The 70,754-nt window shown below is 45.9% G+C and overlaps 3 protein-coding genes and 1 long non-coding RNA gene across 5 annotated transcripts; all 4 read right to left on the bottom strand.

The window, feature by feature from the left end:
• Window positions 1–8,523: 8,523 nt before the first annotated feature.
• Window positions 8,524–9,426, bottom strand: LOC148378444 (janus kinase and microtubule-interacting protein 3-like). Its single transcript, XM_088367919.1, has 3 exons — window positions 9,278–9,426; window positions 9,092–9,157; window positions 8,524–9,030 (listed from the first exon to the last, which is right to left on the bottom strand). Exons 1-3 carry the CDS (start codon window positions 9,308–9,310, stop codon window positions 8,902–8,904), a joined length of 228 nt encoding a protein of 75 aa, XP_088224045.1. The 5' UTR covers window positions 9,311–9,426; the 3' UTR covers window positions 8,524–8,901.
• Window positions 9,427–30,196: 20,770 nt separating this feature from the next.
• LOC148378443 (janus kinase and microtubule-interacting protein 3-like) lies at window positions 30,197–31,099 on the bottom strand. Its single transcript, XM_088367912.1, has 3 exons — window positions 30,951–31,099; window positions 30,765–30,830; window positions 30,197–30,703 (listed from the first exon to the last, which is right to left on the bottom strand). The coding sequence occupies exons 1-3, from the start codon at window positions 30,981–30,983 to the stop codon at window positions 30,575–30,577; spliced, it is 228 nt and encodes a 75-aa protein (XP_088224038.1). The 5' UTR covers window positions 30,984–31,099; the 3' UTR covers window positions 30,197–30,574.
• Window positions 31,100–38,648: 7,549 nt separating this feature from the next.
• On the bottom strand, window positions 38,649–45,604 carry LOC148378442 (uncharacterized). Of its 2 annotated transcripts, XR_015855876.1 has the most exons (6): window positions 45,526–45,604; window positions 43,601–43,689; window positions 40,609–40,776; window positions 40,420–40,496; window positions 39,776–39,952; window positions 38,649–39,693 (listed from the first exon to the last, which is right to left on the bottom strand). It is a non-coding gene; the product is annotated as an uncharacterized LOC148378442 (long non-coding RNA). The 2 variants fall into 2 exon arrangements; XR_015855875.1 differs by having other exon boundaries at window positions 38,649–39,952.
• A 6,286-nt stretch (window positions 45,605–51,890) lies between these two features.
• Window positions 51,891–52,793, bottom strand: LOC148378441 (janus kinase and microtubule-interacting protein 3-like). Its single transcript, XM_088367915.1, has 3 exons — window positions 52,645–52,793; window positions 52,459–52,524; window positions 51,891–52,397 (listed from the first exon to the last, which is right to left on the bottom strand). Exons 1-3 carry the CDS (start codon window positions 52,675–52,677, stop codon window positions 52,269–52,271), a joined length of 228 nt encoding a protein of 75 aa, XP_088224041.1. The 5' UTR covers window positions 52,678–52,793; the 3' UTR covers window positions 51,891–52,268.
• Window positions 52,794–70,754: the final 17,961 nt, after the last annotated feature.

Genomic DNA, 70,754 nt, shown 5'->3' with positions numbered 1-70,754 from the left:
TTCAGTGCGGGATGGTGTTGTTCAGTGTGGCATGGTGTTCAGTGCGGCATGGTGTTGTTCAGTGCGGTATCGTGTTGTTCAGTGCGGTATCGTGTTTCTCAGTGCGGTATCGTGTTGTTCAGTGCAGTATCGTTGTGTTGTTCGTATTGTGTTTAACACTTAGCCTCTAACACTTAGCCTCTAACACTTAGCCTCTAGCATCTAGAAGGTAAATAAATAGGAAGGAAGGACTCACCGGTGACGCCTTCGCCCACGTCCAAGCGTTGTACTTTGTATTTTCATCCTTCTGACAGTGGAAAACATAGCCAACAAACACCGTGGAACCTAAACGAATGAAAGAAAACTATCATTTGGCCACAACCAACATTCACAGATACAACACAATGTGACGTGCGGGGTTGAGGTTAAAGGTTGAGTGAAGGGCCCTCGTTTTAAACTACTTTTTTGAAAAGGATTGGGAACAAGTAAGACGTATTTAATTTATTTAATGGGAAGTAGTAAGAGCTATATAATTTAATCTATGTATTATATTCTATTGTATTGTATTCTGTTGTATTCTTTTGGATTGTATTCACACTAACCCCACTAAAACTTCAGCCCACAAAAACTCGCCTCTGGCGCCTAGCCTCTGGCACTTAGCCTCTAACACTTAGCCTTTAACACTTAGCCTTTAACACTTAGCCTTTAACACTTAGCCTAGAAGGTGAATAAATAGGGTTAAAGGTTGAGTGAAGGGACCTCGTTTTAAACTACTTTTTTGAAAAGGAGTGGGAACAAGTAAGACGTATTTAATTTATTTAATGGGAAGTAGTAAGACTTATTAAATTTATTTAATCTACTTTTCTTCCCAGGCAAAATTTGATGTGCTGCAATTCCAAATTTCCAAAGTGAATGAAGGAATGAAGTCCTTTAAATTATGATTTTGTATAAATACTAGGCATTAACACAAAATCGACGGCACAAAATGGGCAGACTTTACTTGTTTGAAAAGGACTGGTTACAAGACAGACTTTTTTAATTTATTTAATGGGAAGAAGACTTATTTAGTTTAATTGATCTATTTTTGTTCCCTGGCAAAATTCGATTTGCTGCAATTCCAAATTTCCAAAGTGAATGAAGGAAAGAAGTCGTTTAAATTATGATTTTGTTTAAATACTAGGCATAGACACAAAATCTACGGCACAAAATGGGCAGACTTTACTTGTTTGAAGAGGACTGGTTACAAGACAGACTTTTCTGATTTATTTAATGGGAAGAAGACTTATTTAGTTTATTTAATCTATTTTTGTTCCCTGGCAAAATTGGATTTGCTGAAATTGTATTTTGCCAAATCTTGCCTTGAGACCTGATAGGAAGTATTAAACGCTTAGTTAAATCAATACAAGTTGGTAATAAGAGCGAGTAATGTTGGTTGAACCGATGAATGAAGGTTGAAAGCAATTTAAATTATGACTTTGTATAAATACTAGATATTAACAGAACATCTACTGCGCGAAATGGGCAGAGTTTACTTGTTTGAGAAGGAGTGGCTTATTCAAAACTAAGATTTATTTAATCTGTTTGTTCCCAGGCAAAATTGGATGTGATGCAATTCCAAATTTCACCACATGATGGTGCCCAATTTTGACTTCATAGGACATATTAAACACTTAGCTTGTTATTATGTTCAAGGTAATCAGATTTGTTTATTATTCTAATGGCCTCTTCAAAACTATTCTGGATTACTACTTTGGATCTATTCTACATTACTTGGCAACAACATACTCTGTAACAGATTAGGCAGTATAATCATATCTGTTAACTTGAGAGTGCCCACACTCAATCTACTTATCGTGATGTGTTAAATCAATTACTGTTAGACATTATTTGTCTGATAATCTACCAAATCTTTGAATTGAAGAATTTGTGATTTAATTAATAGCTTGTTCAGGGTAATCAGACTTGTATATAATTCTAATGGCCTTCTTTTGAAAACTATTCTGAATTACAACTTTGGATCTTATATTACTTTGCAACAATCTACTCCGTGACAGATTAGGCAGTATAATCACATATGTTAACTTCAGTGCCCACACTGTATTTATTTATGGTTATTTGTTAAATCAAGTACTGTTAGACATGAAATAGGAAGTGTTTAACATAAATGTTATGGCTACTCACCATTGTAGCTCGCTCCTGGTCAATGATACGAGCCTCTTCTTGCAGTGGAAAACTTGCAGCCAACAAACACCGTGGAACCTAAAGGAATGAAATTAAACATTAACATTTCGCCTCGACCAATTTTCACACGTGCAACGCAACGCGGCTACACTTCTGCTATTACAAACGTAAATCTCCTTAAACACAATGAGTGTTACTTACCGTGTACGCTCTAGACGGTCCAGTTGCAAGCAGAAAATAAAGATATTTCTGTTGATAATCGTCGCTGCTCAGTGGCTCACGGCCATCGCGCCAACAGATTTGAATCGGAGGTTCGGGCAATTACGTCATATCCGCGGCACATGACTGCGACGTAATACCCGCTTATCTGAAACGGCAGTTAAAAGTAGAGTTACATCAAGTTTTCTTGGAACCTAAACGAATGAAAGAAAACTATCATTTGGCCACAACCAACATTCACAGATACAACACAACGTGCGGGGTTGAGGTTAAAGATTGAGTGAAGGGCCCTCGTTTTAAACTACTGTTTTGAAAAGGAGTGGGAACAAGTAAGACATATTTAATTTATTTAATGGGAAGTAGTAAGACTTATTAAATTTATTTAATCTACTTTTCTTCCCAGGCAAAATTTGATGTGCTGCAATTCCAAATTTCCAAAGTGAATGAAGGAATGAAGTCCTTTAAATTATGATTTTGTATAAATACTAGGCATTAACACAAAATCGACGGCACAAAATGGGCAGACTTTACTTGTTTGAAAAGGACTGGTTACAAGACAGACTTTTTTAATTTATTTAATGGGAAGAAGACTTATTTAGTTTAATTGATCTATTTTTGTTCCCTGGCAAAATTCGATTTGCTGCAATTCCAAATTTCCAAAGTGAATGAAGGAAAGAAGTCGTTTAAATTATGATTTTGTTTAAATACTAGGCATAGACACAAAATCTACGGCACAAAATGGGCAGACTTTACTTGTTTGAAGAGGACTGGTTACAAGACAGACTTTTCTGATTTATTTAATGGGAAGAGGACTTATTTAGTTTATTTAATCTATTTTTGTTCCCTGGCAAAATTGGATTTGCTGAAATTGTATTTTGCCAAATCTTGCCTTGAGACCTGATAGGAAGTATTAAACGCTTAGTTAAATCAATACAAGTTGGTAATAAGAGCGAGTAATGTTGGTTGAACCGATGAATGAAGGTTGAAAGCAATTTAAATTATGACTTTGTATAAATACTAGATATTAACAGAACATCTACTGCGCGAAATGGGCAGAGTTTACTTGTTTGAGAAGGAGTGGCTTATTCAAAACTAAGATTTATTTAATCTGTTTGTTCCCAGGCAAAATTGGATGTGATGCAATTCCAAATTTCACCACATGATGGTGCCCAATTTTGACTTCATAGGACATATTAAACACTTAGCTTGTTATTATGTTCAAGGTAATCAGATTTGTTTATTATTCTAATGGCCTCTTCAAAACTATTCTGGATTACTACTTTGGATCTATTCTACATTACTTGGCAACAACATACTCTGTAACAGATTAGGCAGTATAATCATATCTGTTAACTTGAGAGTGCCCACACTCAATCTACTTATCGTGATGTGTTAAATCAATTACTGTTAGACATTATTTGTCTGATAATCTACCAAATCTTTGAATTGAAGAATTTGTGATTTAATTAATAGCTTGTTCAGGGTAATCAGACTTGTATATAATTCTAATGGCCTTCTTTTGAAAACTATTCTGAATTACAACTTTGGATCTTATATTACTTTGCAACAATCTACTCCGTGACAGATTAGGCAGTATAATCACATATGTTAACTTCAGTGCCCACACTGTATTTATTTATGGTTATTTGTTAAATCAAGTACTGTTAGACATGAAATAGGAAGTGTTTAACATAAATGTTATGGCTACTCACCATTGTAGCTCGCTCCTGGTCAATGATACGAGCCTCTTCTTGCAGTGGAAAACTTGCAGCCAACAAACACCGTGGAACCTAAAGGAATGAAATTAAACATTAACATTTCGCCTCGACCAATTTTCACACGTACAACGCAACGCGGCTACACTTCTGCTATTACAAACGTAAATCTCCTTAAACACAATGAGTGTTACTTACCGTGTACGCTCTAGACGGTCCAGTTGCAAGCAGAAAATAAAGATATTTCTGTTGATAATCGTCGCTGCTCAGTGGCTCACGGCCATCGCGCCAACAGATTTGAATCGGAGGTTCGGGCAATTACGTCATATCCGCGGCACATGACTGCGACGTAATACCCGCTTATCTGAAACGGCAGTTAAAAGTAGAGTTACATCAAGTTTTCTTGGAACCTAAACGAATGAAAGAAAACTATCATTTGGCCACAACCAACATTCACAGATACAACACAACGTGCGGGGTTGAGGTTAAAGATTGAGTGAAGGGCCCTCGTTTTAAACTACTGTTTTGAAAAGGAGTGGGAACAAGTAAGACATATTTAATTTATTTAATGGGAAGTAGTAAGACTTATTAAATTTATTTAATCTACTTTTCTTCCCAGGCAAAATTTGATGTGCTGCAATTCCAAATTTCCAAAGTGAATGAAGGAATGAAGTCCTTTAAATTATGATTTTGTATAAATACTAGGCATTAACACAAAATCGACGGCACAAAATGGGCAGACTTTACTTGTTTGAAAAGGACTGGTTACAAGACAGACTTTTTTAATTTATTTAATGGGAAGAAGACTTATTTAGTTTAATTGATCTATTTTTGTTCCCTGGCAAAATTCGATTTGCTGCAATTCCAAATTTCCAAAGTGAATGAAGGAAAGAAGTCGTTTAAATTATGATTTTGTTTAAATACTAGGCATAGACACAAAATCTACGGCACAAAATGGGCAGACTTTACTTGTTTGAAGAGGACTGGTTACAAGACAGACTTTTCTGATTTATTTAATGGGAAGAGGACTTATTTAGTTTATTTAATCTATTTTTGTTCCCTGGCAAAATTGGATTTGCTGAAATTGTATTTTGCCAAATCTCGATTTGAGACCTGATAGGAAGTATTAAACGCTTAGTTAAATCAATACAAGTTGGTAATAAGAGCGAGTAATGTTGGTTGAACCGATGAATGAAGGTTGAAAGCAATTTAAATTATGACTTTGTATAAATACTAGATATTAACAGAACATCTACTGCGCAAAATGGGCAGAGTTTACTTGTTTGAGAAGGAGTGGCTTATTCAAAACTAAGATTTATGTAATCTGTTTGTTCCCAGGCAAAATTGGATGTGATGCAATTCCAAATTTCACCACATGATGGTGCCCAATTTTGACTTCATAGGACATATTAAACACTTAGCTTGTTATTATGTTCAAGGTAATCAGATTTGTTTATCATTCTAATGGCCTCTTCAAAACTATTCTGGATTACTACTTTGGATCTATTCTACATTACTTGGCAACAACATACTCTGTAACAGATTAGGCAGTATAATCACATATGTTAACTTGAGAGTGCCCACACTCAATCTACTTATCGTGATGTGTTAAATCAATTACTGTTAGACATTATTTGTCTGATAATCTACCAAATCTTTGAATTGAAGAATTTGTGATTTAATTAATAGCTTGTTCAGGGTAATCAGACTTGTATATAATTCTAATGGCCTTCTTTTGAAAACTATTCTGAATTACAACTTTGGATCTTATATTACTTTGCAACAATCTACTCGGTGACAGATTAGGCAGTATAATCACATATGTTAACTTCAGTGCCCACACTGTATTTATTTATGGTTATTTGTTAAATCAAGTACTGTTAGACATGAAATAGGAAGTGTTTAACATAAATGTTATGGCTACTCACCATTGTAGCTCGCTCCTGGTCAATGATATGAGCCTCTTCTTGCAGTGGAAAACTTGCAGCCAACAAACACCGTGGAACCTAAAGGAATGAAATTAAACATTAACATTTCGCCCGGACCAACATTCACACGTACAACGCAACGCGGCTACACTTCTGCTATTACAAACGTAAATCTCCTTAAACACAACGAGTGTTACTTACCGTGTACGCTCTAGGCAAAATTGGATGTGATGCAATTCCAAATCTATCTGAAACGGCAGTTAAAAGTAGAGTTACATCAAGTTTTCTTTTTTAATCAACACAATCATTTACAACCGTTGACCAGAAAGAATCGTCGAAATTCGACGTCCCCCACAAACGCCACGCTCACTCGCTTTTCAGGGCAACAAAAGTACTTCTTTTTAAAAACGATGAGTTGTACTTACCGTGTACGCTCTGGACGGTCCAGTTGCAAGCAGAAAATAAAAATATTTCTCTTGTTAGTCGTATGTTACCATCCGCTGTGTCTTTGTCAACATCGCCGCCATTTTCCTACTTCCTGCTGCGAGCCACGCCCACGGATTTAAATTTGGGCGGAAGCTCTTTCCATTGGCGTCGTTTTCGCGTATAGCAAATCCGATTGGTTGGGAAGGGGGCACGGTTATGCAGCCGAGGGGTCCTGTGATCGGTGGGATGTAAAGTAGGCGTCGACGTCACGTCCGCGTCACGTGACCACGACGTGGCAGACGTCATATAGCAACTGCTGTTTTGTTTAGTAGACTTACAGTTGTTATGCATTGACATAATGGCGCACACACCAAATAGATTTAAATAAATTAAATAATTCTTCTGCCCACTCTCTTTTAAACAAGTTAACTCTCCCCGCGGATTTGAATTCCGGCGAAAGTTACGCCCATCGACGTCACGTATGTCACGTGACCACGACGTGGCAGATGTCATATAGCAACCGCTGTTTTGTTTAGTAGATTTACAGTTGTTATGCATTGGCATAATGGTGTGCACTCAAAATAGATTTAAATAAATTAAATATTTCTTCTGCCTACTCCCTTTTAAACAAGTTAACTCTGCCCACGTCCATTGACGTCTTGTCTGCGTCACGTGACCACGACGTAGCGACGTCATATAGTAACCGCTGTTTTGACCAGTAGACTTAGTTATTATGCGTTGACATAATGGCGCACTGGTTAGCATGGCCACCTCTTAAGCATGATGATGCGGGTTCGACGCCTGATCAATGTTAGCATGGAGTGAGCTGAAGTGCATGGCGCTGAAGATTTGAATCTTTGAAATGCGCTGAGGTCTGACATATCAGGCAGAATGGTTTGCCATCACGTTCAACAAAAAATAGAAACTTTCCCACTCTGATTAAAACGTCCTGTGTTCATCTACGTATTTTCGTTTTGCTGTGCATCTTTTCCCTGCCATTTCGAGAGCCCAATTGACACTCATAGTTTAAAGAAATGTGTTTGCCCATCCTACTTTGTGGAATTTCACCACATGCGCTTTTGACCAAAATACCAAATTGAACTCAAGTGAAGCCAACACGCACAACCCCCCCCCCCCACACACACACACACACACACAAATGTTGATATGAACATAAAAGAGCCGCATGCGGTTCGGGAGTTGCGGCTTGGCCAAACCTGTACTATACAACTTTATTTGTATAAAATTTTCACAACAGCTGTCACACAAACAAAGCGGGAAAAACCGAAGACGTGCGTGTTCCGCCCACGCTGGATTTATTTGCACCTTTGAAAAGACACCGTATTGCCGCAGATGTGGCAAAGAGTACTTTTGGGCATCTGAGACGGAAGGATGTCCAAAGCATCACGTCACCTGCTCTGGTAGGCATGGTGGTGGGACGTTGAGGTCAACCGCTTTGGGGTTGGCTGAATCTTTGATCGCAGGATGCCACACACTTGAAGACAGAAGCAGAAAAGCAGAGCTAAATGCAAAATGTACTCACCGGTGACTCCAATTTTTTTCCCCCCTGAAGAAACAGCTGGACGGGTGGCCCCGGCTGGCCAGTGGGACTCTTGTTATTCTGACCCTTTTTAGTGCGCGTTTGGGGCAACAACCGTTTTTTGTGGCGCTCTCTTCTGGTTCAAAAGTGCCCTGCATGTGAATTTGCTTTTCCTGCCTTCTGATTGGATGAGCGCCGGTGTGACGCGGTGCCTCTGTCACCGTGGCGGGGGGTATACGTTGGCATCGGAGCGTCTGCCAACGTCTGAGACCGGCTGGCAGTGTATCGGAGGTGTCGAGTGCCGTGCCGCTGGAGCTCACTCACCAGCTGGTGTTAGGGCCACAGAATGAAGGCCAAGGAGAAGAATAGAAAGAGAAACAGAAACTTCTCCTCCAATTGTTTGATTTGTCTCTTCTGAGCTTCGATGAATTCTTTCAGCTCTTTGTTCCTCTAGGACGGACAAATGGAAAGTGGCATTCAAAAGCCAGTAAGCGTGCAAGTAAGTGCCGGGCTGGCTTTGGGCCCTTACCTGTTGCGCGCTGTGCAGCAGATCCATTCTCTCTTGGAGGATGCAAGCGTCGCGCTCCCTCAACTCGCACATCAGGGCTCGCTTCCATTGGTCCACGGCGCTCCTAAGCTCTTCTCTCTGATCCGCCGTCAGCACGTCATTCACGCCAGCGTGGCTGGCTTTTTCGCCGTCCGTGGCGGGGCAGTCCCGCTGCGGTAGCGCCTCGTACAACATGGCCTCCAGCTCCAGGATCCTCTGGGCCGCAATCCTCGTCCATCAGTGGTCCGGCGGGAGATTTGAGGGCGGCTTACCTTATGAGCCTGGTCCATGGAACACTTCCTGAAGTCCAACTCTTCATCCAGGTAGCCCTTCTGCTTGCAGAACATATCCTAGCACAGCTCAAGGTCAGAATTGTTGGGGCACATTGCCGGAGTTCCCCTTGGCTGATGTCGCGTGTCTGTCTACCTTCTCACTTTCAATGTCCAACATCTTCTGTTGAAGTGCTGACTTGGTCACTTTGATGTATTCTAACCACTGAGGAAAGGCTGCTGTCACATAAGCAGAATGCGAGAGCGTGCGTGGACGTGCGCGTTACCTTCTCGGCTAGGGTGAGAAGGGTCCTGGCGTGAATCACTACCACCTGCTCCTCGTTGGTGAGATTCTGCAAGAGCCCAAAGGCACAGCGTCAACAAGCTTCTTTCAGCGCAAAGCCTTCCAAAAGTCACATTTGAGCCGCCGAGTCTCGTGGAGTGCGAACATAAGGAGTTCGACATACACTTACGGCGTTATAGCCCAGGATGTCCAGCTTCTTCATCAGATCACTGATGACGATGTCCGGGGGAAAGGCGCAAGGAGCAATGTAAGGTGTTCTGGGACCTCGGGTTCAAAGTCAAAGTCAAAGTCAAAGTCAGCTTTATTGTCAATTTCTCCACATGCCAAAGACACACAAAGAAACCGAAATTTCGTACCCCCCTATCCCACGGTGACAAGACATGGCTCACAACAGACAAACATTAAACAAGTATAACAAAAGCGTGCCGAATAAATAATGAATAAATAACACAACAATAAATAAATAAATAAATAATTAAGAGGAGCACAAAAAGAAAAAAACAAAAAAGAGCAAGTGCGCGTACAGCAGACATTCCCGAAAATAGCGCAACAGTGCCGCACGCTACGCAGAAGGGGGTAGCGAGTTCAGGGCCCTAACAGCCTGGAGGAAGAAGCTGTCGGCGAGTCTGGTGGTGCGGGAGCGCAGGCTCCTGTACCTCTTCCCAGAGGGCAGAAGGTCAAACAAAGAGTGAGCCGGGTGACTCACATCTCTGGCAATCGAGGTTGCCTTGCGGGTGAGATGGGAGGTGTAAATGTCCTTCAGGGAGGGAAGCGAAGCACCAATAATCTTACCAGCCGTATTCACTATGCGCTGCAGGGCCTTCAAGTTCTGTTCAGTGCAGTTACCACCCCAGACAGCGATGCAACTGGTGAGGACGCTCTCAATGGTGCCACGGTAGAATGTAGACAGGACTGCCTGAGGAGCACATGCACGCCTGAGCTTCCGCAGGAAGTACAGGCGGCGCTGAGCTTTCTTTGCCAGTGACGAGGTGTTCGCGGACCAGGAGAGGTCCTCACTGATGTGCACCCCCAGGAACTTGGTGCAGCTCACCCTCTCCACCACAGCACCGTCGATGATCAGCGGCAGGTGTGTTTTGTGACCCTTCCGGAAGTCAACAATGATTTCCTTGGTCTTACCGACGTTCAGCAGGAGGTTGTTGTCCCTGCACCACGTGGTCAGAAGGTCAACTTCTGACCTGTACCGAGTCTCGTCGCCCTTCGTGATGAGACCCACCAGAGTCGTGTCGTCAGCAAACTTCACTATGCGGTTGTCGCTGTAGGTCGCAGTGCAGTCATGCGTCAGCAGGGTGAAGAGCAATGGACTGAGCACGCAGCCCTGGGGGGCCCCTGTGCTCAGCGTGATGCTGGCGGAGATTTTGTCGCCAACACGCACCACCTGAGGCCTCTGACAGAGGAAGTCCAGTATCCAGTTGCAGAGGGAGGTACTGAGGCCCAGCTCGTCGAGTTTGGAGATGAGTCGCTGCGGCACAATGGTGTTGAAGGCAGAGCTGAAGTCCACAAACAGCAACCTCACATATGAGTCCTTTCTCTCCAGGTGGGTGAGGGCCGAGTGGAGGGCAGAGCAGATGGCATCCTCAGAGGACCGCTTGGCACGGTACGCAAACTGGAAAGGGTCAATGGTGGGGGGGAGAACGGACTTGATGTGCTCCAAGACCAGCCGCTCAAAGCACTTCATGATGATGGGCGTCAGTGCCACAGGGCAGTAGTCATTGAAGCAGGACGGTGCAGGTTTCTTCGGCACAGGAACGATGGTGGCAGCCTTGAAACACGAGGGGACGATGGCCTGCTGCAGGGAAACGTTAAAGATGTCCGTGAAGACACCCGACAGCTCCCCAGCGCAGTCCTTCAGCGCTCGACCCGGGATGTTGTCAGGGCCCGCCGCCTTACGGGTGTCAATAGCGGCAAGCGCCCTCCTCACACCGTCGGCAGAGAGGCGCAGGGGCTGCTCGTGTGGGGGGGGAGTGGTCTTCAGCGGGCAAGTGCCGTTCTGGGCGTCGAAGCGAGCAAAGAAGCGGTTCAGATCGTTCAGCAGACGGACGTCGCCCTCACAGCTCCTCGGCGCGGGCTTGTAGTCCGTGATGGTCTGAATGCCCCGCCAAAGGCTACGTGCGTCCTTGCTGTCCTTGAAGTGGGTGGAGACCTTGCACGAGAACGCCTTCTTCGCTTCTTTGATGCCTCGGGACAGGTCGGCCCTCGCTGTCCTCAAGCCAGCCTCATCCCCTGCTCTGAAAGCCTTGTCCCTGGCCCTCAACAGTCTGAGGACAGCCCCCGTCAGCCACGGCTTCCAGTTCGCGCGAGTGACGACGGATTTCGAGCAAGTCACATCATCGATGCACTTCGTGATGTAAGAGGTAACAGAGTCAGTATATTCCTCTATGTCCGTCCAATCGTTGTAGGTGGCTGCCTGCTTAAACAAGTCCCAGTCAGTGGTGTCGAAGCAGTCAGGGTTAAGGTTAGGGTTGCGAGGGACGCCTTACGTACGCTCACGCCCTCGGCCTCGCAGTAGATCTGCAAAGGGCTGAGGCCGTCTGGGAAACGGACTTGCAGAAACTTCAAGACGGGGGAGCGCCACTCCCTCTCCTGAAAGGCAGAGGCATGCATCCGTCCGTCCGTCCGTCCGTCCGTCACATCTCTGGCCTCAACACGCTTGTGCGAGTCTTCCCACCTCCAGCTCCAGGATGCGGAACTCAAGCAGTTCGTTTTGGTCTCGGATATCCTGGATGTGCTCTTTCAGACGCGCTTCTTCCGCCTCCATCCGCCTGACCTGAAAAGACAGTCAGACCTCATCTGCGGGGCTTCCCGACAGGTGTGACGCCAAGCGACTCCGCCCAGCGCCTTTCTTTCCGTCACCTTTTCGGCCAACTGCTGATTGCTCTGATGCAGCAGCTGCTTCTCCTCCACCCACTTGACATTCTAGAAGAGACAAACGCGTGGACAGCTTTGGAATGTTGTGTCATTTTCATCCACAAATTCTTTGGTTGACTGGAAAATGACATTTGCTTTTCTCCGCATTTTCCCAGCCACGTTCGGGGGGGGGTTGGTCGGTCCAGTAATGCCAGACGGATGAGTGACTGAAGAATGTAGCTATTTTGTCTGAGAAAAAGGTGTGCTCATTGATGAGCTTACCTGTCCTTGTTGCTTCAGCGCTGACTCCAGATCTGCTACTCTGCTTTGATAGTGACCCATTTCTACCATCAGCTTTTCTCTGGTCTGAAAGGAGGAGGAGGGAGGCTCCTCCTCCTCCTTTCAGACCAGAGAACACCCGAGGCTGGGTGAGAACGGGGAGGCTGCGACCCGGCCGGGGGTTGCGGGAAGGGGCGCCACCTTGATCTCCTTCTCGGCGTCGTAGTCCCCTTCGCTGGTCTGGGCTAGCAGAGCGTAGGCTCGTTGCAGCGCTTGATATTCTTGCGTCAGCTGGCGGTAGCGAAGCTCCGCCTCTTCATGCACACACCAATGCAACACAGCACTAGTACCAGAATCAGTCAGACCGGCGACAAAGCACCCGCGACGCAAAGACGAGTCCGATTCCAGGCTGAAGAGGAATGTTTGGTGCCAATACGCTGGCAGAAATGGCGGGCTACCTCTTCGGGTTCCGTGTCGGGGGTTCTGTCGGTGTGAAAAGACAAGGACGATCCGTCCGAGTCCACCAACACGTCTTCGTCGTAGCCGTAAAATGTTTCGATGACCTGCGGGCGCGGAAGCAAACATCTCTCTGAACAAACTGAAGCGACACCTCACGATGAATCGACGAGAGGAACGATAGCGAGAAAAAGGCCATTTCATCTTGCGCAACACCAAGCAGCCGCAAACAAACAGACTCACCTTGCAGGACCTCACGCTTTGTTCCTCCTCAGAGATTCTCGACGTCGGTATCGTAGCAGCAAATCTCTCTCCTGTCGACACAAATAATCCGCCTTTGAGATTCTTTGGATGCAAAGGGAACGAACGGCTCCGGCGCAGAAACAAACGCGACTCACAATGACATTTCTGACATGAGCTCCTGTCTCCAGAGCCTGAAAAACACGTCACCGGCGATTATTGGAGGGACGCTCGTCTTTTCCAAAAGTGACAACTACAGGGTGTGTCAGGATTTTCCAGATTATCTTTATCGTATCATTGTGTTGCTTTGACTTTGACTGCGACCTGTAATAAATAATATTATTTATCCCTTATTTATCCCTATCGCTTATCCCTTCCTACACAAAGTCGTAAAACACCCCTTGCTATGTTTTGACTAGAGGTCAAGGGCTTCCTCTATTCAATCCACTCTTACACCCACCCTGTTTCTCTTAATTAAAATGCTCGTGCAGGAGCCGAGAGTCAGACTTCATTCGTACAACGGATGGACTCTCCACCTGCAGGTGTCCAAAAGAACTTACTTGTCTCCCGTGTGGTTCTTGCAAAATAAGTTGGAGCGAGCGCAACTCTAACAGGGTGCATTTTGCCACTAGCTGCCTACGGACAATGACGTCGCGCTCGCGGCTCATGGTTGACGGGCTGAGCAGCCGGGCAAGTCCGTCGTTTTCAGCGCACAGCGAGTGGCAAAGGCGCTGACAAAACGGGAGCTTTGAGCTGCTGAAAACGGCAAAACAAGTCTAAAGCGTGTTCAAACGCGTGCGCACAATGCTCCTGCTTGAAAGGTCGGAATTTAAGGGGCCAATTTTTTGGATGGCGGCCGCCGGCCAAGCTTTGGACGGAAAAGGTTTCCTGGCGACAGCGAGCGAGCGCGGCGCTGCCGTACGTGCACCGAGTCGCCTGCCTGAAGACCTTGGACAAGTCGTCGATGATGTGCCGCTGCTCCACAACTTGAAGGAACTCCATTTCACCGTCCTGCTGGCCGCAACCGCGGTCCAGGTCATTGAGCGAACTAGGCCTTCTCTGTGGAACACAAATGCAGTGGACTCTGTTGGCACGCCGCCGTTGTCCGCGTCGACTTACCAAGCTTGCCATCTCCTCGTTCTCCTGGGTGACAAAGCGCACTTTGTTTTCAAGGCGACACAGCACCAGCGAGAGTTCTTCATTCTTCCTGCTCAGGCGTTTGTTTTTGTACAGGAGTGGCAGAAACTGGCTTTCTGTTTCTCAGTCGCTTTAGCTGCAAGCATGAAGTGCGGGATGTGAAAGACGCACAACACGCGGGCCAGAACGTATCCATTCCTTTTGCATCGGTTTGAACGGAATCGTGGCTTTGGCTCCCAATAAAAGACATCTACCAGGCAACCGACTCGCCGCGCCGCTCAACTAATAAGCAAGCGCAATGGGTGCCTCGCTGGATGGCGCGCATCAAACGTAGCGCAAACCTTCAAGCGTGCCGTCAATAAATTACCAGTTCATTGCGCTCTTCAGAAAGCAGGGCGTTTCGATCCTCCAGTTTCCTGATGACTGCGCTGAGCTCAGCGATTTTCAGATGAAACCGTCGCGTGTCCCGATCCTCCTGAGACTGAAAACGCCCCGCAACACACACACACAAGCACTCGTTCAAAGTTCAAAACTGTTTTTGTGCTACCTTCCTCCAGCAACGAACTAAGTCATGCGTACTGCAAGTGTGTGCTGAGGTGGCTTACGCAATGAAGAGGATTGCTAGTAGCGGCGTTGACCCCACTTCCAGGGTAGTTTAGGCCCGCCCTTTGGGAATCCCTCAGGGCAGCGATCTGCTGCTCGGCAGCCTGAGTCTGCAGCTGAAGGCGGTGGACGTGGCCGGCCCCAGGGCTTCATCCAAAACACTAACCGCTCTGTCTTTCAGCTTGATCTCATCCGTCTGGATGTACAAACGGGGAGCGCTCAGGCAGGCGGGCAAACTCATTTGCCAGAATTGTGACAAAAACAAAGAGAGCAACCGGCCAATTTTTTTCTTGAATCGACTAGAACACCTTTGCTGTGACAAAAGCGAAGCGAGCAACCGGACATTTTCTTCTTGTGAAATAGAATAGAATAGAATGCCTTAGGTGTCATTGCACTGCAGGTATACAACGAAATTGGGAACATAGCCACGCACCGCGCATCTGATCAGTCCTACCAGTCGGCGGATCTCCCTCTCGCAGTCTCTCTTGGTTCGGCTCAGCTCCTCCCGATGCTGGTGATGAGCCGATCGGAGCTCGGCCGCTCGGGACTGCCAGGCCTGCTGGGCCGCTGCCAGGGCTTCTTCCGCGCTCCTGGTGGAGGCGACACCGCTCGGTCTCCCGACACCGCCGCGTCTCCTCCACCTCCGCCAGCAAAGCGCCCCCCCTCCTCACCTGAGCAGACATTGCGCCACACCGGGCCGTTGAGACCGCAACGGAGCGCCGCGACGCTTACTGGGGACAAGCTACACAATACGGTAGCGGCCGCATCGAAGCCCGACGTGGCGTGCGGATAGTCAGACACGGATAGAGCGGATCACCTTGTCCATGGAGCCGTCCCTCAGGCTGAGGACCAAGGCATTCAGTCGCTGGATCTCTCCATCTTTGATTTTGATCACTCTCATCAGCTCCATTTCATGCTGCCGCAGTAATGTCTCCCTGGTAATGGCTAACTCTTTCTGCTTCTCCTCATGGAGTTTGCTTTTGAGTTCCGTCATGGCGGCGGTGGCACGGTGGTGCTCCGCCCGCAGGTCCTGACTTCTCTCTCTCTCCAGACAGCTGACCTGACATGACTTAGACTTAGACAAACTTTATTGTCATCTTGTCTGCACATGGTGCATACAAAACGAAATTCCGTTGCATACGTCTTACAACAAAGTAGTGATATTGCAGTTGAATAGAAGTAACATATCCTATGAAAATATATATATATACATATATACTATATATATATATATATATATATATATTAAAAATAAGTATAAAGTGCAGCAGTGATAATTATGCAATAGTGCAAGTAGGCAAAACAGTATTCAAGAGTGTGCAGAGGAATGCTAAACCATGTATTAAACTTCTATTTAAAGGGTTTATACAAGTTCAGTAAAGTTGGTAGTGCGAGATAGTGCAAGATAGAGGTCCGTAGTGTCATAAAGTACAGTTCTGTGAATGTGTGATGCAGAGTTCAGTTTAGAGCTCAACAGTTCTAGTGTTCAACAGTCTGATGACAGCAGGGAAAAAGCTGTTGCAGAACCTGGTGGACCTGCAGCGGATGCTGCAAACCTCTTCCCAGAGGGCAGCAGGGAGAACAGTCCATGGTGGGGGTGTGATGGGTCATTGATAATGTTACGGGCACGGGACATGCAGCGCTGAGATGAAATGTCCTGAATGGAGGGAAGAGGAGCCCCTATGATCCTCTCTGCTGTCCTCACCACTCTCCTCACGTTCTTCCAATCGGAGGCGGTGCAGCCTCCACACCACACAGAGAGACAGCTTGTCAGAATGCTCTCTATGGTGCTCCTGTAGAACGTCCTCATGATGGGTGGGGGCAGGTGGGCTCTCCTCATCCTCCGCAGGAAGTACAAGCGCTTCTGTGCCCTCTTGACCAGTGCCGTAGTGTTCATAGTCCAGGTGAGGTCTTCTGTGATGTGGACCCCCAGGAATTTGGTGGTGCTGACCACCTCCACAGCTGAGCTGTTGATGATCAGTGGAGCGTGGTGAGGCTGTTTTTTCCTGAAGTCGACGATGATCTCCTTCATCTTCTCCTCATTCAGGATCAGGCTGTTTTCTCTGCACCAGCCCACCAGCTGCTCCACCTCCTCTCTGTAGTCCAGGTCGTTGTTGTCTCTGATGAGCCCCACCACCGTTGTGTCGTCTGCTGACTTCATGATGTGATTGGTGGTGAACCTGAGGACGCAGTCGTGTGTCATCAGGGTGCACAGCAGGGGGCTCAGGACGCAGCCCTGAAGGGAGCCTGTGCTGAGGGTGATGACATCAGAGGTGTTCTGTCCGACCCGGACTGACTGAGGTCTGTTGGTGAGGAAGTCTAGCAGCCAGTTGCGAAGGGGGGTGTTGAAGCCCAGGTGTTCCAATTTTCCTACCAGATGCTGTGGGATGATGGTGTTAAACGCTGAGCTGAAGTCCAGGAACAGCCTCCGCACATGGGTGTTCTTCTCCTCCAGGTGAGCCAGGCTCAGGTGAAGAACGGAGGAGATGGCGTCCTGAGTGGAGCGGTTTTGCCGGTCGGCAAACTGGAACGGGTCAAATAATAGGGGGAGTCTGGAAACGATGTGACCTTTAAGCAGCCTTTCGAAGCACTTCATCATAACCGGAGTCAGTGCAACAGGCCGGTAATCATTAAATGAGGTGATTTGAGGTTTCTTCGGCACCGGAATGATGGAGGCAGTCTTAAAGCACGCCGGCACTGTGGCTTGGCCCAGCGAGGTGTTAAAAATGTCTGTGATGACCCCAGCCAGATGACTTGCACATTCCCTGAACACACGCCCAGGAATGTTGTCGGGGCCAGGGGCCTTACAGGGGTTGACTCTCCTCAGGGTCTTCAACACATCGGCGGAGTCAAGGCAGAGTACCTCCTCTTCCTGATGGGGGACAGTTTTAACTGCTGGAGTGCCGTTTAGTGCCTCGAACCTCCCAAAGAAGTTATTTAGACCATTTAGAAAGTCAGCATCAACTACACCCACCGGGGGGGGGGAGGGTGAGTTGTAGTCTGTAATCGCCCGTATGCCTTGCCACATACTCCTGATGTTTTTGACGTCGTGGAAACGATCCTGAAATTTTCGACTGCGGTCTCGCTTCGCTATCCTGATGGCACGGTTCAAGTTGGCTCTCGCTGTCCTCAGTGTCTCCTTGTCGCCAGACTTGAAGGCAGAGTTCCGCGCTCGTAGCGTTTGACGTACCTCCTCAGTCATCCAGGGTCGTTGGTTGCCCCGGGTGATGATATTCTTAGTGGTGCTGACGTCCTCGGTGCATTTGTTGATGTAGGCTGACACAGTCATGGCACACGCATGTCTAATCTACATCGGGAAAACTGGGAGGCAGAGGGAGGCAGGCAGGGAGGCAGGCAGGGAGGCAGGCAGTGTCTGTCTGTTGAGGTTTTCACCTTGTTCTTCTCCTGCTGAAGTTCTAACTGGACGTCCATCAGTTTGGTTCTCAGCTCGTCATTGGCGGCCTGAAGGGCGTCCGTTCGCTCCGCCTTGGCCCGCCCTGCCGGAGCTCGTTTGGACATCTCTTACTCGAGTCTCGCCCGGTCGTCAGTCAGAGATCACAACATTTGTACCTGGAGAGCACAAACGCAGCGCTGTTTTCCACTGGCTTCGAACTCAACTTCAATCGGTACCGTAACTTACAACATCATAAACATAGAACTAGCTTGACTTATTCATTGAATAAATGCATTTGGTTCTTCAAAACTGCATCACGCAACATAGCGTGACCGAGACGGCCGTTATCCACCTGCGTGAAGTTATTTGGTGAAATGAATGAGATGTTTAAGACACCATCGTTCTGTCTCTATGTAGATGAAGGTAAATAATCGATTGCTGAAGGTCCAAAGGTGTTGTGATAAACAAATAAACATATTAGTGATTAGTGACATATTTGTGATAAACATATTAGGCAGGATAATCACATATGTTAACGTGACTGCCCACACTGTATTTATTTATGGTTATTTGTTAAATCGAGTACTGTTAGACATGAAATAGGAAGTGTTTAACATAAATGGAAGACGAAAGGGGTACTCACCATTGTAGCTCCTGCTGGTCAATGATACGAGCCTCTTCTTGCAGTGGAAAACATACAGCCAACAAACACCGTGGAACCTAAAGGAATGAAATTAAACATTAACATTTAGCCTCAACCAACATTCACAGATACAACGCAACGCAAACTACACAAACGTAAATCTTTTTAAACACAATGAGTTGTACTTACCGTGTACGCTCTAGACGGTCCACTTGCAAGCGGAAAATAAAGATATTTCTGTTGATAATCGTCGTGTTTGTATCCGGTGTCTCGCTCAAGGCCATTGCGCCCACAGATTTGAATTTTGGCGAGAGTTCAGCCTATTGACGTCATTTCCGCGGTGTAATACCCGCATATCTGAAACGGCAAAGTTAAGAGTAGAGTTAAATAAAGTTTTTAGTCAACGCAATAATTTACAACCGTTGACCAGTCGAAATAATCGTCGAAATTTGGCGTCTGTGGCTGGAAGCAGACGCCGAGTTCGACATTCCTCCCAAACGCCACACTCCCTCGCTTTTCAGGGCTAAAAAAAAACAGTTGTAATTACCTTGTACGCTCTAGACGGTCAAGTTGCAAGCTGAAAACAAAAATATTTGCCTTGTTAGTCATCGTGTTACTAACCGCTGTGTCTTGTTTGCCAGAATTGCCGCTTTCCTACTTCCTGTTGCAAGCCACGCCCACGGATTATAATTTTGCCGTGAGTTCCGCCTATTGACGTCATGTCCGCGTCACATGACTGCGACGTAATATTATCTAAAACTGTTTGTGCGGTATTGTGTTGTTCTGTGCGGCATTGTGTTATTCTGTGCGGCGTCGTGTTGTTCTGTGCGGCGTCGTGTTGTTCAGTGCGACGTCGTGTTGTTCAGTGCGGCATGGTGTTGTTCAGTGCGGCATGGTGTTGTTCAGTGCGGCATGGTGTTGTTCAGTGCGGCATAATGTTGTTCAGTGCGGCATAATGTTGTTCGGTGCGGCATGGTGTTGTTCAGTGCGGCATGGTGTTGTTCAGTGCGGCATGGTGTTGTTCAGTGCGGCATAATGTTGTTCAGAGCGCCATAATGTTGTTCAGTGCGGCATGGTGTTGTTCAGTGCGGGATGGTGTTGTTCAGTGCAGGATGGTGTTGTTCAGTGCAGCGTAATGTTGTTCAGTGCGGCATGGTGTTGTTCAGTGCGGAATGGTGTTGTTCAGTGCGGCATGGTGTTGTTCAGTGCGGGATGGTGTTGTTCAGTGCGGGATGGTGTTGTTCAGTGCGGCATGGTGTTGCTCAGTGCGGCATGGTGTTGTTCAGTGCGGGATGGTGTTGTTCATTGCGGCATGGTGTTGTTCAGTGCGGCATGGTGTTGTTCAGTGCGGCATGGTGTTGTTCAGTGCGGCATAATGTTGTTCAGTGCGGCATGGTGTTGTTCAGTGCGGCATGGTGTTGTTCAGTGCGGGATGGTGTTGTTCAGTGCAGGATGGTGTTGTTCAGTGCGGCATGGTGTTGTTCAATGCGGGATCGTGTTGTTCAGTGCGGCATGGTGTTGTTCAGTGCGGCATGGTGTTGTTCAGTGCGGCATGGTGTTGTTCAGTGCGGCATGGTGTTGTTCAGTGCGGCATAATGTTGTTCAGTGCGGCATAATGTTGTTCAGTGCGGCATAATGTTGTTCAGTGCGGCATAATGTTGTTCAGTGCGGCATGGTGTTGTTCAGTGCGGCATGGTGTTGTTCAGTGCGGCATGGTGTTGTTCAGTGCGGCATGGTGTTGTTCAGTGCAGCATAATGTTGTTCAGTGCGGCATGGTGTTGTTCAGTGCGGCATGGTGTTGTTCAGTGCGGCATGGTGTTGTTCAGTGCGGCATGGTGTTGTTCAGTGCGGGATGGTGTTCAATGCGGGATCGTGTTGTTCAGTGCGGCATGGTGTTTTTCAGTGCGGCATGGTGTTGTTCAGTGCGGCATGGTGTTGTTCATTTCGGCATAATGTTGTTCAGTGCGGCATAATGTTGTTCAGTGCGGCATGGTGTTGTTCAGTGCGGGATGGTGTTGTTCAGTGCGTTATAATGTTGTTCAGTGCGGCATGGTGTTGTTCAGTGCGGCATGGTGTTGTTCAGTGCGGCATGGTGTTGTTCAGTGCGGCATAATGTTGTTTAGTGCGGCATGGTGTTGTTCAGTGCGGGATGGTGTTGTTCAGTGCGTTATAATGTTGTTCAGTGCGGCATGGTGTTGTTCAGTGCGGCATGGTGTTGTTCAGTGCGGCATGGTGTTGTTCATTTCGGCATAATGTTGTTTAGTGCGGCATGGTGTTGTTCAGTGCGTTATAATGTTCAGTGCGGCATGGTGTTGTTCAGTGCGGCATGGTGTTGTTCAGTGCGGCATGGTGTTGTTCAGTGCGGCATGGTGTTGTTCAGTGCGGCATAATGTTGTTCAGTGCGGCATAATGTTGTTCAGTGCGGCATGGTGTTGTTCAGTGCGGGATGGTGTTGTTCAGTGCGGGATGGTGTTGTTCAGTGCGGCATGGTGTTCAATGCGGAATGGTGTTGTTCAGTGCAGGATGGTGTTGTTCAGTGCGGCATGGTGTTGTTCAGTGCGGCATAATGTTGTTCAGTGCGGCATGGTGTTGTTCAGTGCGGCATGGTGTTGTTCAGTGCGGCATGGTGTGTTTCAGTGCGGCATAATGTTGTTCAGTGCGGCATGGTGTTGTTCAGTGCGGCATGGTGTTGTTCAGTGCGGCATAATGTTCAGTGCGGCATAATGTTGTTCAGTGCGGCATGGTGTTGTTCAGTGCGGGATGGTGTTGTTCAGTGCAGGATGGTGTTGTTCAGTGCGGCATGGTGTTCAGTGCGGGATGGTGTCTTTCAGTGCGGCATGGTGTCGTTCAGTGCGGCATGGTGTCTTTCAGTGCGGCATGGTGTCGTTCAGTGAGGCATGGTGTTGTTCAGTGCGGCATGGTGTTGTTTAGTGCGGCATGGTGTTGTTCAGTGCGGGATGGTGTTGTTCAGTGTGGCATGGTGTTCAGTGCGGCATGGTGTTGTTCAGTGCGGTATCGTGTTGTTCAGTGCGGTATCGTGTTTCTCAGTGCGGTATCGTGTTGTTCAGTGCAGTATCGTTGTGTTGTTCGTATTGTGTTTAACACTTAGCCTCTAACACTTAGCCTCTAACACTTAGCCTCTAGCATCTAGAAGGTAAATAAATAGGAAGGAAGGACTCACCGGTGACGCCTTCGCCCACGTCCAAGCGTTGTACTTTGTATTTTCATCCTTCTGACAGTGGAAAACATAGCCAACAAACACCGTGGAACCTAAACGAATGAAAGAAAACTATCATTTGGCCACAACCAACATTCACAGATACAACACAATGTGACGTGCGGGGTTGAGGTTAAAGGTTGAGTGAAGGGCCCTCGTTTTAAACTACTTTTTTGAAAAGGATTGGGAACAAGTAAGACGTATTTAATTTATTTAATGGGAAGTAGTAAGAGCTATATAATTTAATCTATGTATTATATTCTATTGTATTGTATTCTGTTGTATTCTTTTGGATTGTATTCACACTAACCCCACTAAAACTTCAGCCCACAAAAACTCGCCTCTGGCGCCTAGCCTCTGGCACTTAGCCTCTAACACTTAGCCTTTAACACTTAGCCTTTAACACTTAGCCTTTAACACTTAGCCTAGAAGGTGAATAAATAGGGTTAAAGGTTGAGTGAAGGGACCTCGTTTTAAACTACTTTTTTGAAAAGGAGTGGGAACAAGTAAGACGTATTTAATTTATTTAATGGGAAGTAGTAAGACTTATTAAATTTATTTAATCTACTTTTCTTCCCAGGCAAAATTTGATGTGCTGCAATTCCAAATTTCCAAAGTGAATGAAGGAATGAAGTCCTTTAAATTATGATTTTGTATAAATACCTAGGCATTAACACAAATCGACGGCACAAAATGGGGCAGACTTTACTTGTTTGAAAAGGACTGGTTACAAGACAGACCTTTTTTAATTTATTTAATGGAAGAAGAACTTATTTAGTTTAATTGATCTTTTTTGTTCCCTGGCAAAATTCGATTTGCTGCAATTCCAAATTTCCAAAGTGAATGAAGGAAAGAAGTCGTTAAAATTATGATTTTGTTTAAATACTAGGCATAGACACAAAATCTTACGGCACAAAATGGGCAGACTTTACTTGTTTGAAGAGGACTGGTTACAAGACAGACTTTTCTGATTTATTTAATGGAAGAAGACTTATTTAGTTTATTTAATCTATTTTTTGTTCCCTGGCAAAATTGGATTTGCTGAAATTGTATTTTGCCAAATCTTGCCTTGAGACCTGATAGGAAGTATTAAACGCTTAGTTAAATCAATACAAGTTGGTAATTAAGAGCGAGTAATGTTGGTTGAACCGATGAATGAAGGTTGAAAGCAATTTAAATTATGACTTTGTATAAATACTAGATATTAACAGAACATCTACTGCGCGAATGGGCAGAGTTTACTTGTTTGAGAAGGAGTTGCTTATTCAAAACTAAGATTTATTTAATCTGTTTGTTCCCAGGCAAAATTGGATGTGATGCAATTCCAAATTTCACCACATGATGGTGCCCAATTTTGACTTCATAGGACATATTAAACACTTAGCTTGTTATTATGTTCAAGGTAATCAGATTTGTTTAATTCTAATGGCCTCTTCAAAACTATTCTGGATTACTACTTTGGATCTATTCTACATTACTTGGCAACAACATACTCTGTAACAGATTAGGCAGTATAATCATATCTGTTAACTTGAGAGTGCCCACACTCAATCTACTTATCGTGATGTGTTAAATCAATTACTGTTAGACATTATTTGTCTGATAATCTACCAAATCTTTGAATTGAAGAATTTGTGATTTAATTAATAGCTTGTTCAGGGTAATCAGACTTGTATATAATTCTAATGGCCTTCTTTTGAAAACTATTCTGAATTACAACTTTGGATCTTATATTACTTTGCAACAATCTACTCCGTGACAGATTAGGCAGTATAATCACATATGTTAACTTCAGTGCCCACACTGTATTTATTTATGGTTATTTGTTAAATCAAGTACTGTTAGACATGAAATAGGAAGTGTTTAACATAAATGTTATGGCTACTCACCATTGTAGCTCGCTCCTGGTCAATGATACGAGCCTCTTCTTGCAGTGGAAAACTTGCAGCCAACAAACACCGTGGAACCTAAAGGAATGAAATTAAACATTAACATTTCGCCTCGACCAATTTTCACACGTGCAACGCAACGCGGCTACACTTCTGCTATTACAAACGTAAATCTCCTTAAACACAATGAGTGTTACTTACCGTGTACGCTCTAGACGGTCCAGTTGCAAGCAGAAAATAAAGATATTTCTGTTGATAATCGTCGCTGCTCAGTGGCTCACGGCCATCGCGCCAACAGATTTGAATCGGAGGTTCGGGCAATTACGTCATATCCGCGGCACATGACTGCGACGTAATACCCGCTTATCTGAAACGGCAGTTAAAAGTAGAGTTACATCAAGTTTTCTTGGAACCTAAACGAATGAAAGAAAACTATCATTTGGCCACAACCAACATTCACAGATACAACACAACGTGCGGGGTTGAGGTTAAAGATTGAGTGAAGGGCCCTCGTTTTAAACTACTGTTTTGAAAAGGAGTGGGAACAAGTAAGACATATTTAATTTATTTAATGGGAAGTAGTAAGACTTATTAAATTTATTTAATCTACTTTTCTTCCCAGGCAAAATTTGATGTGCTGCAATTCCAAATTTCCAAAGTGAATGAAGGAATGAAGTCCTTTAAATTATGATTTTGTATAAATACTAGGCATTAACACAAAATCGACGGCACAAAATGGGCAGACTTTACTTGTTTGAAAAGGACTGGTTACAAGACAGACTTTTTTAATTTATTTAATGGGAAGAAGACTTATTTAGTTTAATTGATCTATTTTTGTTCCCTGGCAAAATTCGATTTGCTGCAATTCCAAATTTCCAAAGTGAATGAAGGAAAGAAGTCGTTTAAATTATGATTTTGTTTAAATACTAGGCATAGACACAAAATCTACGGCACAAAATGGGCAGACTTTACTTGTTTGAAGAGGACTGGTTACAAGACAGACTTTTCTGATTTATTTAATGGGAAGAGGACTTATTTAGTTTATTTAATCTATTTTTGTTCCCTGGCAAAATTGGATTTGCTGAAATTGTATTTTGCCAAATCTTGCCTTGAGACCTGATAGGAAGTATTAAACGCTTAGTTAAATCAATACAAGTTGGTAATAAGAGCGAGTAATGTTGGTTGAACCGATGAATGAAGGTTGAAAGCAATTTAAATTATGACTTTGTATAAATACTAGATATTAACAGAACATCTACTGCGCGAAATGGGCAGAGTTTACTTGTTTGAGAAGGAGTGGCTTATTCAAAACTAAGATTTATTTAATCTGTTTGTTCCCAGGCAAAATTGGATGTGATGCAATTCCAAATTTCACCACATGATGGTGCCCAATTTTGACTTCATAGGACATATTAAACACTTAGCTTGTTATTATGTTCAAGGTAATCAGATTTGTTTATTATTCTAATGGCCTCTTCAAAACTATTCTGGATTACTACTTTGGATCTATTCTACATTACTTGGCAACAACATACTCTGTAACAGATTAGGCAGTATAATCATATCTGTTAACTTGAGAGTGCCCACACTCAATCTACTTATCGTGATGTGTTAAATCAATTACTGTTAGACATTATTTGTCTGATAATCTACCAAATCTTTGAATTGAAGAATTTGTGATTTAATTAATAGCTTGTTCAGGGTAATCAGACTTGTATATAATTCTAATGGCCTTCTTTTGAAAACTATTCTGAATTACAACTTTGGATCTTATATTACTTTGCAACAATCTACTCCGTGACAGATTAGGCAGTATAATCACATATGTTAACTTCAGTGCCCACACTGTATTTATTTATGGTTATTTGTTAAATCAAGTACTGTTAGACATGAAATAGGAAGTGTTTAACATAAATGTTATGGCTACTCACCATTGTAGCTCGCTCCTGGTCAATGATACGAGCCTCTTCTTGCAGTGGAAAACTTGCAGCCAACAAACACCGTGGAACCTAAAGGAATGAAATTAAACATTAACATTTCGCCTCGACCAATTTTCACACGTACAACGCAACGCGGCTACACTTCTGCTATTACAAACGTAAATCTCCTTAAACACAATGAGTGTTACTTACCGTGTACGCTCTAGACGGTCCAGTTGCAAGCAGAAAATAAAGATATTTCTGTTGATAATCGTCGCTGCTCAGTGGCTCACAGCCATCGCGCCAACAGATTTGAATCGGAGGTTCGGGCAATTACGTCATATCCGCGGCACATGACTGCGACGTAATACCCGCTTATCTGAAACGGCAGTTAAAAGTAGAGTTACATCAAGTTTTCTTGGAACCTAAACGAATGAAAGAAAACTATCATTTGGCCACAACCAACATTCACAGATACAACACATCGTGCGGGGTTGAGGTTAAAGATTGAGTGAAGGGCCCTCGTTTTAAACTACTGTTTTGAAAAGGAGTGGGAACAAGTAAGACATATTTAATTTATTTAATGGGAAGTAGTAAGACTTATTAAATTTATTTAATCTACTTTTCTTCCCAGGCAAAATTTGATGTGCTGCAATTCCAAATTTCCAAAGTGAATGAAGGAATGAAGTCCTTTAAATTATGATTTTGTATAAATACTAGGCATTAACACAAAATCGACGGCACAAAATGGGCAGACTTTACTTGTTTGAAAAGGACTGGTTACAAGACAGACTTTTTTAATTTATTTAATGGGAAGAAGACTTATTTAGTTTAATTGATCTATTTTTGTTCCCTGCCAAAATTCGATTTGCTGCAATTCCAAATTTCCAAAGTGAATGAAGGAAAGAAGTCGTTTAAATTATGATTTTGTTTAAATACTAGGCATAGACACAAAATCTACGGCACAAAATGGGCAGACTTTACTTGTTTGAAGAGGACTGGTTACAAGACAGACTTTTCTGATTTATTTAATGGGAAGAGGACTTATTTAGTTTATTTAATCTATTTTTGTTCCCTGGCAAAATTGGATTTGCTGAAATTGTATTTTGCCAAATCTCGATTTGAGACCTGATAGGAAGTATTAAACGCTTAGTTAAATCAATACAAGTTGGTAATAAGAGCGAGTAATGTTGGTTGAACCGATGAATGAAGGTTGAAAGCAATTTAAATTATGACTTTGTATAAATACTAGATATTAACAGAACATCTACTGCGCAAAATGGGCAGAGTTTACTTGTTTGAGAAGGAGTGGCTTATTCAAAACTAAGATTTATGTAATCTGTTTGTTCCCAGGCAAAATTGGATGTGATGCAATTCCAAATTTCACCACATGATGGTGCCCAATTTTGACTTCATAGGACATATTAAACACTTAGCTTGTTATTATGTTCAAGGTAATCAGATTTGTTTATCATTCTAATGGCCTCTTCAAAACGATTCTGGATTACTACTTTGGATCTATTCTACATTACTTGGCAACAACATACTCTGTAACAGATTAGGCAGTATAATCACATATGTTAACTTGAGAGTGCCCACACTCAATCTACTTATCGTGATGTGTTAAATCAATTACTGTTAGACATTATTTGTCTGATAATCTACCAAATCTTTGAATTGAAGAATTTGTGATTTAATTAATAGCTTGTTCAGGGTAATCAGACTTGTATATAATTCTAATGGCCTTCTTTTGAAAACTATTCTGAATTACAACTTTGGATCTTATATTACTTTGCAACAATCTACTCGGTGACAGATTAGGCAGTATAATCACATATGTTAACTTCAGTGCCCACACTGTATTTATTTATGGTTATTTGTTAAATCAAGTACTGTTAGACATGAAATAGGAAGTGTTTAACATAAATGTTATGGCTACTCACCATTGTAGCTCGCTCCTGGTCAATGATATGAGCCTCTTCTTGCAGTGGAAAACTTGCAGCCAACAAACACCGTGGAACCTAAAGGAATGAAATTAAACATTAACATTTCGCCCGGACCAACATTCACACGTACAACGCAACGCGGCTACACTTCTGCTATTACAAACGTAAATCTCCTTAAACACAACGAGTGTTACTTACCGTGTACGCTCTAGGCAAAATTGGATGTGATGCAATTCCAAATCTATCTGAAACGGCAGTTAAAAGTAGAGTTACATCAAGTTTTCTTTTTTAATCAACACAATCATTTACAACCGTTGACCAGAAAGAATCGTCGAAATTCGACGTCCCCCACAAACGCCACGCTCACTCGCTTTTCAGGGCAACAAAAGTACTTCTTTTTAAAAACGATGAGTTGTACTTACCGTGTACGCTCTGGACGGTCCAGTTGCAAGCAGAAAATAAAAATATTTCTCTTGTTAGTCGTATGTTACCATCCGCTGTGTCTTTGTCAACATCGCCGCCATTTTCCTACTTCCTGCTGCGAGCCACGCCCACGGATTTAAATTTGGGCGGAAGCTCTTTCCATTGGCGTCGTTTTCGCGTATAGCAAATCCGATTGGTTGGGAAGGGGGCACGGTTATGCAGCCGAGGGGTCCTGTGATCGGTGGGATGTAAAGTAGGCGTCGACGTCACGTCCGCGTCACGTGACCACGACGTGGCAGACGTCATATAGCAACCGCTGTTTTGTTTAGTAGACTTACAGTTGTTATGCATTGACATAATGGCGCACACACCAAATAGATTTAAATAAATTAAATAATTCTTCTGCCCACTCTCTTTTAAACAAGTTAACTCTCCCCGCGGATTTGAATTCCGGCGAAAGTTACGCCCATCGACGTCACGTATGTCACGTGACCACGACGTGGCAGATGTCATATAGCAACCGCTGTTTTGTTTAGTAGATTTACAGTTGTTATGCATTGGCATAATGGTGTGCACTCAAAATAGATTTAAATAAATTAAATATTTCTTCTGCCTACTCCCTTTTAAACAAGTTAACTCTGCCCACGTCCATTGACGTCTTGTCTGCGTCACGTGACCACGACGTAGCGACGTCATATAGTAACCGCTGTTTTGACCAGTAGACTTAGTTATTATGCGTTGACATAATGGCGCACTGGTTAGCATGGCCACCTCTTAAGCATGATGATGCGGGTTCGACGCCTGATCAATGTTAGCATGGAGTGAGCTGAAGTGCATGGCGCTGAAGATTTGAATCTTTGAAATGCGCTGAGGTCTGACATATCAGGCAGAATGGTTTGCCATCACGTTCAACAAAAAATAGAAACTTTCCCACTCTGACTAAAACGTCCTGTGTTCATCTACGTATTTTCGTTTTGCTGTGCATCTTTTCCCTGCCATTTCGAGAGCCCAATTGACACTCATAGTTTAAAGAAATGTGTTTGCCCATCCTACTTTGTGGAATTTCACCACATGCGCTTTTGACCAAAATACCAAATTGAACTCAAGTGAAGCCAACACGCACAACCCCCCCCCCCCCCACACACACACACACACACACAAATGTTGATATGAACATAAAAGAGCCGCATGCGGTTCGGGAGTTGCGGCTTGGCCAAACCTGTACTATACAACTTTATTTGTATAAAATTTTCACAACAGCTGTCACACAAACAAAGCGGGAAAAACCGAAGACGTGCGTGTTCCGCCCACGCTGGATTTATTTGCACCTTTGAAAAGACACCGTATTGCCGCAGATGTGGCAAAGAGTACTTTTGGGCATCTGAGACGGAAGGATGTCCAAAGCATCACGTCACCTGCTCTGGTAGGCATGGTGGTGGGACGTTGAGGTCAACCGCTTTGGGGTTGGCTGAATCTTTGATCGCAGGATGCCACACACTTGAAGACAGAAGCAGAAAAGCAGAGCTAAATGCAAAATGTACTCACCGGTGACTCCAATTTTTTTCCCCCCTGAAGAAACAGCTGGACGGGTGGCCCCGGCTGGCCAGTGGGACTCTTGTTATTCTGACCCTTTTTAGTGCGCGTTTGGGGCAACAACCGTTTTTTGTGGCGCTCTCTTCTGGTTCAAAAGTGCCCTGCATGTGAATTTGCTTTTCCTGCCTTCTGATTGGATGAGCGCCGGTGTGACGCGGTGCCTCTGTCACCGTGGCGGGGGGTATACGTTGGCATCGGAGCGTCTGCCAACGTCTGAGACCGGCTGGCAGTGTATCGGAGGTGTCGAGTGCCGTGCCGCTGGAGCTCACTCACCAGCTGGTGTTAGGGCCACAGAATGAAGGCCAAGGAGAAGAATAGAAAGAGAAACAGAAACTTCTCCTCCAATTGTTTGATTTGTCTCTTCTGAGCTTCGATGAATTCTTTCAGCTCTTTGTTCCTCTAGGACGGACAAATGGAAAGTGGCATTCAAAAGCCAGTAAGCGTGCAAGTAAGTGCCGGGCTGGCTTTGGGCCCTTACCTGTTGCGCGCTGTGCAGCAGATCCATTCTCTCTTGGAGGATGCAAGCGTCGCGCTCCCTCAACTCGCACATCAGGGCTCGCTTCCATTGGTCCACGGCGCTCCTAAGCTCTTCTCTCTGATCCGCCGTCAGCACGTCATTCACGCCAGCGTGGCTGGCTTTTTCGCCGTCCGTGGCGGGGCAGTCCCGCTGCGGTAGCGCCTCGTACAACATGGCCTCCAGCTCCAGGATCCTCTGGGCCGCAATCCTCGTCCATCAGTGGTCCGGCGGGAGATTTGAGGGCGGCTTACCTTATGAGCCTGGTCCATGGAACACTTCCTGAAGTCCAACTCTTCATCCAGGTAGCCCTTCTGCTTGCAGAACATATCCTAGCACAGCTCAAGGTCAGAATTGTTGGGGCACATTGCCGGAGTTCCCCTTGGCTGATGTCGCGTGTCTGTCTACCTTCTCACTTTCAATGTCCAACATCTTCTGTTGAAGTGCTGACTTGGTCACTTTGATGTATTCTAACCACTGAGGAAAGGCTGCTGTCACATAAGCAGAATGCGAGAGCGTGCGTGGACGTGCGCGTTACCTTCTCGGCTAGGGTGAGAAGGGTCCTGGCGTGAATCACTACCACCTGCTCCTCGTTGGTGAGATTCTGCAAGAGCCCAAAGGCACAGCGTCAACAAGCTTCTTTCAGCGCAAAGCCTTCCAAAAGTCACATTTGAGCCGCCGAGTCTCGTGGAGTGCGAACATAAGGAGTTCGACATACACTTACGGCGTTATAGCCCAGGATGTCCAGCTTCTTCATCAGATCACTGATGACGATGTCCGGGGGAAAGGCGCAAGGAGCAATGTAAGGTGTTCTGGGACCTCGGGTTCAAAGTCAAAGTCAAAGTCAAAGTCAGCTTTATTGTCAATTTCTCCACATGCCAAAGACACACAAAGAAACCGAAATTTCGTACCCCCCTATCCCACGGTGACAAGACATGGCTCACAACAGACAAACATTAAACAAGTATAACAAAAGCGTGCCGAATAAATAATGAATAAATAACACAACAATAAATAAATAAATAAATAATTAAGAGGAGCACAAAAAGAAAAAAACAAAAAAGAGCAAGTGCGCGTACAGCAGACATTCCCGAAAATAGCGCAACAGTGCCGCACGCTACGCAGAAGGGGGTAGCGAGTTCAGGGCCCTAACAGCCTGGAGGAAGAAGCTGTCGGCGAGTCTGGTGGTGCGGGAGCGCAGGCTCCTGTACCTCTTCCCAGAGGGCAGAAGGTCAAACAAAGAGTGAGCCGGGTGACTCACATCTCTGGCAATCGAGGTTGCCTTGCGGGTGAGATGGGAGGTGTAAATGTCCTTCAGGGAGGGAAGCGAAGCACCAATAATCTTACCAGCCGTATTCACTATGCGCTGCAGGGCCTTCAAGTTCTGTTCAGTGCAGTTACCACCCCAGACAGCGATGCAACTGGTGAGGACGCTCTCAATGGTGCCACGGTAGAATGTAGACAGGACTGCCTGAGGAGCACATGCACGCCTGAGCTTCCGCAGGAAGTACAGGCGGCGCTGAGCTTTCTTTGCCAGTGACGAGGTGTTCGCGGACCAGGAGAGGTCCTCACTGATGTGCACCCCCAGGAACTTGGTGCAGCTCACCCTCTCCACCACAGCACCGTCGATGATCAGCGGCAGGTGTGTTTTGTGACCCTTCCGGAAGTCAACAATGATTTCCTTGGTCTTACCGACGTTCAGCAGGAGGTTGTTGTCCCTGCACCACGTGGTCAGAAGGTCAACTTCTGACCTGTACCGAGTCTCGTCGCCCTTCGTGATGAGACCCACCAGAGTCGTGTCGTCAGCAAACTTCACTATGCGGTTGTCGCTGTAGGTCGCAGTGCAGTCATGCGTCAGCAGGGTGAAGAGCAATGGACTGAGCACGCAGCCCTGGGGGGCCCCTGTGCTCAGCGTGATGCTGGCGGAGATTTTGTCGCCAACACGCACCACCTGAGGCCTCTGACAGAGGAAGTCCAGTATCCAGTTGCAGAGGGAGGTACTGAGGCCCAGCTCGTCGAGTTTGGAGATGAGTCGCTGCGGCACAATGGTGTTGAAGGCAGAGCTGAAGTCCACAAACAGCAACCTCACATATGAGTCCTTTCTCTCCAGGTGGGTGAGGGCCGAGTGGAGGGCAGAGCAGATGGCATCCTCAGAGGACCGCTTGGCACGGTACGCAAACTGGAAAGGGTCAATGGTGGGGGGGAGAACGGACTTGATGTGCTCCAAGACCAGCCGCTCAAAGCACTTCATGATGATGGGCGTCAGTGCCACAGGGCAGTAGTCATTGAAGCAGGACGGTGCAGGTTTCTTCGGCACAGGAACGATGGTGGCAGCCTTGAAACACGAGGGGACGATGGCCTGCTGCAGGGAAACGTTAAAGATGTCCGTGAAGACACCCGACAGCTCCCCAGCGCAGTCCTTCAGCGCTCGACCCGGGATGTTGTCAGGGCCCGCCGCCTTACGGGTGTCAATAGCGGCAAGCGCCCTCCTCACACCGTCGGCAGAGAGGCGCAGGGGCTGCTCGTGTGGGGGGGGAGTGGTCTTCAGCGGGCAAGTGCCGTTCTGGGCGTCGAAGCGAGCAAAGAAGCGGTTCAGATCGTTCAGCAGACGGACGTCGCCCTCACAGCTCCTCGGCGCGGGCTTGTAGTCCGTGATGGTCTGAATGCCCCGCCAAAGGCTACGTGCGTCCTTGCTGTCCTTGAAGTGGGTGGAGACCTTGCACGAGAACGCCTTCTTCGCTTCTTTGATGCCTCGGGACAGGTCGGCCCTCGCTGTCCTCAAGCCAGCCTCATCCCCTGCTCTGAAAGCCTTGTCCCTGGCCCTCAACAGTCTGAGGACAGCCCCCGTCAGCCACGGCTTCCAGTTCGCGCGAGTGACGACGGATTTCGAGCAAGTCACATCATCGATGCACTTCGTGATGTAAGAGGTAACAGAGTCAGTATATTCCTCTATGTCCGTCCAATCGTTGTAGGTGGCTGCCTGCTTAAACAAGTCCCAGTCAGTGGTGTCGAAGCAGTCAGGGTTAAGGTTAGGGTTGCGAGGGACGCCTTACGTACGCTCACGCCCTCGGCCTCGCAGTAGATCTGCAAAGGGCTGAGGCCGTCTGGGAAACGGACTTGCAGAAACTTCAAGACGGGGGAGCGCCACTCCCTCTCCTGAAAGGCAGAGGCATGCATCCGTCCGTCCGTCCGTCCGTCCGTCACATCTCTGGCCTCAACACGCTTGTGCGAGTCTTCCCACCTCCAGCTCCAGGATGCGGAACTCAAGCAGTTCGTTTTGGTCTCGGATATCCTGGATGTGCTCTTTCAGACGCGCTTCTTCCGCCTCCATCCGCCTGACCTGAAAAGACAGTCAGACCTCATCTGCGGGGCTTCCCGACAGGTGTGACGCCAAGCGACTCCGCCCAGCGCCTTTCTTTCCGTCACCTTTTCGGCCAACTGCTGATTGCTCTGATGCAGCAGCTGCTTCTCCTCCACCCACTTGACATTCTAGAAGAGACAAACGCGTGGACAGCTTTGGAATGTTGTGTCATTTTCATCCACAAATTCTTTGGTTGACTGGAAAATGACATTTGCTTTTCTCCGCATTTTCCCAGCCACGTTCGGGGGGGGGGGGGGGGGGGGTTGGTCGGTCCAGTAATGCCAGACGGATGAGTGACTGAAGAATGTAGCTATTTTGTCTGAGAAAAAGGTGTGCTCATTGATGAGCTTACCTGTCCTTGTTGCTTCAGCGCTGACTCCAGATCTGCTACTCTGCTTTGATAGTGACCCATTTCTACCATCAGCTTTTCTCTGGTCTGAAAGGACGAGGAGGGAGGCTCCTCCTCCTCCTTTCAGACCAGAGAACACCCGAGGCTGGGTGAGAACGGGGAGGCTGCGACCCGGCCGGGGGTTGCGGGAAGGGGCGCCACCTTGATCTCCTTCTCGGCGTCGTAGTCCCCTTCGCTGGTCTGGGCTAGCAGAGCGTAGGCTCGTTGCAGCGCTTGATATTCTTGCGTCAGCTGGCGGTAGCGAAGCTCCGCCTCTTCATGCACACACCAATGCAACACAGCACTAGTACCAGAATCAGTCAGACCGGCGACAAAGCACCCGCGACGCAAAGACGAGTCCGATTCCAGGCTGAAGAGGAATGTTTGGTGCCAATACGCTGGCAGAAATGGCGGGCTACCTCTTCGGGTTCCGTGTCGGGGGTTCTGTCGGTGTGAAAAGACAAGGACGATCCGTCCGAGTCCACCAACACGTCTTCGTCGTAGCCGTAAAATGTTTCGATGACCTGCGGGCGCGGAAGCAAACATCTCTCTGAACAAACTGAAGCGACACCTCACGATGAATCGACGAGAGGAACGATAGCGAGAAAAAGGCCATTTCATCTTGCGCAACACCAAGCAGCCGCAAACAAACAGACTCACCTTGCAGGACCTCACGCTTTGTTCCTCCTCAGAGATTCTCGACGTCGGTATCGTAGCAGCAAATCTCTCTCCTGTCGACACAAATAATCCGCCTTTGAGATTCTTTGGATGCAAAGGGAACGAACGGCTCCGGCGCAGAAACAAACGCGACTCACAATGACATTTCTGACATGAGCTCCTGTCTCCAGAGCCTGAAAAACACGTCACCGGCGATGATTGGAGGGACGCTCGTCTTTTCCAAAAGTGACAACTACAGGGTGTGTCAGGGTTTTCCAGATTATCTTTATCGTATCATTGTGTTGCTTTGACTTTGACTGCGACCTGTAATAAATAATATTATTTATCCCTTATTTATCCCTATCGCTTATCCCTTCCTACACAAAGTTGTAAAACACCCCTTGCTATGTTTTGACTAGAGGTCAAGGGCTTCCTCTATTCAATCCACTCTTACACCCACCCTGTTTCTCTTAATTAAAATGCTCGTGCAGGAGCCGAGAGTCAGACTTCATTCGTACAACGGATGGACTCTCCACCTGCAGGTGTCCAAAAGAACTTACTTGTCTCCCGTGTGGTTCTTGCAAAATAAGTTGGAGCGAGCGCAACTCTAACAGGGTGCATTTTGCCACTAGCTGCCTACAGACAATGACGTCGCGCTCGCGGCTCATGGTTGACGGGCTGAGCAGCCGGGCAAGTCCGTCGTTTTCAGCGCACAGCGAGTGGCAAAGGCGCTGACAAAACGGGAGCTTTGAGCTGCTGAAAACGGCAAAACAAGTCTAAAGCGTGTTCAAACGCGTGCGCACAATGCTCCTGCTTGAAAGGTCGGAATTTAAGGGGCCAATTTTTTGGATGGCGGCCGCCGGCCAAGCTTTGGACGGAAAAGGTTTCCTGGCGACAGCGAGCGAGCGCGGCGCTGCCGTACGTGCACCGAGTCGCCTACCTGAAGACCTTGGACAAGTCGTCGATGATGTGCCGCTGCTCCACAACTTGAAGGAACTCCATTTCACCGTCCTGCTGGCCGCAACCGCGGTCCAGGTCATTGAGCGAACTAGGCCTTCTCTGTGGAACACAAATGCAGTGGACTCTGTTGGCACGCCGCCGTTGTCCGCGTCGACTTACCAAGCTTGCCATCTCCTCGTTCTCCTGGGTGACAAAGCGCACTTTGTTTTCAAGGCGACACAGCACCAGCGAGAGTTCTTCATTCTTCCTGCTCAGGCGTTTGTTTTTGTACAGGAGTGGCAGAAACTGGCTTTCTGTTTCTCAGTCGCTTTAGCTGCAAGCATGAAGTGCGGGATGTGAAAGACGCACAACACGCGGGCCAGAACGTATCCATTCCTTTTGCATCGGTTTGAACGGAATCGTGGCTTTGGCTCCCAATAAAAGACATCTACCAGGCAACCGACTCGCCGCGCCGCTCAACTAATAAGCAAGCGCAATGGGTGCCTCGCTGGATGGCGCGCATCAAACGTAGCGCAAACCTTCAAGCGTGCCGTCAATAAATTACCAGTTCATTGCGCTCTTCAGAAAGCAGGGCGTTTCGATCCTCCAGTTTCCTGATGACTGCGCTGAGCTCAGCGATTTTCAGATGAAACCGTCGCGTGTCCCGATCCTCCTGAGACTGAAAACGCCCCGCAACACACACACACAAGCACTCGTTCAAAGTTCAAAACTGTTTTTGTGCTACCTTCCTCCAGCAACGAACTAAGTCATGCGTACTGCAAGTGTGTGATGAGGTGGCTTACGCAATGAAGAGGATTGCTAGTAGCGGCGTTGACCCCACTTCCAGGGTAGTTTAGGCCCGCCCTTTGGGAATCCCTCAGGGCAGCGATCTGCTGCTCGGCAGCCTGAGTCTGCAGCTGAAGGCGGTGGACGTGGCCGGCCCCAGGGCTTCATCCAAAACACTAACCGCTCTGTCTTTCAGCTTGATCTCATCCGTCTGGATGTACAAACGGGGAGCGCTCAGGCAGGCGGGCAAACTCATTTGCCAGAATTGTGACAAAAACAAAGAGAGCAACCGGCCAATTTTTTTCTTGAATCGACTAGAACACCTTTGCTGTGACAAAAGCGAAGCGAGCAACCGGACATTTTCTTCTTGTGAAATAGAATAGAATAGAATGCCTTAGGTGTCATTGCACTGCAGGTATACAACGAAATTGGGAACATAGCCACGCACCGCGCATCTGATCAGTCCTACCAGTCGGCGGATCTCCCTCTCGCAGTCTCTCTTGGTTCGGCTCAGCTCCTCCCGATGCTGGTGATGAGCCGATCGGAGCTCGGCCGCTCGGGACTGCCAGGCCTGCTGGGCCGCTGCCAGGGCTTCTTCCGCGCTCCTGGTGGAGGCGACACCGCTCGGTCTCCCGACACCGCCGCGTCTCCTCCACCTCCGCCAGCAAAGCGCCCCCCCTCCTCACCTGAGCAGACATTGCGCCACACCGGGCCGTTGAGACCGCAACGGAGCGCCGCGACGCTTACTGGGGACAAGCTACACAATACGGTAGCGGCCGCATCGAAGCCCGACGTGGCGTGCGGATAGTCAGACACGGATAGAGCGGATCACCTTGTCCATGGAGCCGTCCCTCAGGCTGAGGACCAAGGCATTCAGTCGCTGGATCTCTCCATCTTTGATTTTGATCACTCTCATCAGCTCCATTTCATGCTGCCGCAGTAATGTCTCCCTGGTAATGGCTAACTCTTTCTGCTTCTCCTCATGGAGTTTGCTTTTGAGTTCCGTCATGGCGGCGGTGGCACGGTGGTGCTCCGCCCGCAGGTCCTGACTTCTCTCTCTCTCCAGACAGCTGACCTGACATGACTTAGACTTAGACAAACTTTATTGTCATCTTGTCTGCACATGGTGCATACAAAACGAAATTCCGTTGCATACGTCTTACAACAAAGTAGTGATATTGCAGTTGAATAGAAGTAACATATCCTATGAAAATATATATATATACATATATACTATATATATATATATATATATATATTAAAAATAAGTATAAAGTGCAGCAGTGATAATTATGCAATAGTGCAAGTAGGCAAAACAGTATTCAAGAGTGTGCAGAGGAATGCTAAACCATGTATTAAACTTCTATTTAAAGGGTTTATACAAGTTCAGTAAAGTTGGTAGTGCGAGATAGTGCAAGATAGAGGTCCGTAGTGTCATAAAGTACAGTTCTGTGAATGTGTGATGCAGAGTTCAGTTTAGAGCTCAACAGTTCTAGTGTTCAACAGTCTGATGACAGCAGGGAAAAAGCTGTTGCAGAACCTGGTGGACCTGCAGCGGATGCTGCAAACCTCTTCCCAGAGGGCAGCAGGGAGAACAGTCCATGGTGGGGGTGTGATGGGTCATTGATGATGTTACGGGCACGGGACATGCAGCGCTGAGATGAAATGTCCTGAATGGAGGGAAGAGGAGCCCCTATGATCCTCTCTGCTGTCCTCACCACTCTCCTCACGTTCTTCCAATCGGAGGCGGTGCAGCCTCCACACCACACAGAGAGACAGCTTGTCAGAATGCTCTCTATGGTGCTCCTGTAGAACGTCCTCATGATGGGTGGGGGCAGGTGGGCTCTCCTCATCCTCCGCAGGAAGTACAAGCGCTTCTGTGCCCTCTTGACCAGTGCCGTAGTGTTCATAGTCCAGGTGAGGTCTTCTGTGATGTGGACCCCCAGGAATTTGGTGGTGCTGACCACCTCCACAGCTGAGCTGTTGATGATCAGTGGAGCGTGGTGAGGCTGTTTTTTCCTGAAGTCGACGATGATCTCCTTCATCTTCTCCTCATTCAGGATCAGGCTGTTTTCTCTGCACCAGCCCACCAGCTGCTCCACCTCCTCTCTGTAGTCCAGGTCGTTGTTGTCTCTGATGAGCCCCACCACCGTTGTGTCGTCTGCTGACTTCACGATGTGATTGGTGGTGAACCTGAGGACGCAGTCGTGTGTCATCAGGGTGCACAGCAGGGGGCTCAGGACGCAGCCCTGAAGGGAGCCTGTGCTGAGGGTGATGACATCAGAGGTGTTCTGTCCGACCCGGACTGACTGAGGTCTGTTGGTGAGGAAGTCTAGCAGCCAGTTGCGAAGGGGGGTGTTGAAGCCCAGGTGTTCCAATTTTCCTACCAGATGCTGTGGGATGATGGTGTTAAACGCTGAGCTGAAGTCCAGGAACAGCCTCCGCACATGGGTGTTCTTCTCCTCCAGGTGAGCCAGGCTCAGGTGAAGAACGGAGGAGATGGCGTCCTGAGTGGAGCGGTTTTGCCGGTCGGCAAACTGGAACGGGTCAAATAATAGGGGGAGTCTGGAAACGATGTGACCTTTAAGCAGCCTTTCGAAGCACTTCATCATAACCGGAGTCAGTGCAACAGGCCGGTAATCATTAAATGAGGTGATTTGAGGTTTCTTCGGCACCGGAATGATGGAGGCAGTCTTAAAGCACGCCGGCACTGTGGCTTGGCCCAGCGAGGTGTTAAAAATGTCTGTGATGACCCCAGCCAGATGACTTGCACATTTCCTGAACACACGCCCAGGAATGTTGTCGGGGCCAGGGGCCTTACAGGGGTTGACTCTCCTCAGGGTCTTCAACACATCGGCGGAGTCAAGGCAGAGTACCTCCTCTTCCTGATGGGGGACAGTTTTAACTGCTGGAGTGCCGTTTAGTGCCTCGAACCTCCCAAAGAAGTTATTTAGACCATTTAGAAAGTCAGCATCAACTACACCCACCGGGGGGGGGGGGAGGGTGAGTTGTAGTCTGTAATCGCCCGTATGCCTTGCCACATACTCCTGATGTTTTTGACGTCGTGGAAACGATCCTGAAATTTTCGACTGCGGTCTCGCTTCGCTATCCTGATGGCACGGTTCAAGTTGGCTCTCGCTGTCCTCAGTGTCTCCTTGTCGCCAGACTTGAAGGCAGAGTTCCGCGCTCGTAGCGTTTGACGTACCTCCTCAGTCATCCAGGGTCGTTGGTTGCCCCGGGTGATGATATTCTTAGTGGTGCTGACGTCCTCGGTGCATTTGTTGATGTAGGCTGACACAGTCATGGCACACGCATGTCTAATCTACATCGGGAAAACTGGGAGGGAGGGAGGCAGGCAGGGAGGCAGGCAGGGAGGCAGGCAGGGAGGCAGGCAGTGTTTGTCTGTTGAGGTTTTCACCTTGTTCTTCTCCTGCTGAAGTTCTAACTGGACGTCCATCAGTTTGGTTCTCAGCTCGTCATTGGCGGCCTGAAGGGCGTCCGTTCGCTCCGCCTTGGCCCGCCCTGCCGGAGCTCGTTTGGACATCTCTTACTCGAGTCTCGCCCGGTCGTCAGTCAGAGATCACAACATTTGTACCTGGAGAGCACAAACGCAGCGCTGTTTTCCACTGGCTTCGAACTCAACTTCAATCGGTACCGTAACTTACAACATCATAAACATAGAACTAGCTTGACTTATTCATTGAATAAATGCATTTGGTTCTTCAAAACTGCATCACGCAACATAGCGTGACCGAGACGGCCGTTATCCACCTGCGTGAAGTTATTTGGTGAAATGAATGAGATGTTTAAGACACCATCGTTCTGTCTCTATGTAGATGAAGGGAAATAATCGATTGCTGAAGGTCCAAAGGTGTTGTGATAAACAAATAAACATATTAGTGATTAGTGACATATTTGTGATAAACATATTAGGCAGGATAATCACATATGTTAACGTGACTGCCCACACTGTATTTATTTATGGTTATTTGTTAAATCGAGTACTGTTAGACATGAAATAGGAAGTGTTTAACATAAATGGAAGACGAAAGGGGTACTCACCATTGTAGCTCCTGCTGGTCAATGATACGAGCCTCTTCTTGCAGTGGAAAACATACAGCCAACAAACACCGTGGAACCTAAAGGAATGAAATTAAACATTAACATTTAGCCTCAACCAACATTCACAGATACAACGCAACGCAAACTACACAAACGTAAATCTTTTTAAACACAATGAGTTGTACTTACCGTGTACGCTCTAGACGGTCCACTTGCAAGCAGAAAATAAAGATATTTCTGTTGATAATCGTCGTGTTTGTATCCGGTGTCTCGCTCAAGGCCATTGCGCCCACAGATTTGAATTTTGGCGAGAGTTCAGCCTATTGACGTCATTTCCGCGGTGTAATACCCGCATATCTGAAACGGCAAAGTTAAGAGTAGAGTTAAATAAAGTTTTTAGTCAACGCAATAATTTACAACCGTTGACCAGTCGAAATAATCGTCGAAATTTGGCGTCTGTGGCTGGAAGCAGACGCCGAGTTCGACATTCCTCCCAAACGCCACACTCCCTCGCTTTTCAGGGCTAAAAAAAAACAGTTGTAATTACCTTGTACGCTCTAGACGGTCAAGTTGCAAGCTGAAAACAAAAATATTTGCCTTGTTAGTCATCGTGTTACTAACCGCTGTGTCTTGTTTGCCAGAATTGCCGCTTTCCTACTTCCTGTTGCAAGCCACGCCCACGGATTATAATTTTGCCGTGAGTTCCGCCTATTGACGTCATGTCCGCGTCACATGACTGCGACGTAATATTATCTAAAACTGTTTGTGCGGTATTGTGTTGTTCTGTGCGGCATTGTGTTATTCTGTGCGGCGTCGTGTTGTTCTGTGCGGCGTCGTGTTGTTCAGTGCGACGTCGTGTTGTTCAGTGCGGCATGGTGTTGTTCAGTGCGGCATGGTGTTGTTCAGTGCGGCATGGTGTTGTTCAGTGCGGCATAATGTTGTTCAGTGCGGCATAATGTTGTTCGGTGCGGCATGGTGTTGTTCAGTGCGGCATGGTGTTGTTCAGTGCGGCATGGTGTTGTTCAGTGCGGCATAATGTTGTTCAGAGCGCCATAATGTTGTTCAGTGCGGCATGGTGTTGTTCAGTGCGGGATGGTGTTGTTCAGTGCAGGATGGTGTTGTTCAGTGCAGCGTAATGTTGTTCAGTGCGGCATGGTGTTGTTCAGTGCGGAATGGTGTTGTTCAGTGCGGCATGGTGTTGTTCAGTGCGGGATGGTGTTGTTCAGTGCGGGATGGTGTTGTTCAGTGCGGCATGGTGTTGCTCAGTGCGGCATGGTGTTGTTCAGTGCGGGATGGTGTTGTTCATTGCGGCATGGTGTTGTTCAGTGCGGCATGGTGTTGTTCAGTGCGGCATGGTGTTGTTCAGTGCGGCATAATGTTGTTCAGTGCGGCATGGTGTTGTTCAGTGCGGCATGGTGTTGTTCAGTGCGGGATGGTGTTGTTCAGTGCAGGATGGTGTTGTTCAGTGCGGCATGGTGTTGTTCAATGCGGGATCGTGTTGTTCAGTGCGGCATGGTGTTGTTCAGTGCGGCATGGTGTTGTTCAGTGCGGCATGGTGTTGTTCAGTGCGGCATGGTGTTGTTCAGTGCGGCATAATGTTGTTCAGTGCGGCATAATGTTGTTCAGTGCGGCATAATGTTGTTCAGTGCGGCATAATGTTGTTCAGTGCGGCATGGTGTTGTTCAGTGCGGCATGGTGTTGTTCAGTGCGGCATGGTGTTGTTCAGTGCGGCATGGTGTTGTTCAGTGCAGCATAATGTTGTTCAGTGCGGCATGGTGTTGTTCAGTGCGGCATGGTGTTGTTCAGTGCGGCATGGTGTTGTTCAGTGCGGCATGGTGTTGTTCAGTGCGGGATGGTGTTCAATGCGGGATCGTGTTGTTCAGTGCGGCATGGTGTTTTTCAGTGCGGCATGGTGTTGTTCAGTGCGGCATGGTGTTGTTCATTTCGGCATAATGTTGTTCAGTGCGGCATAATGTTGTTCAGTGCGGCATGGTGTTGTTCAGTGCGGGATGGTGTTGTTCAGTGCGTTATAATGTTGTTCAGTGCGGCATGGTGTTGTTCAGTGCGGCATGGTGTTGTTCAGTGCGGCATGGTGTTGTTCAGTGCGGCATAATGTTGTTTAGTGCGGCATGGTGTTGTTCAGTGCGGGATGGTGTTGTTCAGTGCGTTATAATGTTGTTCAGTGCGGCATGGTGTTGTTCAGTGCGGCATGGTGTTGTTCAGTGCGGCATGGTGTTGTTCATTTCGGCATAATGTTGTTTAGTGCGGCATGGTGTTGTTCAGTGCGTTATAATGTTCAGTGCGGCATGGTGTTGTTCAGTGCGGCATGGTGTTGTTCAGTGCGGCATGGTGTTGTTCAGTGCGGCATGGTGTTGTTCAGTGCGGCATAATGTTGTTCAGTGCGGCATAATGTTGTTCAGTGCGGCATGGTGTTGTTCAGTGCGGGATGGTGTTGTTCAGTGCGGGATGGTGTTGTTCAGTGCGGCATGGTGTTCAATGCGGAATGGTGTTGTTCAGTGCAGGATGGTGTTGTTCAGTGCGGCATGGTGTTGTTCAGTGCGGCATAATGTTGTTCAGTGCGGCATGGTGTTGTTCAGTGCGGCATGGTGTTGTTCAGTGCGGCATGGTGTGTTTCAGTGCGGCATAATGTTGTTCAGTGCGGCATGGTGTTGTTCAGTGCGGCATGGTGTTGTTCAGTGCGGCATAATGTTCAGTGCGGCATAATGTTGTTCAGTGCGGCATGGTGTTGTTCAGTGCGGGATGGTGTTGTTCAGTGCAGGATGGTGTTGTTCAGTGCGGCATGGTGTTCAGTGCGGGATGGTGTCTTTCAGTGCGGCATGGTGTCGTTCAGTGCGGCATGGTGTCTTTCAGTGCGGCATGGTGTCGTTCAGTGAGGCATGGTGTTGTTCAGTGCGGCATGGTGTTGTTTAGTGCGGCATGGTGTTGTTCAGTGCGGGATGGTGTTGTTCAGTGTGGCATGGTGTTCAGTGCGGCATGGTGTTGTTCAGTGCGGTATCGTGTTGTTCAGTGCGGTATCGTGTTTCTCAGTGCGGTATCGTGTTGTTCAGTGCAGTATCGTTGTGTTGTTCGTATTGTGTTTAACACTTAGCCTCTAACACTTAGCCTCTAACACTTAGCCTCTAGCATCTAGAAGGTAAATAAATAGGAAGGAAGGACTCACCGGTGACGCCTTCGCCCACGTCCAAGCGTTGTACTTTGTATTTTCATCCTTCTGACAGTGGAAAACATAGCCAACAAACACCGTGGAACCTAAACGAATGAAAGAAAACTATCATTTGGCCACAACCAACATTCACAGATACAACACAATGTGACGTGCGGGGTTGAGGTTAAAGGTTGAGTGAAGGGCCCTCGTTTTAAACTACTTTTTTGAAAAGGATTGGGAACAAGTAAGACGTATTTAATTTATTTAATGGGAAGTAGTAAGAGCTATATAATTTAATCTATGTATTATATTCTATTGTATTGTATTCTGTTGTATTCTTTTGGATTGTATTCACACTAACCCCACTAAAACTTCAGCCCACAAAAACTCGCCTCTGGCGCCTAGCCTCTGGCACTTAGCCTCTAACACTTAGCCTTTAACACTTAGCCTTTAACACTTAGCCTTTAACACTTAGCCTAGAAGGTGAATAAATAGGGTTAAAGGTTGAGTGAAGGGACCTCGTTTTAAACTACTTTTTTGAAAAGGAGTGGGAACAAGTAAGACGTATTTAATTTATTTAATGGGAAGTAGTAAGACTTATTAAATTTATTTAATCTACTTTTCTTCCCAGGCAAAATTTGATGTGCTGCAATTCCAAATTTCCAAAGTGAATGAAGGAATGAAGTCCTTTAAATTATGATTTTGTATAAATACTAGGCATTAACACAAAATCGACGGCACAAAATGGGCAGACTTTACTTGTTTGAAAAGGACTGGTTACAAGACAGACTTTTTTAATTTATTTAATGGGAAGAAGACTTATTTAGTTTAATTGATCTATTTTTGTTCCCTGGCAAAATTCGATTTGCTGCAATTCCAAATTTCCAAAGTGAATGAAGGAAAGAAGTCGTTTAAATTATGATTTTGTTTAAATACTAGGCATAGACACAAAATCTACGGCACAAAATGGGCAGACTTTACTTGTTTGAAGAGGACTGGTTACAAGACAGACTTTTCTGATTTATTTAATGGGAAGAAGACTTATTTAGTTTATTTAATCTATTTTTGTTCCCTGGCAAAATTGGATTTGCTGAAATTGTATTTTGCCAAATCTTGCCTTGAGACCTGATAGGAAGTATTAAACGCTTAGTTAAATCAATACAAGTTGGTAATAAGAGCGAGTAATGTTGGTTGAACCGATGAATGAAGGTTGAAAGCAATTTAAATTATGACTTTGTATAAATACTAGATATTAACAGAACATCTACTGCGCGAAATGGGCAGAGTTTACTTGTTTGAGAAGGAGTGGCTTATTCAAAACTAAGATTTATTTAATCTGTTTGTTCCCAGGCAAAATTGGATGTGATGCAATTCCAAATTTCACCACATGATGGTGCCCAATTTTGACTTCATAGGACATATTAAACACTTAGCTTGTTATTATGTTCAAGGTAATCAGATTTGTTTATTATTCTAATGGCCTCTTCAAAACTATTCTGGATTACTACTTTGGATCTATTCTACATTACTTGGCAACAACATACTCTGTAACAGATTAGGCAGTATAATCATATCTGTTAACTTGAGAGTGCCCACACTCAATCTACTTATCGTGATGTGTTAAATCAATTACTGTTAGACATTATTTGTCTGATAATCTACCAAATCTTTGAATTGAAGAATTTGTGATTTAATTAATAGCTTGTTCAGGGTAATCAGACTTGTATATAATTCTAATGGCCTTCTTTTGAAAACTATTCTGAATTACAACTTTGGATCTTATATTACTTTGCAACAATCTACTCCGTGACAGATTAGGCAGTATAATCACATATGTTAACTTCAGTGCCCACACTGTATTTATTTATGGTTATTTGTTAAATCAAGTACTGTTAGACATGAAATAGGAAGTGTTTAACATAAATGTTATGGCTACTCACCATTGTAGCTCGCTCCTGGTCAATGATACGAGCCTCTTCTTGCAGTGGAAAACTTGCAGCCAACAAACACCGTGGAACCTAAAGGAATGAAATTAAACATTAACATTTCGCCTCGACCAATTTTCACACGTGCAACGCAACGCGGCTACACTTCTGCTATTACAAACGTAAATCTCCTTAAACACAATGAGTGTTACTTACCGTGTACGCTCTAGACGGTCCAGTTGCAAGCAGAAAATAAAGATATTTCTGTTGATAATCGTCGCTGCTCAGTGGCTCACGGCCATCGCGCCAACAGATTTGAATCGGAGGTTCGGGCAATTACGTCATATCCGCGGCACATGACTGCGACGTAATACCCGCTTATCTGAAACGGCAGTTAAAAGTAGAGTTACATCAAGTTTTCTTGGAACCTAAACGAATGAAAGAAAACTATCATTTGGCCACAACCAACATTCACAGATACAACACAACGTGCGGGGTTGAGGTTAAAGATTGAGTGAAGGGCCCTCGTTTTAAACTACTGTTTTGAAAAGGAGTGGGAACAAGTAAGACATATTTAATTTATTTAATGGGAAGTAGTAAGACTTATTAAATTTATTTAATCTACTTTTCTTCCCAGGCAAAATTTGATGTGCTGCAATTCCAAATTTCCAAAGTGAATGAAGGAATGAAGTCCTTTAAATTATGATTTTGTATAAATACTAGGCATTAACACAAAATCGACGGCACAAAATGGGCAGACTTTACTTGTTTGAAAAGGACTGGTTACAAGACAGACTTTTTTAATTTATTTAATGGGAAGAAGACTTATTTAGTTTAATTGATCTATTTTTGTTCCCTGGCAAAATTCGATTTGCTGCAATTCCAAATTTCCAAAGTGAATGAAGGAAAGAAGTCGTTTAAATTATGATTTTGTTTAAATACTAGGCATAGACACAAAATCTACGGCACAAAATGGGCAGACTTTACTTGTTTGAAGAGGACTGGTTACAAGACAGACTTTTCTGATTTATTTAATGGGAAGAGGACTTATTTAGTTTATTTAATCTATTTTTGTTCCCTGGCAAAATTGGATTTGCTGAAATTGTATTTTGCCAAATCTTGCCTTGAGACCTGATAGGAAGTATTAAACGCTTAGTTAAATCAATACAAGTTGGTAATAAGAGCGAGTAATGTTGGTTGAACCGATGAATGAAGGTTGAAAGCAATTTAAATTATGACTTTGTATAAATACTAGATATTAACAGAACATCTACTGCGCGAAATGGGCAGAGTTTACTTGTTTGAGAAGGAGTGGCTTATTCAAAACTAAGATTTATTTAATCTGTTTGTTCCCAGGCAAAATTGGATGTGATGCAATTCCAAATTTCACCACATGATGGTGCCCAATTTTGACTTCATAGGACATATTAAACACTTAGCTTGTTATTATGTTCAAGGTAATCAGATTTGTTTATTATTCTAATGGCCTCTTCAAAACTATTCTGGATTACTACTTTGGATCTATTCTACATTACTTGGCAACAACATACTCTGTAACAGATTAGGCAGTATAATCATATCTGTTAACTTGAGAGTGCCCACACTCAATCTACTTATCGTGATGTGTTAAATCAATTACTGTTAGACATTATTTGTCTGATAATCTACCAAATCTTTGAATTGAAGAATTTGTGATTTAATTAATAGCTTGTTCAGGGTAATCAGACTTGTATATAATTCTAATGGCCTTCTTTTGAAAACTATTCTGAATTACAACTTTGGATCTTATATTACTTTGCAACAATCTACTCCGTGACAGATTAGGCAGTATAATCACATATGTTAACTTCAGTGCCCACACTGTATTTATTTATGGTTATTTGTTAAATCAAGTACTGTTAGACATGAAATAGGAAGTGTTTAACATAAATGTTATGGCTACTCACCATTGTAGCTCGCTCCTGGTCAATGATACGAGCCTCTTCTTGCAGTGGAAAACTTGCAGCCAACAAACACCGTGGAACCTAAAGGAATGAAATTAAACATTAACATTTCGCCTCGACCAATTTTCACACGTACAACGCAACGCGGCTACACTTCTGCTATTACAAACGTAAATCTCCTTAAACACAATGAGTGTTACTTACCGTGTACGCTCTAGACGGTCCAGTTGCAAGCAGAAAATAAAGATATTTCTGTTGATAATCGTCGCTGCTCAGTGGCTCACGGCCATCGCGCCAACAGATTTGAATCGGAGGTTCGGGCAATTACGTCATATCCGCGGCACATGACTGCGACGTAATACCCGCTTATCTGAAACGGCAGTTAAAAGTAGAGTTACATCAAGTTTTCTTGGAACCTAAACGAATGAAAGAAAACTATCATTTGGCCACAACCAACATTCACAGATACAACACAACGTGCGGGGTTGAGGTTAAAGGTTGAGTGAAGGGCCCTCGTTTTAAACTACTGTTTTGAAAAGGAGTGGGAACAAGTAAGACATATTTAATTTATTTAATGGGAAGTAGTAAGACTTATTAAATTTATTTAATCTACTTTTCTTCCCAGGCAAAATTTGATGTGCTGCAATTCCAAATTTCCAAAGTGAATGAAGGAATGAAGTCCTTTAAATTATGATTTTGTATAAATACTAGGCATTAACACAAAATCGACGGCACAAAATGGGCAGACTTTACTTGTTTGAAAAGGACTGGTTACAAGACAGACTTTTTTAATTTATTTAATGGGAAGAAGACTTATTTAGTTTAATTGATCTATTTTTGTTCCCTGGCAAAATTCGATTTGCTGCAATTCCAAATTTCCAAAGTGAATGAAGGAAAGAAGTCGTTTAAATTATGATTTTGTTTAAATACTAGGCATAGACACAAAATCTACGGCACAAAATGGGCAGACTTTACTTGTTTGAAGAGGACTGGTTACAAGACAGACTTTTCTGATTTATTTAATGGGAAGAGGACTTATTTAGTTTATTTAATCTATTTTTGTTCCCTGGCAAAATTGGATTTGCTGAAATTGTATTTTGCCAAATCTCGATTTGAGACCTGATAGGAAGTATTAAACGCTTAGTTAAATCAATACAAGTTGGTAATAAGAGCGAGTAATGTTGGTTGAACCGATGAATGAAGGTTGAAAGCAATTTAAATTATGACTTTGTATAAATACTAGATATTAACAGAACATCTACTGCGCAAAATGGGCAGAGTTTACTTGTTTGAGAAGGAGTGGCTTATTCAAAACTAAGATTTATGTAATCTGTTTGTTCCCAGGCAAAATTGGATGTGATGCAATTCCAAATTTCACCACATGATGGTGCCCAATTTTGACTTCATAGGACATATTAAACACTTAGCTTGTTATTATGTTCAAGGTAATCAGATTTGTTTATCATTCTAATGGCCTCTTCAAAACTATTCTGGATTACTACTTTGGATCTATTCTACATTACTTGGCAACAACATACTCTGTAACAGATTAGGCAGTATAATCACATATGTTAACTTGAGAGTGCCCACACTCAATCTACTTATCGTGATGTGTTAAATCAATTACTGTTAGACATTATTTGTCTGATAATCTACCAAATCTTTGAATTGAAGAATTTGTGATTTAATTAATAGCTTGTTCAGGGTAATCAGACTTGTATATAATTCTAATGGCCTTCTTTTGAAAACTATTCTGAATTACAACTTTGGATCTTATATTACTTTGCAACAATCTACTCGGTGACAGATTAGGCAGTATAATCACATATGTTAACTTCAGTGCCCACACTGTATTTATTTATGGTTATTTGTTAAATCAAGTACTGTTAGACATGAAATAGGAAGTGTTTAACATAAATGTTATGGCTACTCACCATTGTAGCTCGCTCCTGGTCAATGATATGAGCCTCTTCTTGCAGTGGAAAACTTGCAGCCAACAAACACCGTGGAACCTAAAGGAATGAAATTAAACATTAACATTTCGCCCGGACCAACATTCACACGTACAACGCAACGCGGCTACACTTCTGCTATTACAAACGTAAATCTCCTTAAACACAACGAGTGTTACTTACCGTGTACGCTCTAGGCAAAATTGGATGTGATGCAATTCCAAATCTATCTGAAACGGCAGTTAAAAGTAGAGTTACATCAAGTTTTCTTTTTTAATCAACACAATCATTTACAACCGTTGACCAGAAAGAATCGTCGAAATTCGACGTCCCCCACAAACGCCACGCTCACTCGCTTTTCAGGGCAACAAAAGTACTTCTTTTTAAAAACGATGAGTTGTACTTACCGTGTACGCTCTGGACGGTCCAGTTGCAAGCAGAAAATAAAAATATTTCTCTTGTTAGTCGTATGTTACCATCCGCTGTGTCTTTGTCAACATCGCCGCCATTTTCCTACTTCCTGCTGCGAGCCACGCCCACGGATTTAAATTTGGGCGGAAGCTCTTTCCATTGGCGTCGTTTTCGCGTATAGCAAATCCGATTGGTTGGGAAGGGGGCACGGTTATGCAGCCGAGGGGTCCTGTGATCGGTGGGATGTAAAGTAGGCGTCGACGTCACGTCCGCGTCACGTGACCACGACGTGGCAGACGTCATATAGCAACTGCTGTTTTGTTTAGTAGACTTACAGTTGTTATGCATTGACATAATGGCGCACACACCAAATAGATTTAAATAAATTAAATAATTCTTCTGCCCACTCTCTTTTAAACAAGTTAACTCTCCCCGCGGATTTGAATTCCGGCGAAAGTTACGCCCATCGACGTCACGTATGTCACGTGACCACGACGTGGCAGATGTCATATAGCAACCGCTGTTTTGTTTAGTAGATTTACAGTTGTTATGCATTGGCATAATGGTGTGCACTCAAAATAGATTTAAATAAATTAAATATTTCTTCTGCCTACTCCCTTTTAAACAAGTTAACTCTGCCCACGTCCATTGACGTCTTGTCTGCGTCACGTGACCACGACGTAGCGACGTCATATAGTAACCGCTGTTTTGACCAGTAGACTTAGTTATTATGCGTTGACATAATGGCGCACTGGTTAGCATGGCCACCTCTTAAGCATGATGATGCGGGTTCGACGCCTGATCAATGTTAGCATGGAGTGAGCTGAAGTGCATGGCGCTGAAGATTTGAATCTTTGAAATGCGCTGAGGTCTGACATATCAGGCAGAATGGTTTGCCATCACGTTCAACAAAAAATAGAAACTTTCCCACTCTGATTAAAACGTCCTGTGTTCATCTACGTATTTTCGTTTTGCTGTGCATCTTTTCCCTGCCATTTCGAGAGCCCAATTGACACTCATAGTTTAAAGAAATGTGTTTGCCCATCCTACTTTGTGGAATTTCACCACATGCGCTTTTGACCAAAATACCAAATTGAACTCAAGTGAAGCCAACACGCACAACCCCCCCCCCCCCCCCACACACACACACACACACAAATGTTGATATGAACATAAAAGAGCCGCATGCGGTTCGGGAGTTGCGGCTTGGCCAAACCTGTACTATACAACTTTATTTGTATAAAATTTTCACAACAGCTGTCACACAAACAAAGCGGGAAAAACCGAAGACGTGCGTGTTCCGCCCACGCTGGATTTATTTGCACCTTTGAAAAGACACCGTATTGCCGCAGATGTGGCAAAGAGTACTTTTGGGCATCTGAGACGGAAGGATGTCCAAAGCATCACGTCACCTGCTCTGGTAGGCATGGTGGTGGGACGTTGAGGTCAACCGCTTTGGGGTTGGCTGAATCTTTGATCGCAGGATGCCACACACTTGAAGACAGAAGCAGAAAAGCAGAGCTAAATGCAAAATGTACTCACCGGTGACTCCAATTTTTTTCCCCCCTGAAGAAACAGCTGGACGGGTGGCCCCGGCTGGCCAGTGGGACTCTTGTTATTCTGACCCTTTTTAGTGCGCGTTTGGGGCAACAACCGTTTTTTGTGGCGCTCTCTTCTGGTTCAAAAGTGCCCTGCATGTGAATTTGCTTTTCCTGCCTTCTGATTGGATGAGCGCCGGTGTGACGCGGTGCCTCTGTCACCGTGGCGGGGGGTATACGTTGGCATCGGAGCGTCTGCCAACGTCTGAGACCGGCTGGCAGTGTATCGGAGGTGTCGAGTGCCGTGCCGCTGGAGCTCACTCACCAGCTGGTGTTAGGGCCACAGAATGAAGGCCAAGGAGAAGAATAGAAAGAGAAACAGAAACTTCTCCTCCAATTGTTTGATTTGTCTCTTCTGAGCTTCGATGAATTCTTTCAGCTCTTTGTTCCTCTAGGACGGACAAATGGAAAGTGGCATTCAAAAGCCAGTAAGCGTGCAAGTAAGTGCCGGGCTGGCTTTGGGCCCTTACCTGTTGCGCGCTGTGCAGCAGATCCATTCTCTCTTGGAGGATGCAAGCGTCGCGCTCCCTCAACTCGCACATCAGGGCTCGCTTCCATTGGTCCACGGCGCTCCTAAGCTCTTCTCTCTGATCCGCCGTCAGCACGTCATTCACGCCAGCGTGGCTGGCTTTTTCGCCGTCCGTGGCGGGGCAGTCCCGCTGCGGTAGCGCCTCGTACAACATGGCCTCCAGCTCCAGGATCCTCTGGGCCGCAATCCTCGTCCATCAGTGGTCCGGCGGGAGATTTGAGGGCGGCTTACCTTATGAGCCTGGTCCATGGAACACTTCCTGAAGTCCAACTCTTCATCCAGGTAGCCCTTCTGCTTGCAGAACATATCCTAGCACAGCTCAAGGTCAGAATTGTTGGGGCACATTGCCGGAGTTCCCCTTGGCTGATGTCGCGTGTCTGTCTACCTTCTCACTTTCAATGTCCAACATCTTCTGTTGAAGTGCTGACTTGGTCACTTTGATGTATTCTAACCACTGAGGAAAGGCTGCTGTCACATAAGCAGAATGCGAGAGCGTGCGTGGACGTGCGCGTTACCTTCTCGGCTAGGGTGAGAAGGGTCCTGGCGTGAATCACTACCACCTGCTCCTCGTTGGTGAGATTCTGCAAGAGCCCAAAGGCACAGCGTCAACAAGCTTCTTTCAGCGCAAAGCCTTCCAAAAGTCACATTTGAGCCGCCGAGTCTCGTGGAGTGCGAACATAAGGAGTTCGACATACACTTACGGCGTTATAGCCCAGGATGTCCAGCTTCTTCATCAGATCACTGATGACGATGTCCGGGGGAAAGGCGCAAGGAGCAATGTAAGGTGTTCTGGGACCTCGGGTTCAAAGTCAAAGTCAAAGTCAAAGTCAGCTTTATTGTCAATTTCTCCACATGCCAAAGACACACAAAGAAACCGAAATTTCGTACCCCCCTATCCCACGGTGACAAGACATGGCTCACAACAGACAAACATTAAACAAGTATAACAAAAGCGTGCCGAATAAATAATGAATAAATAACACAACAATAAATAAATAAATAAATAATTAAGAGGAGCACAAAAAGAAAAAAACAAAAAAGAGCAAGTGCGCGTACAGCAGACATTCCCGAAAATAGCGCAACAGTGCCGCACGCTACGCAGAAGGGGGTAGCGAGTTCAGGGCCCTAACAGCCTGGAGGAAGAAGCTGTCGGCGAGTCTGGTGGTGCGGGAGCGCAGGCTCCTGTACCTCTTCCCAGAGGGCAGAAGGTCAAACAAAGAGTGAGCCGGGTGACTCACATCTCTGGCAATCGAGGTTGCCTTGCGGGTGAGATGGGAGGTGTAAATGTCCTTCAGGGAGGGAAGCGAAGCACCAATAATCTTACCAGCCGTATTCACTATGCGCTGCAGGGCCTTCAAGTTCTGTTCAGTGCAGTTACCACCCCAGACAGCGATGCAACTGGTGAGGACGCTCTCAATGGTGCCACGGTAGAATGTAGACAGGACTGCCTGAGGAGCACATGCACGCCTGAGCTTCCGCAGGAAGTACAGGCGGCGCTGAGCTTTCTTTGCCAGTGACGAGGTGTTCGCGGACCAGGAGAGGTCCTCACTGATGTGCACCCCCAGGAACTTGGTGCAGCTCACCCTCTCCACCACAGCACCGTCGATGATCAGCGGCAGGTGTGTTTTGTGACCCTTCCGGAAGTCAACAATGATTTCCTTGGTCTTACCGACGTTCAGCAGGAGGTTGTTGTCCCTGCACCACGTGGTCAGAAGGTCAACTTCTGACCTGTACCGAGTCTCGTCGCCCTTCGTGATGAGACCCACCAGAGTCGTGTCGTCAGCAAACTTCACTATGCGGTTGTCGCTGTAGGTCGCAGTGCAGTCATGCGTCAGCAGGGTGAAGAGCAATGGACTGAGCACGCAGCCCTGGGGGGCCCCTGTGCTCAGCGTGATGCTGGCGGAGATTTTGTCGCCAACACGCACCACCTGAGGCCTCTGACAGAGGAAGTCCAGTATCCAGTTGCAGAGGGAGGTACTGAGGCCCAGCTCGTCGAGTTTGGAGATGAGTCGCTGCGGCACAATGGTGTTGAAGGCAGAGCTGAAGTCCACAAACAGCAACCTCACATATGAGTCCTTTCTCTCCAGGTGGGTGAGGGCCGAGTGGAGGGCAGAGCAGATGGCATCCTCAGAGGACCGCTTGGCACGGTACGCAAACTGGAAAGGGTCAATGGTGGGGGGGAGAACGGACTTGATGTGCTCCAAGACCAGCCGCTCAAAGCACTTCATGATGATGGGCGTCAGTGCCACAGGGCAGTAGTCATTGAAGCAGGACGGTGCAGGTTTCTTCGGCACAGGAACGATGGTGGCAGCCTTGAAACACGAGGGGACGATGGCCTGCTGCAGGGAAACGTTAAAGATGTCCGTGAAGACACCCGACAGCTCCCCAGCGCAGTCCTTCAGCGCTCGACCCGGGATGTTGTCAGGGCCCGCCGCCTTACGGGTGTCAATAGCGGCAAGCGCCCTCCTCACACCGTCGGCAGAGAGGCGCAGGGGCTGCTCGTGTGGGGGGGGAGTGGTCTTCAGCGGGCAAGTGCCGTTCTGGGCGTCGAAGCGAGCAAAGAAGCGGTTCAGATCGTTCAGCAGACGGACGTCGCCCTCACAGCTCCTCGGCGCGGGCTTGTAGTCCGTGATGGTCTGAATGCCCCGCCAAAGGCTACGTGCGTCCTTGCTGTCCTTGAAGTGGGTGGAGACCTTGCACGAGAACGCCTTCTTCGCTTCTTTGATGCCTCGGGACAGGTCGGCCCTCGCTGTCCTCAAGCCAGCCTCATCCCCTGCTCTGAAAGCCTTGTCCCTGGCCCTCAACAGTCTGAGGACAGCCCCCGTCAGCCACGGCTTCCAGTTCGCGCGAGTGACGACGGATTTCGAGCAAGTCACATCATCGATGCACTTCGTGATGTAAGAGGTAACAGAGTCAGTATATTCCTCTATGTCCGTCCAATCGTTGTAGGTGGCTGCCTGCTTAAACAAGTCCCAGTCAGTGGTGTCGAAGCAGTCAGGGTTAAGGTTAGGGTTGCGAGGGACGCCTTACGTACGCTCACGCCCTCGGCCTCGCAGTAGATCTGCAAAGGGCTGAGGCCGTCTGGGAAACGGACTTGCAGAAACTTCAAGACGGGGGAGCGCCACTCCCTCTCCTGAAAGGCAGAGGCATGCATCCGTCCGTCCGTCCGTCCGTCCGTCACATCTCTGGCCTCAACACGCTTGTGCGAGTCTTCCCACCTCCAGCTCCAGGATGCGGAACTCAAGCAGTTCGTTTTGGTCTCGGATATCCTGGATGTGCTCTTTCAGACGCGCTTCTTCCGCCTCCATCCGCCTGACCTGAAAAGACAGTCAGACCTCATCTGCGGGGCTTCCCGACAGGTGTGACGCCAAGCGACTCCGCCCAGCGCCTTTCTTTCCGTCACCTTTTCGGCCAACTGCTGATTGCTCTGATGCAGCAGCTGCTTCTCCTCCACCCACTTGACATTCTAGAAGAGACAAACGCGTGGACAGCTTTGGAATGTTGTGTCATTTTCATCCACAAATTCTTTGGTTGACTGGAAAATGACATTTGCTTTTCTCCGCATTTTCCCAGCCACGTTCGGGGGGGGGTTGGTCGGTCCAGTAATGCCAGACGGATGAGTGACTGAAGAATGTAGCTATTTTGTCTGAGAAAAAGGTGTGCTCATTGATGAGCTTACCTGTCCTTGTTGCTTCAGCGCTGACTCCAGATCTGCTACTCTGCTTTGATAGTGACCCATTTCTACCATCAGCTTTTCTCTGGTCTGAAAGGAGGAGGAGGGAGGCTCCTCCTCCTCCTTTCAGACCAGAGAACACCCGAGGCTGGGTGAGAACGGGGAGGCTGCGACCCGGCCGGGGGTTGCGGGAAGGGGCGCCACCTTGATCTCCTTCTCGGCGTCGTAGTCCCCTTCGCTGGTCTGGGCTAGCAGAGCGTAGGCTCGTTGCAGCGCTTGATATTCTTGCGTCAGCTGGCGGTAGCGAAGCTCCGCCTCTTCATGCACACACCAATGCAACACAGCACTAGTACCAGAATCAGTCAGACCGGCGACAAAGCACCCGCGACGCAAAGACGAGTCCGATTCCAGGCTGAAGAGGAATGTTTGGTGCCAATACGCTGGCAGAAATGGCGGGCTACCTCTTCGGGTTCCGTGTCGGGGGTTCTGTCGGTGTGAAAAGACAAGGACGATCCGTCCGAGTCCACCAACACGTCTTCGTCGTAGCCGTAAAATGTTTCGATGACCTGCGGGCGCGGAAGCAAACATCTCTCTGAACAAACTGAAGCGACACCTCACGATGAATCGACGAGAGGAACGATAGCGAGAAAAAGGCCATTTCATCTTGCGCAACACCAAGCAGCCGCAAACAAACAGACTCACCTTGCAGGACCTCACGCTTTGTTCCTCCTCAGAGATTCTCGACGTCGGTATCGTAGCAGCAAATCTCTCTCCTGTCGACACAAATAATCCGCCTTTGAGATTCTTTGGATGCAAAGGGAACGAACGGCTCCGGCGCAGAAACAAACGCGACTCACAATGACATTTCTGACATGAGCTCCTGTCTCCAGAGCCTGAAAAACACGTCACCGGCGATTATTGGAGGGACGCTCGTCTTTTCCAAAAGTGACAACTACAGGGTGTGTCAGGATTTTCCAGATTATCTTTATCGTATCATTGTGTTGCTTTGACTTTGACTGCGACCTGTAATAAATAATATTATTTATCCCTTATTTATCCCTATCGCTTATCCCTTCCTACACAAAGTCGTAAAACACCCCTTGCTATGTTTTGACTAGAGGTCAAGGGCTTCCTCTATTCAATCCACTCTTACACCCACCCTGTTTCTCTTAATTAAAATGCTCGTGCAGGAGCCGAGAGTCAGACTTCATTCGTACAACGGATGGACTCTCCACCTGCAGGTGTCCAAAAGAACTTACTTGTCTCCCGTGTGGTTCTTGCAAAATAAGTTGGAGCGAGCGCAACTCTAACAGGGTGCATTTTGCCACTAGCTGCCTACGGACAATGACGTCGCGCTCGCGGCTCATGGTTGATGGGCTGAGCAGCCGGGCAAGTCCGTCGTTTTCAGCGCACAGCGAGTGGCAAAGGCGCTGACAAAACGGGAGCTTTGAGCTGCTGAAAACGGCAAAACAAGTCTAAAGCGTGTTCAAACGCGTGCGCACAATGCTCCTGCTTGAAAGGTCGGAATTTAAGGGGCCAATTTTTTGGATGGCGGCCGCCGGCCAAGCTTTGGACGGAAAAGGTTTCCTGGCGACAGCGAGCGAGCGCGGCGCTGCCGTACGTGCACCGAGTCGCCTGCCTGAAGACCTTGGACAAGTCGTCGATGATGTGCCGCTGCTCCACAACTTGAAGGAACTCCATTTCACCGTCCTGCTGGCCGCAACCGCGGTCCAGGTCATTGAGCGAACTAGGCCTTCTCTGTGGAACACAAATGCAGTGGACTCTGTTGGCACGCCGCCGTTGTCCGCGTCGACTTACCAAGCTTGCCATCTCCTCGTTCTCCTGGGTGACAAAGCGCACTTTGTTTTCAAGGCGACACAGCACCAGCGAGAGTTCTTCATTCTTCCTGCTCAGGCGTTTGTTTTTGTACAGGAGTGGCAGAAACTGGCTTTCTGTTTCTCAGTCGCTTTAGCTGCAAGCATGAAGTGCGGGATGTGAAAGACGCACAACACGCGGGCCAGAACGTATCCATTCCTTTTGCATCGGTTTGAACGGAATCGTGGCTTTGGCTCCCAATAAAAGACATCTACCAGGCAACCGACTCGCCGCGCCGCTCAACTAATAAGCAAGCGCAATGGGTGCCTCGCTGGATGGCGCGCATCAAACGTAGCGCAAACCTTCAAGCGTGCCGTCAATAAATTACCAGTTCATTGCGCTCTTCAGAAAGCAGGGCGTTTCGATCCTCCAGTTTCCTGATGACTGCGCTGAGCTCAGCGATTTTCAGATGAAACCGTCGCGTGTCCCGATCCTCCTGAGACTGAAAACGCCCCGCAACACACACACACAAGCACTCGTTCAAAGTTCAAAACTGTTTTTGTGCTACCTTCCTCCAGCAACGAACTAAGTCATGCGTACTGCAAGTGTGTGCTGAGGTGGCTTACGCAATGAAGAGGATTGCTAGTAGCGGCGTTGACCCCACTTCCAGGGTAGTTTAGGCCCGCCCTTTGGGAATCCCTCAGGGCAGCGATCTGCTGCTCGGCAGCCTGAGTCTGCAGCTGAAGGCGGTGGACGTGGCCGGCCCCAGGGCTTCATCCAAAACACTAACCGCTCTGTCTTTCAGCTTGATCTCATCCGTCTGGATGTACAAACGGGGAGCGCTCAGGCAGGCGGGCAAACTCATTTGCCAGAATTGTGACAAAAACAAAGAGAGCAACCGGCCAATTTTTTTCTTGAATCGACTAGAACACCTTTGCTGTGACAAAAGCGAAGCGAGCAACCGGACATTTTCTTCTTGTGAAATAGAATAGAATAGAATGCCTTAGGTGTCATTGCACTGCAGGTATACAACGAAATTGGGAACATAGCCACGCACCGCGCATCTGATCAGTCCTACCAGTCGGCGGATCTCCCTCTCGCAGTCTCTCTTGGTTCGGCTCAGCTCCTCCCGATGCTGGTGATGAGCCGATCGGAGCTCGGCCGCTCGGGACTGCCAGGCCTGCTGGGCCGCTGCCAGGGCTTCTTCCGCGCTCCTGGTGGAGGCGACACCGCTCGGTCTCCCGACACCGCCGCGTCTCCTCCACCTCCGCCAGCAAAGCGCCCCCCCTCCTCACCTGAGCAGACATTGCGCCACACCGGGCCGTTGAGACCGCAACGGAGCGCCGCGACGCTTACTGGGGACAAGCTACACAATACGGTAGCGGCCGCATCGAAGCCCGACGTGGCGTGCGGATAGTCAGACACGGATAGAGCGGATCACCTTGTCCATGGAGCCGTCCCTCAGGCTGAGGACCAAGGCATTCAGTCGCTGGATCTCTCCATCTTTGATTTTGATCACTCTCATCAGCTCCATTTCATGCTGCCGCAGTAATGTCTCCCTGGTAATGGCTAACTCTTTCTGCTTCTCCTCATGGAGTTTGCTTTTGAGTTCCGTCATGGCGGCGGTGGCACGGTGGTGCTCCGCCCGCAGGTCCTGACTTCTCTCTCTCTCCAGACAGCTGACCTGACATGACTTAGACTTAGACAAACTTTATTGTCATCTTGTCTGCACATGGTGCATACAAAACGAAATTCCGTTGCATACGTCTTACAACAAAGTAGTGATATTGCAGTTGAATAGAAGTAACATATCCTATGAAAATATATATATATACATATATACTATATATATATATATATATATATATATTAAAAATAAGTATAAAGTGCAGCAGTGATAATTATGCAATAGTGCAAGTAGGCAAAACAGTATTCAAGAGTGTGCAGAGGAATGCTAAACCATGTATTAAACTTCTATTTAAAGGGTTTATACAAGTTCAGTAAAGTTGGTAGTGCGAGATAGTGCAAGATAGAGGTCCGTAGTGTCATAAAGTACAGTTCTGTGAATGTGTGATGCAGAGTTCAGTTTAGAGCTCAACAGTTCTAGTGTTCAACAGTCTGATGACAGCAGGGAAAAAGCTGTTGCAGAACCTGGTGGACCTGCAGCGGATGCTGCAAACCTCTTCCCAGAGGGCAGCAGGGAGAACAGTCCATGGTGGGGGTGTGATGGGTCATTGATAATGTTACGGGCACGGGACATGCAGCGCTGAGATGAAATGTCCTGAATGGAGGGAAGAGGAGCCCCTATGATCCTCTCTGCTGTCCTCACCACTCTCCTCACGTTCTTCCAATCGGAGGCGGTGCAGCCTCCACACCACACAGAGAGACAGCTTGTCAGAATGCTCTCTATGGTGCTCCTGTAGAACGTCCTCATGATGGGTGGGGGCAGGTGGGCTCTCCTCATCCTCCGCAGGAAGTACAAGCGCTTCTGTGCCCTCTTGACCAGTGCCGTAGTGTTCATAGTCCAGGTGAGGTCTTCTGTGATGTGGACCCCCAGGAATTTGGTGGTGCTGACCACCTCCACAGCTGAGCTGTTGATGATCAGTGGAGCGTGGTGAGGCTGTTTTTTCCTGAAGTCGACGATGATCTCCTTCATCTTCTCCTCATTCAGGATCAGGCTGTTTTCTCTGCACCAGCCCACCAGCTGCTCCACCTCCTCTCTGTAGTCCAGGTCGTTGTTGTCTCTGATGAGCCCCACCACCGTTGTGTCGTCTGCTGACTTCATGATGTGATTGGTGGTGAACCTGAGGACGCAGTCGTGTGTCATCAGGGTGCACAGCAGGGGGCTCAGGACGCAGCCCTGAAGGGAGCCTGTGCTGAGGGTGATGACATCAGAGGTGTTCTGTCCGACCCGGACTGACTGAGGTCTGTTGGTGAGGAAGTCTAGCAGCCAGTTGCGAAGGGGGGTGTTGAAGCCCAGGTGTTCCAATTTTCCTACCAGATGCTGTGGGATGATGGTGTTAAACGCTGAGCTGAAGTCCAGGAACAGCCTCCGCACATGGGTGTTCTTCTCCTCCAGGTGAGCCAGGCTCAGGTGAAGAACGGAGGAGATGGCGTCCTGAGTGGAGCGGTTTTGCCGGTCGGCAAACTGGAACGGGTCAAATAATAGGGGGAGTCTGGAAACGATGTGACCTTTAAGCAGCCTTTCGAAGCACTTCATCATAACCGGAGTCAGTGCAACAGGCCGGTAATCATTAAATGAGGTGATTTGAGGTTTCTTCGGCACCGGAATGATGGAGGCAGTCTTAAAGCACGCCGGCACTGTGGCTTGGCCCAGCGAGGTGTTAAAAATGTCTGTGATGACCCCAGCCAGATGACTTGCACATTCCCTGAACACACGCCCAGGAATGTTGTCGGGGCCAGGGGCCTTACAGGGGTTGACTCTCCTCAGGGTCTTCAACACATCGGCGGAGTCAAGGCAGAGTACCTCCTCTTCCTGATGGGGGACAGTTTTAACTGCTGGAGTGCCGTTTAGTGCCTCGAACCTCCCAAAGAAGTTATTTAGACCATTTAGAAAGTCAGCATCAACTACACCCACCGGGGGGGGGGAGGGTGAGTTGTAGTCTGTAATCGCCCGTATGCCTTGCCACATACTCCTGATGTTTTTGACGTCGTGGAAACGATCCTGAAATTTTCGACTGCGGTCTCGCTTCGCTATCCTGATGGCACGGTTCAAGTTGGCTCTCGCTGTCCTCAGTGTCTCCTTGTCGCCAGACTTGAAGGCAGAGTTCCGCGCTCGTAGCGTTTGACGTACCTCCTCAGTCATCCAGGGTCGTTGGTTGCCCCGGGTGATGATATTCTTAGTGGTGCTGACGTCCTCGGTGCATTTGTTGATGTAGGCTGACACAGTCATGGCACACGCATGTCTAATCTACATCGGGAAAACTGGGAGGGAGGGAGGCAGGCAGGGAGGCAGGCAGGGAGGCAGGCAGTGTCTGTCTGTTGAGGTTTTCACCTTGTTCTTCTCCTGCTGAAGTTCTAACTGGACGTCCATCAGTTTGGTTCTCAGCTCGTCATTGGCGGCCTGAAGGGCGTCCGTTCGCTCCGCCTTGGCCCGCCCTGCCGGAGCTCGTTTGGACATCTCTTACTCGAGTCTCGCCCGGTCGTCAGTCAGAGATCACAACATTTGTACCTGGAGAGCACAAACGCAGCGCTGTTTTCCACTGGCTTCGAACTCAACTTCAATCGGTACCGTAACTTACAACATCATAAACATAGAACTAGCTTGACTTATTCATTGAATAAATGCATTTGGTTCTTCAAAACTGCATCACGCAACATAGCGTGACCGAGACGGCCGTTATCCACCTGCGTGAAGTTATTTGGTGAAATGAATGAGATGTTTAAGACACCATCGTTCTGTCTCTATGTAGATGAAGGTAAATAATCGATTGCTGAAGGTCCAAAGGTGTTGTGATAAACAAATAAACATATTAGTGATTAGTGACATATTTGTGATAAACATATTAGGCAGGATAATCACATATGTTAACGTGACTGCCCACACTGTATTTATTTATGGTTATTTGTTAAATCGAGTACTGTTAGACATGAAATAGGAAGTGTTTAACATAAATGGAAGACGAAAGGGGTACTCACCATTGTAGCTCCTGCTGGTCAATGATACGAGCCTCTTCTTGCAGTGGAAAACATACAGCCAACAAACACCGTGGAACCTAAAGGAATGAAATTAAACATTAACATTTAGCCTCAACCAACATTCACAGATACAACGCAACGCAAACTACACAAACGTAAATCTTTTTAAACACAATGAGTTGTACTTACCGTGTACGCTCTAGACGGTCCACTTGCAAGCGGAAAATAAAGATATTTCTGTTGATAATCGTCGTGTTTGTATCCGGTGTCTCGCTCAAGGCCATTGCGCCCACAGATTTGAATTTTGGCGAGAGTTCAGCCTATTGACGTCATTTCCGCGGTGTAATACCCGCATATCTGAAACGGCAAAGTTAAGAGTAGAGTTAAATAAAGTTTTTAGTCAACGCAATAATTTACAACCGTTGACCAGTCGAAATAATCGTCGAAATTTGGCGTCTGTGGCTGGAAGCAGACGCCGAGTTCGACATTCCTCCCAAACGCCACACTCCCTCGCTTTTCAGGGCTAAAAAAAAACAGTTGTAATTACCTTGTACGCTCTAGACGGTCAAGTTGCAAGCTGAAAACAAAAATATTTGCCTTGTTAGTCATCGTGTTACTAACCGCTGTGTCTTGTTTGCCAGAATTGCCGCTTTCCTACTTCCTGTTGCAAGCCACGCCCACGGATTATAATTTTGCCGTGAGTTCCGCCTATTGACGTCATGTCCGCGTCACATGACTGCGACGTAATATTATCTAAAACTGTTTGTGCGGTATTGTGTTGTTCTGTGCGGCATTGTGTTATTCTGTGCGGCGTCGTGTTGTTCTGTGCGGCGTCGTGTTGTTCAGTGCGACGTCGTGTTGTTCAGTGCGGCATGGTGTTGTTCAGTGCGGCATGGTGTTGTTCAGTGCGGCATGGTGTTGTTCAGTGCGGCATAATGTTGTTCAGTGCGGCATAATGTTGTTCGGTGCGGCATGGTGTTGTTCAGTGCGGCATGGTGTTGTTCAGTGCGGCATGGTGTTGTTCAGTGCGGCATAATGTTGTTCAGAGCGCCATAATGTTGTTCAGTGCGGCATGGTGTTGTTCAGTGCGGGATGGTGTTGTTCAGTGCAGGATGGTGTTGTTCAGTGCAGCGTAATGTTGTTCAGTGCGGCATGGTGTTGTTCAGTGCGGAATGGTGTTGTTCAGTGCGGCATGGTGTTGTTCAGTGCGGGATGGTGTTGTTCAGTGCGGGATGGTGTTGTTCAGTGCGGCATGGTGTTGCTCAGTGCGGCATGGTGTTGTTCAGTGCGGGATGGTGTTGTTCATTGCGGCATGGTGTTGTTCAGTGCGGCATGGTGTTGTTCAGTGCGGCATGGTGTTGTTCAGTGCGGCATAATGTTGTTCAGTGCGGCATGGTGTTGTTCAGTGCGGCATGGTGTTGTTCAGTGCGGGATGGTGTTGTTCAGTGCAGGATGGTGTTGTTCAGTGCGGCATGGTGTTGTTCAATGCGGGATCGTGTTGTTCAGTGCGGCATGGTGTTGTTCAGTGCGGCATGGTGTTGTTCAGTGCGGCATGGTGTTGTTCAGTGCGGCATGGTGTTGTTCAGTGCGGCATAATGTTGTTCAGTGCGGCATAATGTTGTTCAGTGCGGCATAATGTTGTTCAGTGCGGCATGGTGTTGTTCAGTGCGGCATGGTGTTGTTCAGTGCGGCATGGTGTTGTTCAGTGCGGCATGGTGTTGTTCAGTGCGGCATGGTGTTGTTCAGTGCAGCATAATGTTGTTCAGTGCGGCATGGTGTTGTTCAGTGCGGCATGGTGTTGTTCAGTGCGGCATGGTGTTGTTCAGTGCGGCATGGTGTTGTTCAGTGCGGGATGGTGTTCAATGCGGGATCGTGTTGTTCAGTGCGGCATGGTGTTTTTCAGTGCGGCATGGTGTTGTTCAGTGCGGCATGGTGTTGTTCATTTCGGCATAATGTTGTTCAGTGCGGCATAATGTTGTTCAGTGCGGCATGGTGTTGTTCAGTGCGGGATGGTGTTGTTCAGTGCGTTATAATGTTGTTCAGTGCGGCATGGTGTTGTTCAGTGCGGCATGGTGTTGTTCAGTGCGGCATGGTGTTGTTCAGTGCGGCATAATGTTGTTTAGTGCGGCATGGTGTTGTTCAGTGCGGGATGGTGTTGTTCAGTGCGTTATAATGTTGTTCAGTGCGGCATGGTGTTGTTCAGTGCGGCATGGTGTTGTTCAGTGCGGCATGGTGTTGTTCATTTCGGCATAATGTTGTTTAGTGCGGCATGGTGTTGTTCAGTGCGTTATAATGTTCAGTGCGGCATGGTGTTGTTCAGTGCGGCATGGTGTTGTTCAGTGCGGCATGGTGTTGTTCAGTGCGGCATGGTGTTGTTCAGTGCGGCATAATGTTGTTCAGTGCGGCATAATGTTGTTCAGTGCGGCATGGTGTTGTTCAGTGCGGGATGGTGTTGTTCAGTGCGGGATGGTGTTGTTCAGTGCGGCATGGTGTTCAATGCGGAATGGTGTTGTTCAGTGCAGGATGGTGTTGTTCAGTGCGGCATGGTGTTGTTCAGTGCGGCATAATGTTGTTCAGTGCGGCATGGTGTTGTTCAGTGCGGCATGGTGTTGTTCAGTGCGGCATGGTGTGTTTCAGTGCGGCATAATGTTGTTCAGTGCGGCATGGTGTTGTTCAGTGCGGCATGGTGTTGTTCAGTGCGGCATAATGTTCAGTGCGGCATAATGTTGTTCAGTGCGGCATGGTGTTGTTCAGTGCGGGATGGTGTTGTTCAGTGCAGGATGGTGTTGTTCAGTGCGGCATGGTGTTCAGTGCGGGATGGTGTCTTTCAGTGCGGCATGGTGTCGTTCAGTGCGGCATGGTGTCTTTCAGTGCGGCATGGTGTCGTTCAGTGAGGCATGGTGTTGTTCAGTGCGGCATGGTGTTGTTTAGTGCGGCATGGTGTTGTTCAGTGCGGGATGGTGTTGTTCAGTGTGGCATGGTGTTCAGTGCGGCATGGTGTTGTTCAGTGCGGTATCGTGTTGTTCAGTGCGGTATCGTGTTTCTCAGTGCGGTATCGTGTTGTTCAGTGCAGTATCGTTGTGTTGTTCGTATTGTGTTTAACACTTAGCCTCTAACACTTAGCCTCTAACACTTAGCCTCTAGCATCTAGAAGGTAAATAAATAGGAAGGAAGGACTCACCGGTGACGCCTTCGCCCACGTCCAAGCGTTGTACTTTGTATTTTCATCCTTCTGACAGTGGAAAACATAGCCAACAAACACCGTGGAACCTAAACGAATGAAAGAAAACTATCATTTGGCCACAACCAACATTCACAGATACAACACAATGTGACGTGCGGGGTTGAGGTTAAAGGTTGAGTGAAGGGCCCTCGTTTTAAACTACTTTTTTGAAAAGGATTGGGAACAAGTAAGACGTATTTAATTTATTTAATGGGAAGTAGTAAGAGCTATATAATTTAATCTATGTATTATATTCTATTGTATTGTATTCTGTTGTATTCTTTTGGATTGTATTCACACTAACCCCACTAAAACTTCAGCCCACAAAAACTCGCCTCTGGCGCCTAGCCTCTGGCACTTAGCCTCTAACACTTAGCCTTTAACACTTAGCCTTTAACACTTAGCCTTTAACACTTAGCCTAGAAGGTGAATAAATAGGGTTAAAGGTTGAGTGAAGGGACCTCGTTTTAAACTACTTTTTTGAAAAGGAGTGGGAACAAGTAAGACGTATTTAATTTATTTAATGGGAAGTAGTAAGACTTATTAAATTTATTTAATCTACTTTTCTTCCCAGGCAAAATTTGATGTGCTGCAATTCCAAATTTCCAAAGTGAATGAAGGAATGAAGTCCTTTAAATTATGATTTTGTATAAATACTAGGCATTAACACAAAATCGACGGCACAAAATGGGCAGACTTTACTTGTTTGAAAAGGACTGGTTACAAGACAGACTTTTTTAATTTATTTAATGGGAAGAAGACTTATTTAGTTTAATTGATCTATTTTTGTTCCCTGGCAAAATTCGATTTGCTGCAATTCCAAATTTCCAAAGTGAATGAAGGAAAGAAGTCGTTTAAATTATGATTTTGTTTAAATACTAGGCATAGACACAAAATCTACGGCACAAAATGGGCAGACTTTACTTGTTTGAAGAGGACTGGTTACAAGACAGACTTTTCTGATTTATTTAATGGGAAGAAGACTTATTTAGTTTATTTAATCTATTTTTGTTCCCTGGCAAAATTGGATTTGCTGAAATTGTATTTTGCCAAATCTTGCCTTGAGACCTGATAGGAAGTATTAAACGCTTAGTTAAATCAATACAAGTTGGTAATAAGAGCGAGTAATGTTGGTTGAACCGATGAATGAAGGTTGAAAGCAATTTAAATTATGACTTTGTATAAATACTAGATATTAACAGAACATCTACTGCGCGAAATGGGCAGAGTTTACTTGTTTGAGAAGGAGTGGCTTATTCAAAACTAAGATTTATTTAATCTGTTTGTTCCCAGGCAAAATTGGATGTGATGCAATTCCAAATTTCACCACATGATGGTGCCCAATTTTGACTTCATAGGACATATTAAACACTTAGCTTGTTATTATGTTCAAGGTAATCAGATTTGTTTATTATTCTAATGGCCTCTTCAAAACTATTCTGGATTACTACTTTGGATCTATTCTACATTACTTGGCAACAACATACTCTGTAACAGATTAGGCAGTATAATCATATCTGTTAACTTGAGAGTGCCCACACTCAATCTACTTATCGTGATGTGTTAAATCAATTACTGTTAGACATTATTTGTCTGATAATCTACCAAATCTTTGAATTGAAGAATTTGTGATTTAATTAATAGCTTGTTCAGGGTAATCAGACTTGTATATAATTCTAATGGCCTTCTTTTGAAAACTATTCTGAATTACAACTTTGGATCTTATATTACTTTGCAACAATCTACTCCGTGACAGATTAGGCAGTATAATCACATATGTTAACTTCAGTGCCCACACTGTATTTATTTATGGTTATTTGTTAAATCAAGTACTGTTAGACATGAAATAGGAAGTGTTTAACATAAATGTTATGGCTACTCACCATTGTAGCTCGCTCCTGGTCAATGATACGAGCCTCTTCTTGCAGTGGAAAACTTGCAGCCAACAAACACCGTGGAACCTAAAGGAATGAAATTAAACATTAACATTTCGCCTCGACCAATTTTCACACGTGCAACGCAACGCGGCTACACTTCTGCTATTACAAACGTAAATCTCCTTAAACACAATGAGTGTTACTTACCGTGTACGCTCTAGACGGTCCAGTTGCAAGCAGAAAATAAAGATATTTCTGTTGATAATCGTCGCTGCTCAGTGGCTCACGGCCATCGCGCCAACAGATTTGAATCGGAGGTTCGGGCAATTACGTCATATCCGCGGCACATGACTGCGACGTAATACCCGCTTATCTGAAACGGCAGTTAAAAGTAGAGTTACATCAAGTTTTCTTGGAACCTAAACGAATGAAAGAAAACTATCATTTGGCCACAACCAACATTCACAGATACAACACAACGTGCGGGGTTGAGGTTAAAGATTGAGTGAAGGGCCCTCGTTTTAAACTACTGTTTTGAAAAGGAGTGGGAACAAGTAAGACATATTTAATTTATTTAATGGGAAGTAGTAAGACTTATTAAATTTATTTAATCTACTTTTCTTCCCAGGCAAAATTTGATGTGCTGCAATTCCAAATTTCCAAAGTGAATGAAGGAATGAAGTCCTTTAAATTATGATTTTGTATAAATACTAGGCATTAACACAAAATCGACGGCACAAAATGGGCAGACTTTACTTGTTTGAAAAGGACTGGTTACAAGACAGACTTTTTTAATTTATTTAATGGGAAGAAGACTTATTTAGTTTAATTGATCTATTTTTGTTCCCTGGCAAAATTCGATTTGCTGCAATTCCAAATTTCCAAAGTGAATGAAGGAAAGAAGTCGTTTAAATTATGATTTTGTTTAAATACTAGGCATAGACACAAAATCTACGGCACAAAATGGGCAGACTTTACTTGTTTGAAGAGGACTGGTTACAAGACAGACTTTTCTGATTTATTTAATGGGAAGAGGACTTATTTAGTTTATTTAATCTATTTTTGTTCCCTGGCAAAATTGGATTTGCTGAAATTGTATTTTGCCAAATCTTGCCTTGAGACCTGATAGGAAGTATTAAACGCTTAGTTAAATCAATACAAGTTGGTAATAAGAGCGAGTAATGTTGGTTGAACCGATGAATGAAGGTTGAAAGCAATTTAAATTATGACTTTGTATAAATACTAGATATTAACAGAACATCTACTGCGCGAAATGGGCAGAGTTTACTTGTTTGAGAAGGAGTGGCTTATTCAAAACTAAGATTTATTTAATCTGTTTGTTCCCAGGCAAAATTGGATGTGATGCAATTCCAAATTTCACCACATGATGGTGCCCAATTTTGACTTCATAGGACATATTAAACACTTAGCTTGTTATTATGTTCAAGGTAATCAGATTTGTTTATTATTCTAATGGCCTCTTCAAAACTATTCTGGATTACTACTTTGGATCTATTCTACATTACTTGGCAACAACATACTCTGTAACAGATTAGGCAGTATAATCATATCTGTTAACTTGAGAGTGCCCACACTCAATCTACTTATCGTGATGTGTTAAATCAATTACTGTTAGACATTATTTGTCTGATAATCTACCAAATCTTTGAATTGAAGAATTTGTGATTTAATTAATAGCTTGTTCAGGGTAATCAGACTTGTATATAATTCTAATGGCCTTCTTTTGAAAACTATTCTGAATTACAACTTTGGATCTTATATTACTTTGCAACAATCTACTCCGTGACAGATTAGGCAGTATAATCACATATGTTAACTTCAGTGCCCACACTGTATTTATTTATGGTTATTTGTTAAATCAAGTACTGTTAGACATGAAATAGGAAGTGTTTAACATAAATGTTATGGCTACTCACCATTGTAGCTCGCTCCTGGTCAATGATACGAGCCTCTTCTTGCAGTGGAAAACTTGCAGCCAACAAACACCGTGGAACCTAAAGGAATGAAATTAAACATTAACATTTCGCCTCGACCAATTTTCACACGTACAACGCAACGCGGCTACACTTCTGCTATTACAAACGTAAATCTCCTTAAACACAATGAGTGTTACTTACCGTGTACGCTCTAGACGGTCCAGTTGCAAGCAGAAAATAAAGATATTTCTGTTGATAATCGTCGCTGCTCAGTGGCTCACGGCCATCGCGCCAACAGATTTGAATCGGAGGTTCGGGCAATTACGTCATATCCGCGGCACATGACTGCGACGTAATACCCGCTTATCTGAAACGGCAGTTAAAAGTAGAGTTACATCAAGTTTTCTTGGAACCTAAACGAATGAAAGAAAACTATCATTTGGCCACAACCAACATTCACAGATACAACACAACGTGCGGGGTTGAGGTTAAAGATTGAGTGAAGGGCCCTCGTTTTAAACTACTGTTTTGAAAAGGAGTGGGAACAAGTAAGACATATTTAATTTATTTAATGGGAAGTAGTAAGACTTATTAAATTTATTTAATCTACTTTTCTTCCCAGGCAAAATTTGATGTGCTGCAATTCCAAATTTCCAAAGTGAATGAAGGAATGAAGTCCTTTAAATTATGATTTTGTATAAATACTAGGCATTAACACAAAATCGACGGCACAAAATGGGCAGACTTTACTTGTTTGAAAAGGACTGGTTACAAGACAGACTTTTTTAATTTATTTAATGGGAAGAAGACTTATTTAGTTTAATTGATCTATTTTTGTTCCCTGGCAAAATTCGATTTGCTGCAATTCCAAATTTCCAAAGTGAATGAAGGAAAGAAGTCGTTTAAATTATGATTTTGTTTAAATACTAGGCATAGACACAAAATCTACGGCACAAAATGGGCAGACTTTACTTGTTTGAAGAGGACTGGTTACAAGACAGACTTTTCTGATTTATTTAATGGGAAGAGGACTTATTTAGTTTATTTAATCTATTTTTGTTCCCTGGCAAAATTGGATTTGCTGAAATTGTATTTTGCCAAATCTCGATTTGAGACCTGATAGGAAGTATTAAACGCTTAGTTAAATCAATACAAGTTGGTAATAAGAGCGAGTAATGTTGGTTGAACCGATGAATGAAGGTTGAAAGCAATTTAAATTATGACTTTGTATAAATACTAGATATTAACAGAACATCTACTGCGCAAAATGGGCAGAGTTTACTTGTTTGAGAAGGAGTGGCTTATTCAAAACTAAGATTTATGTAATCTGTTTGTTCCCAGGCAAAATTGGATGTGATGCAATTCCAAATTTCACCACATGATGGTGCCCAATTTTGACTTCATAGGACATATTAAACACTTAGCTTGTTATTATGTTCAAGGTAATCAGATTTGTTTATCATTCTAATGGCCTCTTCAAAACTATTCTGGATTACTACTTTGGATCTATTCTACATTACTTGGCAACAACATACTCTGTAACAGATTAGGCAGTATAATCACATATGTTAACTTGAGAGTGCCCACACTCAATCTACTTATCGTGATGTGTTAAATCAATTACTGT

Source organism: Syngnathus floridae, unplaced genomic scaffold (assembly GCF_059516105.1).
Source record: "Syngnathus floridae isolate MCC-2025c unplaced genomic scaffold, RoL_Sflo_1.0 HiC_scaffold_45, whole genome shotgun sequence".
Taxonomy (NCBI): Eukaryota; Metazoa; Chordata; class Actinopteri; order Syngnathiformes; family Syngnathidae; genus Syngnathus; species Syngnathus floridae.
The sequence above is the reverse complement of the archived record's forward strand: the minus strand, read 5'-3'. Positions and strand labels throughout refer to the sequence as shown.

Coding starts and splice junctions, on each gene's coding strand:
- LOC148378444 (XM_088367919.1), bottom strand. CDS start 9,310: ATGAAGAAGCTGGACATCCTGGGCTATAACGCC. Junction 9,158..9,277: donor ACATCCTGGGCTATAACGCC/GTAAGTGTATGT, acceptor GGGCTCTTGCAG/AATCTCACCAACGAGGAGCA. Junction 9,031..9,091: donor TTCTCACCCTAGCCGAGAAG/GTAACGCGCACG, acceptor GCCTTTCCTCAG/TGGTTAGAATACATCAAAGT.
- LOC148378443 (XM_088367912.1), bottom strand. CDS start 30,983: ATGAAGAAGCTGGACATCCTGGGCTATAACGCC. Junction 30,831..30,950: donor ACATCCTGGGCTATAACGCC/GTAAGTGTATGT, acceptor GGGCTCTTGCAG/AATCTCACCAACGAGGAGCA. Junction 30,704..30,764: donor TTCTCACCCTAGCCGAGAAG/GTAACGCGCACG, acceptor GCCTTTCCTCAG/TGGTTAGAATACATCAAAGT.
- LOC148378441 (XM_088367915.1), bottom strand. CDS start 52,677: ATGAAGAAGCTGGACATCCTGGGCTATAACGCC. Junction 52,525..52,644: donor ACATCCTGGGCTATAACGCC/GTAAGTGTATGT, acceptor GGGCTCTTGCAG/AATCTCACCAACGAGGAGCA. Junction 52,398..52,458: donor TTCTCACCCTAGCCGAGAAG/GTAACGCGCACG, acceptor GCCTTTCCTCAG/TGGTTAGAATACATCAAAGT.